General features: G+C 41.1%; 1 protein-coding gene across 3 annotated transcripts; it reads left to right on the top strand.

The window, feature by feature from the left end:
- The first annotated feature begins 5,072 nt into the window (after positions 1-5,072).
- On the top strand, positions 5,073-55,983 carry CHD1L (chromodomain helicase DNA binding protein 1 like). 3 transcript variants are annotated; one of them, XM_082832696.1, is made up of 23 exons: positions 5,073-5,352; positions 12,323-12,435; positions 15,247-15,353; positions 15,919-16,033; positions 16,672-16,703; positions 20,319-20,400; positions 24,115-24,277; positions 25,828-25,983; positions 26,756-26,848; positions 29,037-29,133; positions 31,265-31,338; positions 31,610-31,720; positions 34,520-34,634; positions 35,487-35,640; positions 39,101-39,266; positions 43,314-43,462; positions 44,287-44,450; positions 45,000-45,205; positions 46,257-46,355; positions 53,234-53,304; positions 53,409-53,523; positions 54,605-54,713; positions 55,649-55,983. In XM_082832696.1, exons 1-23 carry the CDS (start codon positions 5,226-5,228, stop codon positions 55,725-55,727), a joined length of 2,697 nt encoding a protein of 898 aa, XP_082688822.1. In that variant the 5' UTR covers positions 5,073-5,225; the 3' UTR covers positions 55,728-55,983. The 3 variants fall into 3 exon arrangements, with proteins under 3 accessions (XP_082688822.1, XP_082688823.1, XP_082688824.1); XM_082832697.1 differs by lacking the exons at positions 25,828-25,983; positions 26,756-26,848; XM_082832698.1 differs by lacking the exons at positions 5,073-5,352; positions 12,323-12,435; positions 15,247-15,353; ... (1 more) ...; positions 16,672-16,703; positions 20,319-20,400 and having other exon boundaries at positions 24,261-24,277; positions 25,854-25,983.
- The last annotated feature ends 8,859 nt before the right edge of the window (positions 55,984-64,842 follow it).

The raw sequence follows: 64,842 nt of genomic DNA, 5'->3' as shown, positions 1-64,842 counted from the left end.
TACTTAGGTGATCACCAGGCTCATTCCCAAATTAACTGTTTTGTTCCTTCACAATACCCTGGACATTCAAATTTGTGCTTAGTTCGTTGTAAAAAATTATTGCATTTAATTTTAACAACACCATTATAGGGTAGCTATTTTATCCTCCTTATAAATTATTGTGTATCATAGGCATTCCAGAAGCACTCTCTTATTGTTAAAACTCTTTGATTATGAGTATTAATTGTGCATGACAATTTTGAGCAGTTTGGGGGGATGGAGTTGGGAGAACTCCCTTGCATTAGTGTTATACCAGTGTCTCAGGAATACATGTCTGCAACAGGTGTGCTCATTTTTCAAACCTAAGACCCAGCTTTGTGGGGTTAGGGCATGAGGTGGCTTTGGGCTCTTGTCAACCACAGCAGAAGGGGGTTCTTAAGATTGTAGCCTCTTTCATCCTAGTGCAGTCACTAGGCCACTGATATAGGGCACTGACGTAATCCTAACCTGAGCCCAAAGGTCTAAGTCCATGTACGCAAGAAGAAGTCTGTACAAATGTTCACCCATGGTCACAACTTTTACTTAAGCTCCAAATCTGACTCACTAGATGCTGCCAGCTAGTGTCCTGCTGTGACCCAACAGAACAGGGACATAACAGACAGCAAACACAACTTGTCCACTAACCTGTCATCATGCATGTTTTGGTAGGGTTGGCGTATGCCAAAGCCCATCACTGACATGGTTTGGATACTATTAATCTTATCAGGTTGCCGTTGGCAGAGGGTGTACCTTCTCTGTGGTGTAATCAAAGAATTAATATAAACACCATGCTTATATAACCTGAGCAATGAATGAAACAGGACTTGGGGTTATACTTCATTCTGGAAGTTAACACTGATTCACTGGAAAACATTGGACAAGTTGCCTAAACTCACTGCACCTTCGTTTACCCATTTGTGAAATATCCTCTCTGTACCTCAAGGTTATCACAATCATAGGTCCTGGATTTTAGAATTGTTCTACAGATACCTCATTCAAACATTCAGCAATACTTATTATGTGCTAGGTAATCTTCTAGGTACAGTTGAATTTTCAACATATCTAAAAGTGAAATTATCTTCTCTTCCTCAACCCAGCTTTTATCTCCCATATTCTCTGTCTCAGTGGTGGCGTCAACATCCATCCAGTTGCCTGAGGCAGAAACCCCTGGGCGTCAGTCTCAGTGCTTCTCTTTCCCTCAGCCCTACATCGGTCCTCTCAAGTGTAGCCTCACCAATTAAAAGAATCTATTACTCCCTTGCTAACCCTGCCTCAGTGTTTCAACCTTGTGGTCTCTCTGCCTCGAACACGCTCCTTCCTGATTTCACATAGCTGGCTTCTCATCATTCAGATCTTAGCTCAAATGTCATTTTGTTAGTGACATGTTCTTCAACCCATCCAATACAGAGCTGCTCCCCAGTCCTACTCTTAATCTAGTACCCTTTTTTTTAACCATCTTATTAGCACTAATACTACCTGATAACTCACTTGTACACCACCTCCCCCCCACCACCACCATTTTCTCTGTCTCCAACACAGGATCTAAGCTCTGTAAGTGCAAGGACATTTTCTGACTTGTTCACCTCCATTCCAGACACTGGGAATGTGGCTAGCATAACCACTATTTATTGTATTCATCCGGAAGGATCCAACCTGGTAAAATCCAGTTCTCTAACTATTCCTCACTTGCACCCAGCACACACTATGCGGACTGGTCTCGCAACCATAAACCTCAAGTGTCCCTTGCTGCTGTTTGGCACTTTTCTCCAGTCAATTCACTCTCCCACTTCCCCAGACAATTAGTTCACACCTTTCCCTCCTGAAACCTCTAACCCCACTCCCCCTCCTCAAGCTCATCTGATGACTTTGTTTCTTACTTCACATAAACAACAAAAACAGAAGAGATCTTCCATGTGCTCTCCCCACCGCTTCTGTACATACACTGTGCCTCTGTGTGTTCCAATGCGTGGACTGTCCATGCTCCTATCTGGACCAACCCCTCCACTCGTGCATTGGGTCCCACCTCCTCTCACTCAAGGACATCACTCCTGCAGCATCAGTTTTTCTCTTGATTGTTTTTCCCTGAGCTTTCAATATGCTCTAATGTCACCCATCTGCAAAACAACTCTCCCCTTGACCCTATTTCCCCTTTCAGTTATTGCTCCCAGTTTTCTGCTCCCTTTTACAGCAAAACTCTTTGAAAGAGGCGTGAGACATTTTGTCTCCACTTTCTTTCCACCTATTCCATTTTTAAAACCCACTTCTATATACAGAAATCATTCTTGTCACGGTCAACAATGACTACCATATTGCCCAATCCAGTGGTTATTTCTCTATCCGACCTTTACTCCACCTCTTAGCTGCATTTGACACAATCACTCACTTCTTAAAGCGCCTCATGTGGCTCAGGGACACCATGTTCTTAGTTCTCATACTATGTCACAGGCTGTTTGTTCTTCTTAGTCTCTTCTGCTGGTTCCGCCTCATCTTCTTGACTTCTAAATATTAGTTGTCCAAGGCTTAGTCTCTTTTATAGTTTCAGTCATCTCTTAGGGGGATCCATCTAGTATCAAGGCTTAAGGTCTATCTTAAAATGAGGACTTCCATATTTATACATTCAGTTCCAATCTCTCCCCTGAATTCCAGACTAATCTGATTATCTATTCAAAATCTATATTTGAATATCTAGTAACCATTTCATGCTACTCCATCCAAAAATGAATTCTTCATGTTTCTCAAACCTCCTCATTCTCAGTCTTCTCCTCTCCATAAATGGAAACTCCATTCTACCATTTTCTTAGGCCAAATCCCTGAAATCACCCTTTATTCCTCTACTTCTCTCAGATACTTTGTCAGTGTCTTTTTTTTAAACTTAAAAAAATTTATTTATTTATCTTTGGCTGCATTGGGTCTTTGTTGCTGCGCGCAGGCTTTCTCTAGTTGCGGCGAGTGGGGTCTACTCTTTCTTGCGGTGCGCGGGCTTCTCATTGTGGTGGCTTCTCTTGTTGCAGAGCACGGGCTCTAGGCGCCCAGGCTTCAGTAGTTGTGGCTCGCAGGCTCGGTAGTTGTGGCTCACGGGCTCTAGAGCACAGGCTCAGCAGCTGTGGCACGCAGGCTTAGCAGCTCCTTGGCATGTGGGATCTTCCTGGACCAGGGCGTGAACCTGTGTCCCCTGCACTGGAAGGTGGATTCTTAACCACTGCGCCACCAGGGAAGTCCCTGAATCAGTGTATTTTATAGGCTCTACCACTGTTATGGCCTTTCCCGTTGCGGAGCACAGGCTCCGGACGCACAGGCTCAACGGCCATGGCTCACGGGCCCAGCCGCTCCATGGCATGTGGGATCTTCCCGGACCGGGGCACGAACCCGTGTCCCCTGGGCAGGCGGACTCTCAACCACTGTGCCACCAGGGAAGCCCGGCTCTACCTTTTAAAAATATCTAGTATGTTACCACCTCTCACCACTCCACTACCACCACACTGACCCAACAACTATCATCTCTTGCCCAGACACCTGCAACAGTCTCCTAACTGGTCTCCCTGCTTCCACTCTGCTCTCTTCTATAGACTTTTCATACAGCATTCAGAGTAGACTTATAGGCATCATCTCAACTAGCTGACTTGGAGTCTCTCAGTTACCTTTATACAGTTACCTAGCTGTGCTTTAGATGCCAGACTAAATATACCAACAGAACACTTAGCTTATAGCTAGTATCCTATCTCTGGTAATATACAAAAACAAATGTACTTTAAATTAAAAATAATGAACACCCTTTTGTTTGAGCTGCAGGTGGTTGATATTGCTGCTTTAGTGGATAAGTCTACCCACAGAGCCTAGAGGGGAAGAAATAAGTCAAACACAGAGACCAGGATGCAAACGCCACTCAGGAGCAGCCACATAGAACAGAAGCCCCTCCAGAGAAGCCAGCAAAGGGCACAAGTCTATGTTAAGGTTTTGAGAAAATACCCAGGGAGGAAATCAGTGTAGCCCCATTAAGTGACTTTCTCTTTCACCTTAACGTTGATCACTACCTGATTTTATTTGCTTATTACTTGTCTCCTCCTTTTGAAATATAAGCTTAAACTATAAACTTAATATAAGTATAATTTACTTAAGTGTTCTACAGATGAGATCAGTGGCCTCTATCTCCAGTGCCAAAAGAGTGCTTGGCACACAGTAGATGTTCAATCAGTATTTACAGAATGACTCAAGACACAAAGCTAGCTTCACAAACAGTGCTTTGTTTGAGTTTTTATGAATAAACCAACCTGAAGACATCTCCTTTGTAGCTAAGTTCCCCCCTTTATTTAAAGGGGGTGAAGATGTGGGGAGTGCAACTTTAATCTGTGTTTACTGAAGGTGGAAGCACCAAGATTAACCTAAATGGGAATTCAGTATCCTTATGACATTACCCAGAGAATAACATGTTTCCTGTTCCAGCTTTGTCAATTACCATTCCAAGTCACAGTTTCTTCAACTGTGATGTAGGAACAATTACGGTACCTATTTATAGGATTATCGGGAGGATTAAATGAGACAGCAATTCTAACGCATCAATAAATGCAGGTATTTGGTTGTTATCATAATATTTGTATTAGTGGTACACAACTAATCATAAATCACTACATGTTAAATCCACTTAAAGTTTATGTTGAGTCATGGTGACTCACAATCTAACACATCGTTTCAATTTGCTCCCCATAATTCACTTAAGAAACCCATTGTGGCAAGGACATCTTTCATGATTTTAATTTTCTACCATTCAGAAGTTCCAGCCTACAGACAACAGGGAGTAAGTAAGAGGATTTCCGGGCCCCAGCCAATTTATTACTCGTGTAAACTGAACTTTACAATCTTGCTGTGAATTGCTGAGGGGCAGAGACGATGTCTTATTGAATGCTATAACCCCAGAGCCCAGCAGAGCACCTGGCACATGACAGTCAGTGTTGATTAAATAATAAGTGAGTGACGAGCGTTTCAGGTCATCAGTTGCCTAGAGAGGGCATAAACTGTGAGAATCGAGCCGCCCCACGCACACCCGGCTGCAAGCGCTCCTCAACAGCGGGTAGGATACCTTCCGGCTCTCTCCGCGCCCAGACCTCAGCGCCGGACGCGCCCTCTGGCGGCGGCGGCGCCCGGAGGTTAGGACGCGAACGTCGGGAAGAAAGCGCGCGGGGCGGCGTAGGGCGGAGCTTCGCAGTGGCTGGATGGAGCGTGAGGGTGCTGCGACCCGCGAGGGCGGCATGCCCGGCTTTCTACAGACTCTTCAGAGCAAGAGCCGAGTCGAGGCGGCGCGGGTGCAGGAGCAGGACTTGCGGCAGTGGGGCCTGACAGGTCAGTGGCCACGGGGGAACTTCCGGCTACGCCGCCCGACTCTTCGGGACTCTCCTTTGCCGGCCCGGGACCCGGCGCCAGGAACGGTCCGGCGGCGCCGCGGGTGGACCGTCTTGTGGGTTTTTAACCCGCGGACAACAGGGCCTTCCCTTCTCGCCCCTGCGGTGGGGCTGGGCGGAGAGGAACCCCGCCTGGGGCCAGGTAGCCGTTACCCCGCCTGCGCAGCGCGCGGGGCCCGCGGACGCGGGAGGAATGTGTTTCCCGGCAGGGAAGCGAGGCCCGCCCGCGGCCCCCGCCACCCGGCACGCTGGCCCTGGGGAGGGGGAACTTCGTGAGGCCCCTGTCCGGAAGGTAGGACTGTCCTCTCCGAAGAAGCGGAGGGCGTCCTGGCGCCCCAGGGGTGTGGGTTTAAAATTTCTGTTCCGGTGGATTTGGAGGCCTGGCTTGGGAGGTTTAACTAGTTGCTTGTGTAAAACTATCAGAACTCTCATCCAAGCTTCACTTTTCTTCTTCGTTTACCGTGCGCGCGCATTTCTTTGATAATACTCCACTGGTTAATTCTCCCTCAAAGCTCTAATTTGAAGTATGCAGCTAAGCAAAGTTCATAAACTCATTACTGCATGTAGCTATTTTATTTATAGTAGCTTTTCCCTAGAAACTTTGAAGCGCGAAAACTTGAATCCCCCTGAGGTCTGCAGGCAGGGGGGCAGACCGCATCTCTGGATGGAGATCATAGGATGGAGAGACCCAGGTCCTATTTCCCGGCCTGCTCTTGACTCACCACCTAACCTTTCCCATTTCGTTTTATTTATAAAATGGGGAACGCAGTGCTGTGCCTTAACTGTTTTACTCTTGGAATAATAATAATGATATAGTCGTTAACTCATCGTTTATTGAGTGCTACTGAGAGCCACATGCTACAAGATGTTAGGTGCAGAGATGAGGATACAAATGTGGGCCCTGCTCTCCTAGAGTTTCTAGACTGGAGTCTGTGAGTGATTTCAAAAATATAAACAAGTATTTATTGAACTCATACTGTGTGCCAAATACGAAGGAAGTGTGAGGTTTTGTTATGAATGAAACAAAAGGGTCAGTTCTATGTCCAGCTTAGAAGAGGGATGGGAAGAGATAAATGGATAGGATACAGACGTGGAAGAGAAAGAACTCTCCCTTCTTGAGGCTCTGAGTCTATGAAAATGGTATCTCTGTGTCTGTGAGGAGTATGTATCCAACTTAAATATGAATTTACAGACTGATGCTTTTAAGTTTGGTGTAAAGTTTATATGTTTATAGAGCCAAAGTTTATACGTGATTATTTGTGTGTTTGCCTATTTCCTTGCATGTTTTTTGGGTATGATACTATGTGTGAGAGAAGGCTAGTTCTAATGTGCACATTGGTACAGGTCTGTCGGTAATACACTTGGAGAAATATACACATGGACCAGTGCTGTTACTGTAGTGAAATTGAGAAGATAGATAAGAGGTTGCAAGTTTGCCTGGATGAATTAGAGTGAGTGAATGAAGAAGTAAATAGACAAATGTGGAAGCTTGGTGGTGGGCATGGATAAGTGGATAGTGGGGGGAAAGAAAAATTAGAAGATAGGTATACTCAGAGGAATAACCATTTAATGTTTTTTTTTTTTTTGCGGTACACGGGCCTCTCACTGTTGTGGCCTCTCCCGTTGCGGAGCACAGGCTCCGGACGTGCAGGCTCAGCAGCCATGGCTCACGGGCCCAGCCGCTCCGCGGCATGTGGGATCTTCCCGGACCAGGGCACGGACCCGTGTCCCCTGCATCGGCAGGCAAACTTTCAACCACTGCACCACCAGGGAAGCCCCCATTTAATCTTATAACTTGAAATTCCTATTTCTATTTGCCAGAATAAATTAATATTCTTAGAAACTATTCTTTGTGAGTTGGTTAAACATGGTTACTGATTTTTTTTTTCCTTCTGATTGACAGAAGTCGTACATTTTCTCTGTAAATCATTTAGGATAATATTTTATGCATAAAGAAAAAACAGTAATATACATAATCCTATTACTGTTAACATCTTATTATCTATCCTGCCAGTCCTTGGTCTGTGCATGCATATGTGTGTATGTAATTTTTTTTTCTTTCTTTTCCAGGGTGGAGCAGGGACTGAGGGAGAAGTGCAAAAATGGGGTTTCATGTACATACTTTTTGGAAACCATAATTTTTTTCCTTATTATCATTTAGTCTTCAGTATCATATTTATTAGACACAGACTATTTCAGTGTATGGATGTGCTGTAATTTAGCCAGCCACTCTATTTAGGTATTTAGGTTCTTTTTTTGCTATTTTAAATAATACTAAAAAATATCCTTGGAATCAAATATTTATTATTGCTATGAATTTTTTTTAATTGGGGTATAGTAGTTTTCCAATGTTGTGTTAGTTTCTACTGTACAGCGAAGTGGAATTCCCTGCGCTATACAGCAGGTTCTCATTAGTTATCTATTTTAGACATATTAGTGTATATATGTTAATCCCAACCTCCCAATTCATCCAACCCCCCCTTTCCCTCCTTGGTGTCCATACGTTTGTTCCCTACATCTGTGTCTCTATTTCTGCCTTGCAAACCGGTTCATCTGTACCATTTTTCTAGATTCCACAAATATGCATTAATGTACGATATTTGTTTTTCTCTTTCTTACTTCACTCTGTATGACAGCGTCTAGGTCCATCCACATCTCTACAAATGAACCAGTTTTGTTCCTTTTCATGACTAAATAATATTCCATTGTGTATATGTACCACATCTTCTTTATCCATTCATCTGTCAATGGGCATCTAGGTTGCTTCCATGACTTGTAAATAGTGCTGCAATTAACATTGGGGTGCATGTGTCTTTTTGAATTATCGTTTTCTTAGGGTATATGCCTAGTAGTGGGATTGCTGGGTCATATGATAATTCTCTTGTTAGTTTTTTAAGGAACCTCCATACTGTTCTCCATAGTGGCTGTATCAATTTACATTCCCACCAACAGTGCAAGAGGGTTCTCTTTTCTCCACACCCTCTCCAGCATTTATTGTTTGCAGATTTTCTGATGATGCCCATTCTAACCGGTGTAAGGTGATGCCTCATTGTAGTTTTGATTTGCTTTTCTCTTATAATTAGTGATGTTGAGCATGTTTTCATGTACCTCTTGGCCATCTGTATGTCTTCTTTGCAGAAATGTCTATTCAGGTCTTCGGCTCATTTTTTCATTGGGTTATTTGTTTTTTTGATATTGAGCTGCATGAGCTGCTTGTATATATTGGAGATTAATACTTTGTCTGTTGATTAATTTGCAAATGTTTTCTCTTATTCTGAGGGTTATCATTTTTTGTTTATGGTTTCCTTTGCTATACAAAAGCTTTTAAGTTTCATTAGGTCCCATTTGTTTATTTTTGTTTTTATTTCCATTACTATAGTAGGTGGGTCAAAAAAGATATTGCTGTGATTCATGTCCAGGAGTGTTCTTCCTATGTTTTCCTTTAACAGTTTTGTAGTGTCCGGTCTTACATTTAGGTCTTTAATCCATTTGGAGTTTATTTTATTTTATTCATTCATTCATTCATTCATTCATTTGTGGCTGTGCTGGGTCTCCGTTGCTGCGCGCGGGCTTTCTCTAGTTGCGGCGAGCAGGGGCTACACCTCGTTGCAATGCGCAGGCTTCTCGTTGCAGTGGCTTCTCTTGTTGCAGAGCACAGGCTCTAGGTGCACAGCCTTCAGTAGTTGTGGCATGTGGACTCAGTAGTTGTGGCTTGCAGGCTTTAGAGTGCAGGCTCAGTAGTTGTGGCGCACGTGCCTAGCTGCTCTGTGGCATATGGGATTTTCCCGGACCAGGGCTTGAACCTGTGTCCCCTGCATTGGCAGGCAGATTCTTGACCACTGTGCCACCAGGGAAGTCCCTCACTGAGTCTTTGTTGTGGCTTGTGGGTTCCTTCGTTGTGGCAGCCAGGCTCTTTAGTTGCGGCATGCATGTGGGATCTAGTGCCCTGACCAGGGATTGAACCTGGGCCCCCTGCAGTGTGAGCACAGGGGCATATCCACTGTGCCACCAGGGAAGTCCCTCAAGTTTATTTCTTCCCCAACCCCCAAGCATGCCTTACTGCCTCCTAGAGGTTAGAAAGAAAAAGACTACATTTCTGAGACTTGCCTGGAGTTGTGTTGTGCATGTGACTTGACTCCCACCTAGCAGATGACTGTGGAAGATTTGGAAGAGGAAAGTGAGGGAGAAAGGCTGCAGTTCCTGAGGGATTTTAATTTTCTGCATTTCTCTTGGCCATGACTCTGAACCTCAGTGGGGTTGGGTAGGGTACTGAGCATCCGCTTTGCTGGCATGGATTGCAGCTGAGGCAGTAGGGTCCTGGAGCTGACAGTTGGGGTAATGGCCTCCTGGTTTTTCCCCTCTAGGTAACTTATGTCATTTTTCTCTAGGTGCTTTCAAGATATTTTCTTTGTCTTTAGTTTTTAGGAAGTTAATTATGATGTGTCTTGGTGTATATTTCTTTGGATTTATTCTTTTATTATGTTTGAAGTTCATTCACCTTGAATCTGTAGGTCTTTTGCCAAATGTGGGACGTTTTCACCCATTGTTGTGAGTACTCTTTTTTAGCCCTGTCCTGTTTCTCATCTCTTTCTAGGATGCCAATGAATGAATGTAGTTCTTTTGTTAGAGACTTGCAGTTCCCTGAAGCTCTGTTCATTTGTTTTCAGTCTGTTTTCTCTCCGTTGTTCAGGTTGAGTAATTTCTATGGTTCTGTCTCACAGTTCACTGATTCTTTCTTCTCTCCATTCTTCTATCAAGTACGTTCTCTGAGCTCTTTACTTTGGTTATTGTATTTTTAAATATCTTCTTTTTCTTTGCTGAGACTTCCTATTTCTTTACTGAGGCTTTCTATTTTTTCAGTTGTTTTAAGCCTGTTCATGGTTGCTTGTGAAGCATTTTTATCATTGCTGCTTTAAAATAAGTGTAACATCTGTGTCATCTGGATGTTGGCATCTGTGGATTATCTTTTTTCATTCAGTTTGAAACCTTGCTGGTTCTTGGTATAATGTATGATCTTTTTTACTGAAACCTGGAAAGTTTTGTCTTATGTTTTGAGACTCAGGATCTTATTTAAACCTTCTGTTCAATTGTCTGTTTCATGCTGCTCTGACAGGGGAAGGGGGGTTGCTGCTTTGTTTCTACCAGGTGGAAATAGAAGTCAGGCTCCCCCCCCGAGCTTCTCTTGATACATGGGGATAGGGAGGGGGTTCCTCCTTACTTCTGGGTGAGAATGAGAGTACTGGCTCCCAACTTGGTCCCCACTGACACTGGTAGGAGTGGTCTCATTACCTCTAGGCAGTGATAAAAGTCCTGAGTCTCCACTGGGCCTCCTTTGGCACCATTTCTAGGGGTAGTTGGGGAGGGGCTCATAAGATCTAGTAGGGGTAGAAGTCCAGGCTCACTGTGTGGTCTCCATTGACCTGCATGGGAGGGAGAAATGGAGTGGGGATGGCCTCATTATTGGTGAGTGGGGATGAAAATCCTGGCTCCCTACCTAGCCCTCTCTGGTACCTTCCTGCTGGGGATGTTGGGGAACTTCATTACAGCCTCTTGAGGGTGGAGGTCTAGGCTCCCACCTGGCCTTTGCTGATGTGGGTGGGCCACGTTTTTTTCCCTATGGTGTTTGGCTTAACTGGTGTGGTTATTGTCTAAAAGTTTACATTTTCTGTCTCTCTAGGCTGTCCCTTTCCTTTGGCTAGTGGGAGTAGGCTTTTGTGGGCTTTTTTTGTTTTTCTTTCTATGTCCATTGGCATATCTGGGTGGCCAATTTCTTCACCTCTAAGTCTGGATATATGAGGCCAAAAGAAACCCAGGGAACTCATCACTGTGTTGTTTGCTGGGTTTCGAGGTTACGAACCAGTCTGCCTTCTTCACCCCACCTTTTCAGAGTCATCTTATTATGTTCATTTTCTTTGTAATATTCAGGATTTTTAGTTATATTAGCAAGAGGAATGGGGAAAAGAACATCTCCATCTTCCCCAAAGCAGAAGTCTCCAGATTTAACATTTTAATCTTCTTTGATTTTCTGAATTTTCTAACGTACAATATGTGGATAATACCTAGTGCATGGGATCATTATCAGCATTAAGTGGGGTAACTTATGTACAGTGTTTACTACTCACCGTGGTATTTAGTAAGTGCTTAATAAAAATAATTCGTCAATCTTTTTAATGTTCTACAATTATATATTGTTTAGTTTCTTTTTAAATGTCATGAGTTCAAACCAGAGTTGTACTTTTGTTAATAGTTTTTCTATAAAGTATGTTTGGGGTCTTCCATCTCCCAAAGATATGGCTGTTCTCTGAAATTGGATTTTTTTTATCAAGAGAGAGAGAGAAAAGAGAGGCCCCAGAAGCTCTGTGTGGATTTTAGACATTTTCTGTTGTCCCTGTGCACTGTTAAAACACCCTCTATGTAACATTGTTTCCATTCTTAACAGCACTGCTTCTTGATTGAAGCATGATTTAATCTAGTCCTGTCTTGATTTTTTTGCTTTAGCACCTGAGGGCAAATTTACATGTTGCAATTAAGCAGGCAGACACATGTACAGTCCATGTGTTGCTTGCTGTTATATCACATCAGTAAAACCTCATTTCCTAGAATGGACACAGGCATGAGACTCAGGCAGTCTAGAGGCCCAATCCCAGGCTGACTTTCTCAACTGTCAAGTTGATCCTGTAACACTGACAGGCTGTTTTAGGGCTTTGATTATAGTGGTGATTAAGTCTGCTCAAAAAGTAGTTAGGAAGTCAGCAAATATTTGCATATCTGTAACTTCTCAGCAAAGGATATGGCCAGTAAGGTTTGGGCTATGGGAATTTAGGCTGTGTTCTTTAGTCGAAGTCTTAAGCATAGCCTGTGTGTATGCTTAAATGTCTGCTCTTTGGACTTGCTGCTTTTTTTATTTCTAGGGATCCATCTACGCCCTTATCAGCTGGAGGGAGTCAACTGGCTAGCCCAACGCTTCCATTGTCAGAATGGCTGCATACTGGGAGATGAGATGGGCTTGGGTAAGACCTGCCAGGTATGTTACTGTGGAGTGAGTACTGTTCACCTCTACTGAAGTACCTCCTCACGACTCATTACTTTTAGCTGCCAGCTGTTGGTATGTATTTTTATACATCTCTGAACCTTTGTTAAGAGATCATGACCTTGAACTTGACTTTTCTCATCATGGGGATGGTTTTGAACTGTGTCACTACCTTTATTTTATCTATCCCTTGACATATAGAATTACAATTAATGGGCAGGGTTTTTCTCTATATAAAGCAAATATACCCGTCCCAGGAATTAAATTGACGCTGCCCTCCTTAGTAATATTTTATGTAGTTAAGATAACTGGATCATTTCTCATATTAGTCTCCCTTCCTCAGTGGGTGATGGGGCTAATTCCCATTTCTCTGCCATGCTACAGAAGTACAGAGGAAATACTCTATGTTTTCCAAAATGCCTTGGCCATCTAATCGTAGGATATAGTCTAGACACCTGGAGAATTAGATGTGACTTCCTTGGGCATTGATTAGCAGCTTCCATGTGGAGATTGATGCTTCCAGTAGGATGATCACCAATACAGCTCATGTTGACAGATGTCAGTGGTAGGCTTGGATTGATGAAAAGTCCAGACACAGATACTCCTTGGGTTCATCACACAAGGTTTATTCATCTATAAGGTACCAAAGAAAGTCAGTGCAGTCAGGATACACAGCAGAGGCAACTTGAGCAGAAACCATGGAACTGTAGGTTTCTTGATTCCAAAAAGGTTTCATCAGTGAACCCACAGAGTGAGTAAAGTTCTCGTTAATCCTTTTAGAAGCTTAACCTGCCCCCTCTAACCTCACATCCGTAAACATCCAGCTGGAGCAGTTCTGCTCAGAGTCTGGGCTGACCATGTGTTGGAGATGCCTTAATCTAACCCAGGTGTACCTCATCAATCTTGGGGTTATTCAGGATACAGTATGACCTCCCAGCATGGTAGCCCCAGGTACCTCATTTATTACCTTCAGGTGTCTCAGGCAATAATTCTGGTTCTAGTATATTCCTGAACTGAGAGCTATGGAACAAAGGTAAGTTTCCCAGTGTTTCTGGGAGGGAGGCTAACGGACTCCTGTACTCAGGTACAGAGCCCTCTTTGCAGTCTCCTGTGCCATGGACATTGGAATCGCCCAGACTTCATTCAGAGCCAGCAAATTCCACTTGTCCTTTGCCTTTCCCAGGGTGATCATATAGCTCATGTGCCCTAAAAATCACACCTCCAAATTCATCTTATTAAAATTTTGTTTAGAATTTTTGCATCTGTGTAATTTTGCATTGAGTAATGTCTTTGTATGGTTTTGGTATTGGGGTAAATCTGGCTTCATAAAGTGAGTTGAGAAGTATCCCTTCCTTTTCAGATTTATGTAAGAGTTTGTGTAGAGTTGTTACTGTTTCTTCCTTAAATGTTTGGAAGAATCCAGTAGTGAATCCAAATTTGTTTTGTAGATAGCTGGTTTAAGATAATAAAAGATAAATTTTCTCTAAATAGTGTCTTCAGCAAAAACTAAACAGAATGGTTTTAATTCAGTAAATACTTACTGGGTGGTTGTCCGGGCACAATCCGGGCTGGGAAGCCATGGGTAGTTAAAAAAGAAAAATATTTCCATTATGAAATTAATGTATTATCAGTTAAAACCTGTAACCATAGCACTCTAGCCATAATCATGAATAGCAATATGTGTTTTACATGGTTGAAATTATAGTGCACATATAGTTTGCATTTTATTAATCTAATAGTCATTGTTATTTTCCATTTTATATTCTTTATATTTTATATTCTTCACAGTGATTATTTTCTATTGGCTGCATAATGGTCCATCAAGAGAATTGATCGTAATTTACTTGAATGTTCTACAGATGAGGAATGGAGAGTTCCCCTCTTTTGTGATATTTAAATTAACCTCTATGTGAACATTTTTGGGCTTGTATAGCTTTCTTAGGATTTTGGATTATATCCTTAGGATAGATTTTTCTAAGAAACAGTTCAGCCATTGGGGATGGTGGGCCCTCAAACTTTATGTTTTATAAAAGAGTGCTGTTTTCTCTATATATCACAGCAACCTTTTAAAGAAAATTTAAAAGTCAAACGTGTGTATAGCCATATCCTAAAATAGGCTATTGGGCTTTACAAAGATTTTCAGTTTAGACCCTGACGTGAGTTTTTGAGGCTATATTATTGTTTGTTTTCCTCACTGGAATGTGTGCCCCAGGAGAACTAGGAGTTTTGTTTGTTTTGTTCACTCTTATATACCAGAGCTCAGAATAGTGCCTAGTAAATAGAAGGTGCACCATCAATGCCCATGGAGGGAGGAAGGAAAACATTGTCTCTTGGGAGATCCTGGCCAACAGCAAGAGGCCACCACATGGTTGGGCCTCTTTGCAGTCAAGTCTTGATACTTCTCACCTTATGTTTTTAGAGCATTCCTGACCTTGTGCATCATTTGCATTGTTTTCATTGATGTCTATTGTCTTTACTGATGTTTTCCTTTGTATAAAAGGTTCAGTTACATAAATTTTGAGTACCATTGCTTGTTGACTGTTGATGTAATTGAGTACCATAAATTTCTTTGGCAGTCATATTGAGGCTTACCTGATTTCACTCTAGGAATGGGTGACTCTCCTAATGGGTGGAGGATTGTACATTATTTTTGTTTTTTGCAAAGCAAGTCTTCTACAACAGTTTGTGTTTGTGTTTGATTATTTTTGATGCGATTGTAAGTGTTCTCTACAAGGTTGTGGGAACTTTATCGTTGTTTCTCATGTGGAAATGTGGTCAAAACCGTCTTCCTTTTCTGTGTTCCAGACTATTGCTTTCTTCATTTACTTGGCAGGAAGATTAAATGATGAAGGACCATTTCTGATTCTTTGTCCCTTGTCTGTTTTGAGCAACTGGAAAGAAGAGATTGAGAGGTACAAGAGAAGATGTGGCTGAAATTTTATTTTTCACATTAAGGTTTTGTTTTCTAGGTGCTATGTGAAATATGATAAAACAACATATTGTCCTAAGCAGTGAGTTTGTTTCTTCCAGAAAACTCTGACATGAGGCAGTGTAGATAGAGACTGAGGATCTGATGGGGGAGGGTCCAATGGACGTTATTGTTACCTTTTGTCAATTTGAAGGTCAGTACTCATTTTTAGTAAATTTTGCTGAACTAAGGAAGAAACCATCTTTTTCATAGTGATATAGTGACACTTCATATAAAGTAACGAATGTGGAAAAATAGTTTTCTTTTTACAGTTAACACAAGGCCCTTTTAGATATTTATCTGACACGTCTCCCTCTTCACACGGGGACTTACCCTTAGGTTTACCCATTACTGGAGGTAAGATTTCAGGGTCCCAGGACTCATTCTGACTGCAGGGCATCCTGGGGTCTACACATCTGCAGTCCTTCCATGAAAAGTAATTTTCCAGACGTGCACCCCTTTTCCACGGCTCTATGTTTGTGTTCATCTACCTCTTTTCTTGGATTCAGATTTGCTCCAGGTCTTTCCTGTGTAACATATTCAGGTGACAAGGAGGAGAGAGCCCACCTACAGCAAGACCTAAGGAAGGAGTCACATTTTCATGTGCTGCTAACTACCTATGAGGTATCTGTTTGTTTTTCTACAGCCAGAACTCTTAACCTGGGACCTTAGAAGTTGTAGAATCTACTGGAATTATATTTAATTATTTTTTTGAGGGTTCATATTGTTCTGAGAAGAAGGTCTACTTTTATTAGATTCTCACAGAGAAGCTGTGAGCAAAGGAAGCGAAAGACCATTGTGCTCCAAGTTAGTTAGCTATTTCTCCCTCTCTGCCCTGGTGGATCAAAGGGGAAGGCTTCCCAGTTAGGTACCACTTGAGCTGCCTCTTGGCCACTGAGTAGAAGGAGGCAGGCAGGCAGGGGAAAGGGTTTTTTGGGCTGAGGCATCATCTCTTGTTACTGGAGGGTGGGAAAGGAGGACACTTAGTTCCAGACACTTAGTTCCAGTCCCTGTTTAAGTCCTTGTTCTTCAAGCTAAGACTGTCCAGGTCACTGTAAGCAAGACCTTCCACTCATTCATGCCTCCCTTTGTTTGTCTGTAAGATGGTGCTACTTAGAAGTTATGCCCAGAATTTCTTACGTAGTGAATGGATAAGGCTTAGCTAAATCCTGTAGTTTAGGAGAGTTAATAAAAAGCTAGCTTATTAATATCAGAGTTATATCAATATCAGTCTTTGTAATGTGTCTTCCTTAATTTTACAGATTTGCTTGAAAGATGCATTGTTTCTAAAGTCGTGAGTATGTTGCACTACTTCAGAAATTGTCTTAAATGTATCGTGAAAGTCATTTCTTTACTTCACATTTTAGCACTTTGTGTTTTTCCTGATGATGAGTCTTATCTGGTGTGCGGCGTGGCAGGAGTCTTACAGTCTAACCCCCTACTCTTTAGGTGTAAATCTGTGGGTTCATTACTTAACCTCTGTGAACCTCAGCTTCTTCATCTGTAAAATGGGGATAATGAAATTTTTACCTTGGATGTTTGTTGTGAGGATTAAATAAGATAAGGTATACGTGGTGGGTGGTTAATAGATACTAGATTCTTTACATCACAACTTGCACAGACACCTTTCAGGACTGCAGTGTGGAGATTTTACTGCAACACAGCAGGTGAATTATTTGAGCCTTTTCCTGGGAGTATCCTAAAAGAGCAGTGAGTGCTATAAAATTAGCTTTTTAGAAAGGGATTTTTAAGTATACTTCTTTCCAGTGAATTGACTTTCAGGCCTCTCCTCAGCTCGTAAAGTACAGGAAACGTAGATGTAACTCTTAGTACTACCTGGCAATAGGGATGAGGTGTTGCAGTATGTGGTTAAGACAACAGTCACCATGTAAATCAAACAAGAGCTAGTTTTGGGTGAATAAGAAGTTATGTTGACAGAGTTTCATTCTCCATAGCATGTGTAGTTATGACATGGTTAGGTGGGGTTTGCGTCTTTAATATTTGGAAACTTTTCAAAGTGCTTTATCAATATTTTGAATGTTATTTCCTATCCAGGTTCTTCTGAGTTGGATTTTTATTTTCATCTTATTTTGAAACACTAAAGGCTCAGTCATAGATTTCATGACTTCCATCTAGTGTTTTGTTTCACTTAAGTTTCATTTAAGTAAGCATATTACCTTACTTAGGAAAAGGATATGCATTCCCTCTCACTTCTTTTTTATTATTAATATCCAACTTAATATTTATTGAAGATCTGTCCCCTGGAAAGACACTGTTCTGGGAGTTATCAGCAATACCAGGAAAGTAAACCATAGAGTGACGCTAAGAGGACATAAACTCCAGTAGAGGGGTAAGAAGGGTAGAGATATCCATAATACAAGGCAATATATTGGAAGTCTCAAGAGACAAGAAGATTGGGAGATAGATGTTATTGGGTACTTTACATAAATTATCCTATTTAATCTTCATGAAAACCCTAAGATGGGTATTATCATCTGTTTTATAGATGAGAAAGGTAAGAGATTAGATGACCCATCCCAGGGCACATTGCTAGTAAATGGCAAAGCAGACATCTAAACCCACCACTCAGTGCTGGGGAGCTTCTTTATAAGAGAGCTTTACAAAGTATCTAGGTGCACTGGAGTTTCGCATTTTCAGCAGAAATACAGTCTTTCAAATTAGATCATCTGCCTTCAATCCATTCCAGGTGAATTTAAGAACATAAATAATAAAGAGACATCTATAATGTTTACTTAGTATGAACTCTAAGAACACAGATTTGTTCTTTTTTTTTAATAGATCTTTATGGGAGTGTAGTTGTTTCACAGTACTGTGTTAGTTTCTGTTGTACACCAAAGTGAATCAGCCATATGCATACACATGTCCCCATATTCCCTCCCTCTTGAGCCTCCTTCCCACCCTCTCTATCCCACCCCTCTAGGTCATCGCAAAGCACCAGGCTGATCTCCCTGTGCTATGCTGCTGCTTCCCACTAGCTAACTATTTTACATTCGGTAGTGTATAGTATGTCAATGCTACTCTCACTTCGCCCCAGCTTCCCCCTCCCACCCCGTGTCCTCAAGTCCATTCTCTATGTCTGCCTCTTTATTCCTGCCCTGCAACTAGGTTCATGTATTTGGCAAAGTTATACTTTGTATCACTGTACTGCACACTCTGAGAACAGCCAGGGAGTGTAATGTAATCTTTGCCCTAAAGAGGCTTATCATAGAGAGCTGAGGCTGTGCATGTAACAATATGAAAAATCAGAAAATTTTTTGACAGCAGACTTACAAAATCTTTGGATCAAGGGGACTAGAAGTTACTTTGTCCCACTTTCTGTTCAGTGCTGGAATTCCCTCTGCCTCATCCTCTCCAGGGAACATCCCTTGGCATGTCCTTTGATGAGTGACTTGACCTCCTTCTTTCACTGAGCACAGATCCACCTCCCTGAAGTCTGTTTCATTGAATACACTCTTTATTGGATGCTTGCGGTGTGTAAAAACCTGAATATCTAGTTCTTAGTACCTTAATAATGGCATAGTAATCTTAATAGGTTAATACCTAATTTATTTTGAATGGTAATTCAGACAGGAGCCAGGCACTGTACTGCAGCTGCTTTCACACCTTATCTCGTGACCAGTGTCCAACATCAGTTGCACTCTTATCCTTTGTTATCCTTCAGTGCAGCCCCTGGTCTTGCTACCCAGCAGGAATGATCCCAATTCCTGCTGGATTTTTACCCGTTTTTTGGATTTTCTTTGTGGCCTCAGGGGAAGAAGGCTTCCTCCTCGTATGGCCAACCTCTGCTCAGTATCTTCCTCTAATATTTGAGGGATTTTTATTTCCATACTTACTGTCTTCCCAATATTTTGCTTTACTTGTATATACATTTAGTTTTTTAAGTATAAAAATAATGTAATGGCAGTATAGAATGTTTACAAATGAAATAAAAAGTTAAAAACCTTATAACTTCCACTTTATTATCTTTTGCATGTTTTTCACATTTGTGAAAAAGATATATAATACCTTTTTTAGTTATAGAGGCCTGTATATTATAACATAATCATATTTATCATTTAAAATGCTGTATTTCGTCACCCATTATTGGACCTATTATTATTATTTTCAATTTTTTTGCTGTTTTAAATAATGGAGCTTGGAACATATTCATACATACATATTTTTCCATATTTTGAATTTTTTTGGTGGGAAAAACAGCTTCCCAGGAGTATATGCAGAGGATGTGCTTTTATGACGACAACCTCTTGAGAGTTTGTGGTCGTAACTATTCTGCTGCAGAAGTGCTCTGGCACAGCTACCAACGACTGCCACGTTAACAGAGCCAATGATGTATCGTGCTGTCTGTAACCTTTGATCCTGTTCGCCACGTCCCCATCTTAAAATCATGCTCTTTTAGCTACTGTGACACCAGTGTCTCTTGGTTTTTCTTCTGGGTCTGAAGCTCAGTTCTGCCTCATACTAGCTTTATGACCTTGACCAAGTCTTCTGTCTTTCTGAGCTTTAGTCTCTGTGTTGGTAAAATGGGCGCAATAATGTCTGCTCACTTTATATTTTTGGTTTAAATAACATACCTCAAGCCCCAAGCTGAGTGTCTGGCACATAGTAGGTGGTCATAAGTGTTTTCTTTTGCTTTATGTCTCCAACTCCTTTCTTTCTGCCTTCAATGCATAGATCTTTCCCATAAATTTCCTTAATTTTACTACCTTATCCAGATTGTCTTATGTACATGGTTAGCTCTCAGATAAGAAGGCAATTTGGGTGTGTTTCTAATAGAATGGACTTGCTATTAGTCTTCCTAGCAAGAGTCATGGTTTTGTAGTAAGACTTTTGGTTGTGAGATATATGTTTGAGTTACATAAAACTGAAAGCTTGGATTTTTCCCTCACAGCTTCTCTTGGAGTGTTCTTGTTGTGGATGAAGCTCACAGGTTGAAAAACCAAAGCTCCTTGCTGCATAAGACACTTTCAGAGGTAAACTCCCAGGATACTCTTAGCTTTTATATAACTCCCTTTTAAAAAATATTAGTTTAGTCCTGTATAAAGCCAATTCAGTTGAAATATTTTTTTTCAGTGAGATTTCTGCAGGGCTCAGTGAACATTTATGGTGACAGAAGTAGTACTTAATATGGCTTAACTTCTTCCTCTTGTCTTTTACACAGGAGGTAATGTTTACTAAAATCTGGTTATCAAATGAGTAAGACTCTACCCCAGGAAAATACATTGTATTTTTGGAAATGTTTCAACTTGTCTTTTTTTTTTTTTTTTTTTTTTTTGCGGTACGCGGGCCTCTCCCTGTTGTGGCCTCTCCCGTTGCGGAGCACAGGCTCTGGATGCGCAGGCTCAGCGGCCATGGCTCACGGGCCCAGCCGCTCTGCAGCATGTGGGATCTTCCCAGCCTGGGGCATGTCCCCTGCATCGGGAGGCGGACTCTCAACCACTGCGCCACCAGGGAAGCCCTCAACTGTCTTTTTGATCTTCTTCAAAGAGGCAATTTCTTTAAAAATAATCTTACTGTAGTTTTTCTGTCTGCAGTAACAAACATATCTGACATATTGTACCCCTCCCCCATTTACCTGTTTAAAAAATTTGACAGTTCACGGAGTCGTGAAGAGACTGATTTCACACCGTTGAATAGTCCCTCCGATCTCTCCTGTCTTTGTCATACTTTTGAGTATGACATCCTTGATCTTATTTCATTCTCTTAATCTCTGGCACCATTCCGGCAAAATAGATGAGAAATGTCGTTGTAGCCCTAGATATGCCCTCTTTTCTGAGGAGCCAGTGGAACAGCTTGTGAGTACAAAGTGCCCTTCTCCTTGTTGACCTAGTAAAGGCTTGTTCGTTCATGAGACCCCCACGTGTGAATGTCTGGGACCGTCACTGAATTTTGGTCCCTATCCTAAAATAGATCAATTAATAAATTTAGAGGTCTTCTGGAGAAAGTCTTAGATTTTAATTCTATATTTATTGGCTAAAAGTTGCAGTTTTTAGTGTTAATGCAGATATGGCCACTGTCTGTTATTAGCACAGTCTCAAAGATTGCTGTCCATTAGTGGGGGCCCCTCTGTAGTGTCCTTTACGTTCTTTTTAGGGACTCATAACAGTATCTCTTTCCCAAGAGGTTGTCATATCCTGGCACCTAACCTTATAAGAGACTGCTTCATAAACTACCATGCCAGTTTACTGATTTACAATGGGAGAAGAGAAGCAGGTGTAGTAAAAGGACCCTGAGCTTGGAGTGGGGGAAGCTAAAGTCTGTTGCCGGCTCCAGAGCCTTTTCTTCTTACTCATAAGGGAACTAAGGCTCAGAGGGGCTAAGTGAGGAAATTGTTCTGCATCATCTAAGTATTCCTTTTTAGGTGAGGTTTGAATCGCAGACCACTAGTTGCTCAGAAAAAAACACTCATTTTAATAATTTTAATTTTTTTTCTCTTCCGTTATGGTTTATTACAGGATATTGAATAGAGTTCCCTGTTTTATGCAGTAGGAACTTGTTGTTTATCGATTCTATGTGTAATAGTTTGTATCTGCTAATCCCAAACTCCCAATCTATCCCTCCCCCACCCCCCTTGGGAACCACAAGTCTGCTCTCTATATCTGATTACTCATATTTATTGATTGGTGGGGAGAAGGGTACTGCCTTTTCCTCCTTCCTAATGGTGTTTTGAGCTTGTTTGTAAAAGTTGGAAGCAACCTAAATGTGAATATAAGGAATTGGTTATACAATTTATGCTATACGCATACAGTACACTTACAAAGTAAGGCTGCCATGAAAAATTATGCAGAAGAATATTTAATAATGTAGAAAATATTTGCAAAATATTTTATACAAAAATGTTTACAAAATATTGTACACAAACAAATTGTCTCCGGACTTTTTTTTTTTTATATAAATTTGTTTATTTGTATTTGGTTGCGTTGGGTCTTCACTGCTGTGCGCGGGCTTTCTCTAGTTGCTGCGAAGGGGGGGTTACTCTTTGTTGCATTGCACGGGCTTCTCATTGCAGTGGCTTCTCTTGTTGCGGAGCACGGGCTCTAGGTGTGTGGGCTTCAGTAGTTGTGGCACGCGGGCTTAGTTGCTCCGAGGCATGTGGGATCTTCCTGGACCAGGGCTTGAACCCATGTCCCCTGCATTGGCAGGCAGATTCTTAACCACTGTGCCACCAGGGAAGCCCCATCTCTGGACTTCTTTTTTTTTTTTTTTTCCCGAGTATAAGTTTTGATGCCAAAATGGACACTGCTTTGAATAAAAATGTTAACTCATGTGATAGTGTAAGTTGATTTTAGTGACTGACAACCTTGATTATCTTTGTTGACCTCATTATTTTAGTCACTTTAGTTCTTTGCTTGGTGAGCACATATTTTAAAAATGTGATTTGGTTATTGGAAACCTTTATTGTTGAACTACTATGAAAACACTGTCCTACAAGCAGAGCAGGCATGAATGGACATTGATTAGACAATTTAAAACGAAAAGAAAAAAGGGAGAGTGCCCCCCCCAAAAGATTTTGAAATCAATTTTAATTGATTGTGTCTTTTCATTTATCACCTTTTCTTATTTGAAAAGCATTGTCTCCTTTTTTAAATTTAATTTAATTTTTAAAATTTTTGGCCGCACTGTGTGGCTTGTGGGATCTTAGTTCCCTGACCAGGGATTGAACCTGCACCCTTGGCAGTGAAAGCACGGAGTCCTAACCACTGGACCGCTGGGGAATTCCCAAAAGCAGTATCTTCTGATGACCCCCTCCCAAATCAAAATATAGAAACACAAGAAGAAAAGTGAAAGCTACCAAAAATCCTACTCCACTGCATATGTTACATTTGGTGTATATGCTGCCACATCCTTTGCAGTGCTGTGTATACCCAAACATAAATATGCATTATATTGTTCAAAAAATAAAAATATATTACTTTAAATATCAAAGTGCAGTGTATATGTGTATCTATATAGATACATACACTCATACATAATGTATTTTGATGTTTAACATATATACATAGGATATGGCTTTCTCTTTGTGTTGTAGTATTTAACTCAAGTGGTCTAAGTTCTTGTTAATGTTAGTTCAGAGGTTATCCTTTGCTTTACCTAATATCTGTTGTTATTGTTTTTCCTAACCTTTTACTTCATTAGTCTGTTATTCTTGGTGTTCCCGTCTTTTGCTCAAAATTTAAAGAGTTTGTTTCCATTTTGGACTCTGTATGGTCCAGAAATGTCCAGAAGTCTTGATGCCTTGCATTGGCTGCACCTGTAAAGTTTTACAAAAGGACGTTCTTTTAAAAGAGATCTTCTTGCTTCTTGCTTATAGTGGTGGGTCCTGCTGCTATTGCTTTGGGCTTCTCAAACTGCTTGGGTATATGCTGTGTGCTTGAATTCCCACATAGATTGAATAACAGTACCCATATTCAATACTCATGCAGTACTTCAGCATTCAAAATGTGATTTTACTTACCTTATAATGGTATCTCCTTCACAGGATTATTACCCTTTCTTATAGTCGAAACTGAAGAGGTATTATTTCCTACATCAAACAGTTATATACATTTTGAACCTGAGCCTTCTGATTTCATGTCCCTTTAGTCATTTCATTAAATCATGCCTCTCTTTGTAAAGGCTGTGATGGGTAACTCAGTCTTGCTTTCCAGGGTTATGGATTTTTCACTTTCTTTATTTATATATTTGAGTTTTCAGTCGTCTTCAGTCTCCTGTTGACCGGAACTCCCATCCAGAACAGCCTTCGAGAGCTCTACTCTCTCCTCAGTTTTGTGGAGCCTGATCTCTTTTCCAAGGAGCAGGTGGAAGATTTCATTCAGCGTTACCAGGATATTGAGAAAGAGTCTGAGTCAGGTAAGTTCCCTTCTTACAAATCATGCCCAAGAGGTGTGGCCCAGAGACTTCCCTAGTGCATAAGGGTTATAGACAGAAAAGAAAGAGAATCGATAACCAAAGGACACCTTCCGGGGAGATACAGAGCCGCACAAAGGTAAGGTGATGTCAGAGCCCTCCTGCTGTCCCCAACTCCTGCTATTCATGACTCTCTTACTCGTTTGTTACATGATTCTATAGTCGTGCTTATTTGGGTCATTTTCAGAAGAAATAATATCTGCTGATTTGCAGACCTTTTTTTTCCAACATGTAATTTCTATAAGGACATAGTTAACTTCTCACGCTACTCCCTGAGGCAGAAAAGTACGCGGGTGCTATAGTCTGAAACTGTCATTCAGCTTTCCATAGCACTGGTGTTTCTTTTAACACTGCACCAAAACCAAAAGTCTGGGATGGATGGTGGTGGAAGTACAGGGGGAAGCCTTCCTTGTTTGTACAGTCACCATTTGTAGTCTTCCTCTTGCACCTTTGCCTCCTGCCTCATAGGATTGTCTGTCTATCTCTGTGATATTATCCCAGGATGATGATTCAAAGCAAGTGGTAGGCATGCCAACTAGTGGGTATGTATGTACTAGGTGAGCGTGAGCTGGAAAGGCTCCTCACAGCAGAGAGCGCCACACCACAGGCTGAAATTTACCTGGGGAGCCTGCTCTGATTGTTCCCATATTTAGGGTTGCTAGATAAAATATATGACACCCAGTCAAATATTACACAGGACATATTGATATTAAAAAAAATTATTTGTTTATCAAATTCAAATTTAACTGGGCTCTTGTATTTTTATTTGCCATATCTGGCAATCCTACATGCAGTGGAATTCCAATTTAGGCTAGTTTTCGAAGTTCACGACAGCTGGGGAAGGAACAAGGGCGTTGAAGTCAAAGAACTAAGTTTGAGTGCTAGCAACATTAGAGCCAGCTATGTGACTTTGGATAAGGGGTTTAATTCCTCTGAGCTTCACTTAACTTAGTTATACAAATAGAGACAATATTACCTATTGCCCTACATTTCTGAGCTGTTATACTGATCAAATGCAAAAGTATCCTGGAAACAGACTAACTCTATGCAAATGAGGTTATTAGTAAGAATCAGAAGGAGCTGGAAAGAAGAACCCAATGAAGGAAGAAATACTATGAAAAATTACCGTGCTGGCCTGGAACCCAGAATTGGCATGAAAATGAGAAACAAAAATAAATTGTTGTGGGCTTCCCTGGTGGCGCAGTGGTTGAGAGTCCGCCTGCCGATGCAGGGGATGTGGGTTCGTGCCCCGGTCCGGGAAGATCCCACATGCCACGGAGTGGCTGGGCCCGTGAGCCATGGCTGCTGAGCCTGTGCGTCCAGAGCCTGTGCTCCGCAATGGGAGAGGCCACAACAGTGAGAGGCCCGCATACCGAAAAAAAAACCCCAAAAAACCCCCCCAAAAAAACTGTTGTATGTTCTCTAGTAATTCATTGCCTTGGTCTTGCTTTTGTCCCACACTTCTTGTTTGTGTGTGTGTTTCCCTCATACAGCAAGTGAACTATACAAACTCTTGCAGCCATTTCTGCTGAGGCGAGTGAAAGCTGAGGTAGCCACAGAGCTTCCCAAGAAGACGGAAGTAGTGATATACCATGGCATGTCAGCACTGCAGAAAAAATACTACAAGGCCATTTTGATGAAAGACCTAGGTAATCAGAGGGCACTTGTCCATTTAGAAACTAAATGAGGATGTGATTTGCATGCAAGGAAATATTTTATAATCACACTTACTTTGTATAGCAAGACTATGGGATGGAATTTTGTATTCTGAATAATATTCGGGTCAGCTGCAGAGTATCTTTAATATAACTCAGACTTTATTGGTTGGTGCATTTGTGAAATTTCCTCCCCATCCCCCTGCTCCTGGTTTTCCTTATTGCCTTTAGTTAAGCAAACTCTTCTAGGTGTCCCAGTCATGCCTTTCATTTTCCTATCCTGACACATATTTAACACATTGCAAAACGTTTCGGTTAAATCATATTGGGTTGGCCAAAAAGTTCATTTGGGTTTTTCTGAAAGACGTTACCCGAATGAACTTTTTGGCCAGCCCAATACTATCTGGAAGGAATCGGGACTGGGAAGGGAGAGATAGGGATAGACAGATCTCTCAATTTGCACTGTTTTGTCCCTTGGCTCCAGAATAGCAGTTGAAGAAGGAAATTTAGAATTCTGCAAAAGAGCAACAAAGTACCCCCTGAGTTTGTTTTATAGTTAGGCTTCTTTCTTGAAACAAGGTGATGGTTAAGAAAACGTTATATCGATGTGCTATTAATTCTTAATGTGATTCAGTGAAATTTGGGAAGTTAATAATAGGTTTGAAAGATATATTATTGAAATGAGTAAGGTTATGTATGGAAACTTACAGGGTTTTTTCTGTTGTTGTCCAGTAGTCCATCTCTCTCTCTCTTTTTTAAATTTCAGACGCGTTTGAAAATGAGATGGCAAAGAAAGTTAAACTTCAGAATGTCTTGTCCCAGCTTCGAAAGTGTGTGGATCACCCATATTTATTTGATGGTGAGGCAGTGCCCTTTTTTCCCACATTAATTTTCGTTGTCATTTCTGTGGCCAACTTCACAGCAAAATTCTTCAAAAGATTTGCCTATACTTACTGTCTATTTTCCCCCATTTTCTCCTGTTAATTTTTTATGTTGATGTTATCTAATGTATTGTTCATATTCAAATTTCTTCAATTGTCTCCTAAACATCCCTTATGACTTTGTTTTCTTTTTTCTTTTCTTTTTTTAAAGTAATTTTATTTTAGATACAATGGGAAAACACAGGAGAATTTTAATCAGAGGAGTGACATTATCTGATTTACATTTTTTTATTGTTTTGAGCTACAGACACTTAAAAAAGAAACAACAGCAAAAACGAAACAAACAATCCAACCCCCAAAACAGCAGGTGCAGAAAGGATAACATATCCATCCCCCATCCCCTCCCACCATGAAGACCTCCTCCCTTTGCTGGGAGGAGAGTGACATGGTTATACTCAAGGGCAGAAATTGGAGAATGAGAGAATTCTGTACAAATAGGCCTTGTTAAACACAATTCTCATTCTCCTTAGCCTTTCCCACATAGTGTGGTTCCTTTTTCACAATTGCCTCTCTTTGTTCAGCACAATAGAAAAGTGTTTAAATTTTGCCACTTTTCTGGGTCTTTCTTCATTTCCTTAGGAGAGCTCCCTGTGTCATGTAAAAACTTATGGGAAATAATGTGTATACTTCTCTCCTGTGAATCTGTCTCGTGTCTGTCTTTTTTTTAAATTCAAGATCTAGTCATAGATCATGCATTGCATTTGTCTTTTTTTTTTTTTTTTTTTTTCGGTACGCGGGCCTCTCACTGTTGTGGCCTCTCCCATTGCGGAGCACAGGCTTCGGACGTGCGGGCTCAGCGGCCATGGCTCACGGGCCCAGCCGCTCCGCGGCATGTGGGATCTTCCCGGACCGGGGCACGAACCCATGTCCCCTGCATCGGCAGGCGGACTCTCAACCACTGTGCCACCAGGAAAGCCCTTTTTGTCATTTTTTAAAAATTTAATTCGCTTATACTTTTGAAGAATGAGGGCAGGTTGTTTTGTGGGATGTCTCATAATCTAAATTTATCTGATCATTTCTTTCTTTTTTTAACATCTTTATCGGAGTATAATTGCTTTACAGTGTTGTGTTAGTTTCTGCTCTATAACAAAGTGAATCATTATCTGATCATTTCTTTATGATTGGAGGCGCCTTGGTCTTGAACCCACTTGTTGAGCCTTTTATCACTACCATTCCTAGTTCACCAGTGGTCTCCGAGTGGCTCAACCAATAGTTGTCAGTTCACATTTTAATTAACCTCTCAAAACCTTGGCGTAATTGATTGCGTCTTGAGACACCTTTATCCTTTGGCTTCTGGGACAATACTTTCTCTCGCTTTTCCACCGCCTTGCATCTGCTCCTTCCCAGCCTCCTTTGCTGCTTCCCTTTCATCTTATGGATGTCTGTCAATTTCCCTCTTAAGTGCTACTTTAGTTGCATTCTATACATTTTGATATGTAGTGTTTTCATGTTCATTCAAAAAAAATTTTTTTTAAAAATTCACTCTGATTGGGGTAGCCTTTGGGACCATTCCAGACTTTTTGTGGCTCTGAGGGCTCTGTTATTGATAGGATCAGTGTGGAGGGTTTGCCAAGTCATCTTAAGGAAGTCTTTGCCAAGTAGCAGTATGAATTGTTTTAAAATGTCACAGAATCTTAATTAGGTGCATATCAGAGCTTTTTTTTTTTTTTTTTTTTTAAGAGATGGTGCATTGGGAACATATAGATTTTGAAGGAAGCCCTCCAGGTTATTCTACTATCCCCACCTTGAGAATGACTCATTTATACATCTAAGCCTATTTCTTGATTTGTTTTCTAGAGTGAAAGCCTGAAGATGTCGATTTTGGGTCTCTTTGGTCTTTAGCATCAGCTTCCTAAAGAGTGGGTTTCTTCCTCGGGTAAACATTTCTTAGGCATATTGGGTGTGCTAGGCTCTGTGATTGGTGTTAGGCAGTGCTGAGATCATCATGTAAAAAATAATTATGAAATGCCTCAAAGAGATATGAGACTTGGGCCCTTTATCAGTTAGAAGGAGCTTGGCCTCTCTGTAGCCTCGGCTATCGGCTTTTCTGTTCAGTCTGCCCTGACTGGGGACACATTTACGGGGAGTGGGTTCTTTCTTTTCCAGGTGTGGAACCAGAGCCTTTTGAAATTGGAGGTCACCTGATCGAGGCCAGTGGGAAACTTCACCTTCTGGATAAGCTGCTGGCATTCCTATATTCCAAGTAGGTGGTAGTTTCATATTTTCTGCTCTGAGCTGGTGACTGTTAAAACCAGAATAAGGAACAACTCACTGGTTTCTTGAGACTAATCCCAATTCTCCTTTTTTCAAGACCCTGATTCAGGTTCCATCTTCTCTGCAACTACAACCCCCCCCCCCCGCATTCCATTCCATCCCATCCCACACCATCCCCTCCATAATCATCCTTTCCTTTCCTGATTTCATACAGCACTTAGGATCCTAATCCAGTGCTTGGCAATGTGCTGCCTTAATCTGCTGTCTGGTTAATTGCTGTATATTAACCATCTCACTCCAGCTGTATTGTTTAGTTCCACAGGGACAGAGATAACATCAAGCATTTCTTGTTTCATTTCCTGCTGGTACCTTGCATTGAATTGGCACATAATAAGTGCTTAGTAAATATTTACTTCTGTTAACTGTGGGGCTTGGTTTGAACCCAGGGAGAACTTGGGGACTTTCCCTGAGACATGAGTCGGGCATCGGATGACCGAGTCACTTCTGGAGCCTCTACAGGTTCTGCTAAGTGTTCAGTGGCCTGGTGTCCAGCCTGTATCTGATCTTTCTGATCCCCAGAGGGACAGAGGAGTCTAGAAAAATCCTAGTTTCCCAAGGATTTCCAAGTTATCCCTTAGGGACAACTGACCCAAGTAGGCCTGAACCAACCTAAAACCTCAGATTTGGCAAAACTGTCCAGCATTAGGAATGTGCAAGTCAAATAACTGCACATCTTACTATATTTTATTGGCTATGATGTATCTACTCTAAGTGTCTTAGTGTTGGAGAAGGACCTGTAAATATCTTCTCTCCAACCTTTTCCTTTCACAGGTGATGAAACAGGCCCAGAGAAGTTGTGTGGCTTGTCTGAGGCCACCACAGCTAGCAAATGACAGAGATGGGATTAGAACTGAGGTCCTCAATTTTAAGTTCAGTGCGATTTCTACCAATCTGGGGCTAGAGTCTTGAAGGGGTTGTTCATAATTGTTCATCTACACCCATTGCAAAATCAGATTAAGTTAGTTTTCCTAATGAGAATGTTGTTTTGACAGTGCTGTGCTTCTTTGTTTACACAAACTTTTTTTCTTTTTCATTAGTTATCTACTTTATACATAGTATCAATAGTGTATATATGTCAATCCCAATCTTCCAATTCATCCCACCCCTCCCTTTCCCCCCTTGGTGTCCATATGTTTGTTCTCTACGTCTGTGTCTCTATTTCTGCTTTGCCAATAAGATCATCTATACCATTTTTCTAGATTCCACATATATTTGTTAATGTACGATACTTGTTTTTCTCGTTTTGACTTACTTCACTCTCTATGATGGTCAAATAATGGCTGATAGCATGGGGCTCTAAGCTTGACTTTGTTTTTTGTTTGTTTGTTTTGGTCGCGCTGTGCAGCTTATGGGATCTTAGTTCCTCAACCAGCAGTGAAAGCACAGAGTCCTAACCACTGGACCGCCAGGGAGTTCCCTTGAATTTGTTCTTGACTTAATCCATTTTACCTCCTCCTTTCCTCTCTCCTCTTCCTACATAAATTTTCTCATGTATCACACGGGATATGAGATGCCACCTGCCCCTTCTCTAAAGTGATGTTTCTCAGAATTTTTAACCAATAACGCTCTACATTGAAAAGAGAGTAACTTTCACCCCCAAGTAGAGAAGAGCTATAGATTGCCAACCACAAGCTCTTTAGGGTTATCAATTTTTGTTTTGTTTTTTGTACATTTGAATTTTGCATTTTTCTCTTCACAAATCTTTTTTATTTTGCTGTTAAGAGTGTATATTTCTTTCCATTTAGTATTTGACATCCTAGAAAGAGGTGTCTTGGTTATCCAGTCTTCCTACACCCTCTGGTGCATTGACACATGCTCCTGGGAATATCCCCACTCTAGTTTGAGAACTGCTCTAAGGATACAGCTACATGTGCAGTTATATCCTTACATAAAGCATTTTGCATTACTGAAGAAGTCTCTGTAAATGATTATGACATTTATATTTCTGCTTCAGTATTTCATTTCTTTATAAACTTGCATTCTTTGGTAAGTGTCACCTGAGCGAAACCCACCTTAAATACTATCAGAGTTGGCAGTTTTCCTTTTCTTTTTCTTGCCAGGGGCCATCGAGTTTTACTTTTCTCCCAAATGACCCAGATGTTGGATATTCTCCAAGACTACATGGATTATAGAGGTGACATCCCTTGACCACTACATTGCTCAAGACTTTTAGACTTTTAACAGTCCAGATAGGCCCCTGAAGAGTTACCTGGGGTGTGGGGCTGTTACAGAGGAAAGCAGTGTAAGAACAGTATTCAGAACCAAAGGAAGATTGCTTACAGTAGGGGCATGCCTGTATATGAGAAGGGACAAATTAGCATTTGGTTTTGAGCTGACAGTGTTTAATTCCACAGAGAATACTTGGAAATGGTTAATGTTTCTCTGTTTTCCCCCTCTGTGTGAAGGCTACAGCTATGAGCGTGTGGATGGCTCCGTGAGAGGAGAAGAGAGACACCTGGCCATCAAGAACTTTGGACAGCAGCCCATCTTTATTTTTCTCCTGAGTACCAGGGCAGGTAGGCCGCATAGACACTGACCAAAGCAGACAAATAAGGGGTGACATGGTACCTTTACATCCTAACCATTAGTATGTTTTTCCTTAATTCTCTGAAAGGTGAGGTTATTACTGAGGAGTGTAAAAAAGGGGAAACTGAGGCAGATGACATCAGTTTATCTAGGTGCTGGACTTCTAGCATGGTGTTCTTTTCTGTCCAACTGATCTAAGCTTTCATCTCATCAAGGAAGTAAGGCTAAAACCTGGGGTCATTGGAAAGTAATTCTAATCTGCTTTGACTATTGACCTGGGATCATCCTGAAAGATTTCTATGATTTTCTGCAAAATTTTAGTCACATTTGATAGAGACAGCTTACCTTCGCAGCCATGAAATGAGATAGCAACCTGTCTACTAGTTGTCCTTCCTACAAGTAGCTCTTGAATAGTGTTGTAAAAGCGTAATAAAAATCTAGTATTAAAAAATGTGATAACGGAATTGCCAGCTTGTTAGAATTATTTATAACATTGCCTGTATAAACTTGTTAAAAATATTATACATGACATTTATAGTGTTTTACCAGTTACAGAATGTTTTCATTTCTTTAAATAATACGACATCAGCTCTTGGAGATGAAATTATTCTCATGTCATGGAACAAGCAGACCTTAAGTTAGTTTTAAACTCATAGAATCTTAAGTTTCATTATTTTATTTTTTGTAGACCTAAATCTTGATGGAATAGATGCAGGAGCTCTGAAGGGATATGTGTCCTCTATAAATAGAGGGAGATCAATATCTTTATGAGAAGAGAGTTCAGGCTTACTTAGTAAGCATTTATTAAGCGCCTAGTACTATAGGGTATAAAAAAGAAGTGTTAGATATACTCCTTGACCACAAGGAGATTATTCTGCCTGTGTACGTCTCACCTCTGTATTGTGAAGATCTGGTCAGATTCATTTGACCCCACTCACTTCCAAGATCATCGACTGCACCCTGGATCTCAGCCATTTGTTCCTGTCATTAGTTGTCTCAGGGGTAGACTTAGGAGAGACCGAAAGGATCAGGGCAAACATCATCACTGTTGGGAAAACAACCCTATTTATGCTTTACTGATTTCATCATCTTCATATTCAGAGAGCAGCATTGTTTGAAACGTCTAAAATTGGGAAGAAAGAGATCTCTGCTTTTCAGCTAATCTCCTTGGAGTACTCAGAATTAGTTGAAACACAGTGATCTTTTAGAAGCCAAAGCAGTTCTGGACATGAGTCTTTTCCAAACACTGTCCTGTTTGCTCTTTCTTTTTAGCTGTAGATTTGCATCATTATCATTTATTCAGCAGTTTCCCTCCAACTTTCAAATATTTCTGATTGAGTCATATCGCCACCAGGTGGCAGTGATAGCTCATGAATATGTCCCAAAGAAGTCTGGCTACAACTTACTTATAAAATATCACCCCTCCATGAAGAAGAGTTGAACTTAGGCAACATTAACGCAAGAAGAAGAAGAAAATTTTTAGGGAGCACACTTTAATGAAAGAAGTGCCTGGGAGGTATTATGGAACAGTGGGTAAAAAGCATAGGCTCTGGAGCCAGACCATGTGGCACTGAATCTGGTACTTTCTCTTTCCAGCTGTGCAGCTTCCAGTAAATCCCTTAACCTCTCTGTGCTTCCATTTCAACATCTATAAAATGAGGATAGTAACAGTAACTGCTCATAGGATTGTTGCGAGGATTAAAGGAGTTAATATATGTAAAGTGCTTATTAAAACAGTGCCTGGCAAGGAGTAAAGCACAGCACCCGGGTAGCCATCATTATTACTAAGTATAATTTAGCATCTCGCAGTAATCAGTCTTTATTATCTCTTTATTCCAACTTTAATTTTATATGAAGGGTTTAATTAGAATATTCCTGCCTGGCTTGTCTTGAGATCCAGCATAGAGACAGTAGCCTGTCTCAAAAGTTAGTCCTTAATTTTGGCTCTTGGAACAAGCCGTTTCAGGCTTGCTTGTTTCAGCAACGAGCTGTAACGACCCTGCAAAGAGGGAGTCAGTTTTGTACTTGTTTCCACATTAATCAAAGAGAAGGCTGTAATTTGCCTTCATGGTTCTCTTAATTAATTCCTGTAGTCCAAGGAGCCTCCCCAGCCCTTTTCTTACAGCGCTGAAGAAAGACCGGAAAGTTGTCCCAGGGAGTGTTCTTGTCCTTTGGTTGGTTTTGTTACCTTGTCTTTGATTAATGTGGAAACACATACAGAAGAGACTTAACTGAAGTTTTCTCCAGTCAGAGGGAGGTAGCTTCACCGCTCCTCTTGGGAGTGTAATAAATGGCATCCCCTCTTCTCATCAACTTGTATCAGGGGTCTTACTGCTTAGTTGTACCTTGCAATGGATGTTACGAGCTCTTCTCTTAATGTTGCCCACAGCAGACCTCACTCATACTTAAAACTGGTTCTGAAAGAGCATGTGGCCTTTTCCATAGACGATTCTAAACAAATTGCAATGAAGATTTTTAAACAGAAGAGATTTAAGATGGCTTCAGGGCATGAACTTAAGTACCCACTTTTGCTCCTTGCCCCTGCTGCCCTCATTCTGTTACTTTCAGTCGTTAAACTTTCCCAAGTCAGGTGATAGGAGCCCAGGTAGGACTTTTAACCACTACAAGGCTCTGTCTGGAGTTGGGGATGGGGGTGTCAGTTTGAAGGATGAAGCCAATTGTTTTGGCTGCTCTCAATTTATCAATCTGGCCACTGTAGCCTTGCGTCTTTATTGTCTGGTCCCTAGCCCATGTGCTGCTGATAACATTCTTTTTTGCATTGTTTTCAGGTGGAGTTGGCATGAACTTAACGGCAGCAGATACCGTTATTTTTGTTGACAGTGATTTCAATCCGCAGAATGACTTGCAAGCAGCTGCCAGGGCTCACCGAATTGGCCAGAACAAGTGAGAGATTTAAGCATAGCACGGTTCCACTTCCTTGGCTCCTGAGCAGTTCTGGGTTGGGGAGGAAGGTGAAGAGTGTGGGCTGGTGACAGTCCTAGACTGGAGGGCGAGAGACCGCTAGGTTTTAGCCCAGCTCTGTTGCCCACTCACGAGTAGTACTGGGATGGGCATGTTATTATTCCATACTTGCTTTGTTAAAAAGAGCAAAGTCGGGCTTCCCTGGTGGCGCAGTGGTTGAGAGTCCGCCTGCCAATGCAGGGGACACGGGTTCATGCCCCGGTCCGGGAGGATCCCACGTGCCGCGGAGCGGCTGGGCCCGTGAGCCATGGCCGCTGAGCCTGCGCGTCTGGAGCCTGTGCTCCGCAACGGGAGAGGCCACAACAGTGAGAGGCCCGCGTACTGCAAAAAAAAAAAAAAGAGCAAAGTCAAATTGTGAAAGGACTAGAAGGAAGCTTTAGAAGTTATTTATCTCATCCTTCCTGAGTTAAGGTCTAATTCAGTTAAAAAATGAAGTTATGGCTTTATGGAGCTAAGCTAAAAAGATAAGTCTTACCCTTTGGCCTGAGGATGATTTAGATCTCCCAAAAGTTTTCCTCCACCACAGATAAGGAACCCCAGTTATGGCCATCTCATCATCCCTCCCTTGACTTTTTTGGAAAGGTTCAGTGAGAATTAGAGGCCGGATCTGTCTAACAAATGCTCAGGTTCACATACAACCACTTCCCTTTAGTTGTACCCTGAACGTGGCATTTTGGGTTTGTTTTCTTTTAGGTGTATTGACCTTGCATGCTTGTGCCCTTCTTTGCAGACCCTTCTATGTTAGCGCATTGCTTTCCTTTGACTTCTGTACAGGTCCGTTAAAGTCATTCGGCTGATTGGCCGAGACACTGTGGAAGAAATAGTCTGTAGGAAAGCAGCCTCCAAGCTGCAGCTCACCAACACCATCATAGAAGGGGGCCATTTTACTCTGGGAGCCCAGAAACCTGCTGTGCATGCTGACCTCCAGGTAAAACATATTCTTCACTTTAGAATATGTCCTGGTTTTAGTCGGTGCTCCTGTGGATGAGAAAGTAAATGAATTAACCACCCACTCTCCCCAACCACACATTTGTTCTCTGGCCAAATTCCTACCGGCCATCGTATCTACTGCGTGCAAGCTGCCGTGGGAGCTAAAATGAATCTGATATATAAAGGCGGAAAAATACAGAATGAGGATGGGCTTTGGATCCCTCTGCTTGGATTCAAATGCAAGCCTTGCCACTTATTGGCTGAGTGGCTTTGAGCAGATCTCTTAACCTTTGTTTTTCTAAAAGTGAGGATACCACAAGTTACCTCAGGGGGCCTTGAGAATTAGATAAACAACTCAGCATAATAAATAATGATTAATCTCATACCTCCATCTTAACCCCAGACCCTTTGATCAGCGCTCTACATCACCTTCTTCATATTCAGAGGAAGGTGGACAAGATCAGGAATTCAAAATCATGCCATAAGAAAAATAGATGAAAGAACTAGAGTTAATTGCTTGAAGAAGGGGCGCAGGATAGGAAGCAAGTGCTGGCTTGGAAGACTTTAGAAAAAGCTGTCTTCTGGAAGAGGGCTTAGCGATATTCTGTAGCAGCCCTTGGGTTAAAATTGGAACCCATATTACGATATATCCCAGGTTCTCCCATTTTGACCCAGGGATGAGGGGCTGGAAGCGGAGAGACCAACTCCTAGGGTACTGGAAAGATCCAGGTGTGAAGTGAGTAAGAGACCTCTGACGGGCCGCAGCAGTGGGAGGGTCTGGAGTGAGCAACATTACAAAAGAAGAAATGACAGGAGTCTGCTGCTTAGAGGTGGGAAGCTAGGGAGATGGAGAATTCAAAGATGTCTGTAAGGTCTTAAGCCTGGATGATGAGGATAGAAATTAGGAAGATAGAAGGTAGGCAGAGTTTTAGGAAGGGAAGATAATCTACGCTTTAATCAACAGAGTTTGTAGTAAAAAATAAAATATAAACAAAACTATTATTAGAGGAAAACTCAGAGACAAAAATTTCATTTGCAAAAGTTTGTAAGAGAGTCGGCTTTGAAGGAACTAGTTTATCAAACAGAAAATATCAAGACAACAAGTATTTAGAGGAAAAAAAAAGTTAAACACTATTATAAGCAGAATTACCCAGTTTACAGTTAGTCTGGTTAAAGAAAACATTTTCTCACATGGCTATCATATCCACAAAGACCAGTGCATATCTTTACACATCAGCTTTGCAAAAGACAGGGCTCACATTGGTTTTGTTAGTGAGTAGGTAACTTACAGGAAAGGCTCAAGGTTTCTTTTATTTTAGGTCTAGAACTAGAAAGTATCCCTGGGTTTTATGCATTTACTTGTTTGATTTTTGTTTATCTTAAGGTGCAAAGTGTGTTTTTTTTCTTTCTCTGTTCTTCCTTTGGTTCCCAATTGATGTGTGCACGCTTATCCATGCTGGTGGCAGGGCCGGCTGTACGTATTGTTTTCACATTATCCAAAAGGCAATTACAAATGTAAGATGAAAGCTTGAGAGAGAGGTAGGGACAGAGTGCAGAGACTCTTAAATATAGTTCTTCATGCATGAGTTCTCCCATAGAACCTTGAGAGTGACAAGTCCAGCGTTGGGTCTGGTGGTGGGAATAGATGGCGGAGCCTTGGAGTGCCCAAATTCTGGGTGTGGGAGGAGGAGGGCTTGTCAGTGAGAAGTTGGAACTCTCTCCCAGTGCAGGAGGGGCTCGGGACTCAGTCGGGGTGTCCTTGTGATGCGGGCTGCTGGGCATGTCCATGTGATTGAGTAGACATGCCTCTGTGCTGTGGGCCAAATACTAGTGGGAACATAGACCCCTGGCTATTTGAGAGGGGCTCTGTCGGAATCTTGCCCAGCTTGGAAGGTGGTTATCAGAAGGTTACGTTCTGGCTCTAATGTCTGATTTCTCTCTTCCCTGCCAAGACTCTGCAGGTTATCTCTTTGGTTGCCAAAAGCAAAGGTAACAACCCAATGCCCTTGTCTCAGAAGAAAGCAGCGTTTGTTTGTAAAATAAAAAGAATCCAATAGTAAAAGATGTAACTGTTGTTTAGTAAATTTAAGAAGTATAGGATCCTGAAGTCCTCAAGGAAGGAAGGTTTGTTATCCTGCAGGAGGAACGTAATAGAAACAGAGAGAGGCAGAAGCAGATGTAGTGAACATTTATTGAACGCTTACTGTGTGCTAAGTATCATATGAAGTGCTTCTCTCCGATGGTTTCCGTGAATATGAATAACAAGAGAATGCGGTAGGCACTCTCTTTATTCCTATTTTAAATAATTTGCCCTAGGACACTCATTTATTAGGACGCCAATCCGAGTACTCTCTAACTTCCAAGCACATGCCGTTAATTACTGTAATATATTGCTTCTCTAAAAACACAGGTAGTCCCTTGGTGACTGAGACACCTCACAAGTGAAAGCATAAATGTAAGGTAGACTGAAGGGAGTGTCCCAGGACGGACCAGTCGTTTTCATAAATAGTTGGCTTTCTTCTGTTTTTGGTGCCAGTCGCCTTGTTATATATATCCAGGTTAAAGATCAGTGTATCCAGGTTTGTTTGATGCTTAGGTGAGCTGTCTAAATTTTTTTCAAGCTGATACAGAATACATTAAGATTTCCAAGTTACTCACAAAATACACCATCTGGAGATAACTGACCCAGTCTAAAGAGACAAGATGCAAATGAGCCAAGATGTGAATGCGGCTTGGTTCGGGGTCTCAGAGTGATCACTTAGGGAAGTACAGAGTTGGAAGTAGGAAGCTAAAGCCAGGAAAGATGATCTGAACGTTTTAGGTGGTTCCTGCAGCCCTAGGGATAGGCTGAGGGTACATTAGAGAGAAGGAAAGAGAAGCAGGGTAGTGCAATGCTAGAGGAATGTCCAGCAGCATTAGAATTGAGAAAGGGCTTTCAGGTCTAGTGGTTGGGAGTTGTTACTGGTCTTTGTGAAGGCGGTTTCCATAGAGCACTGCGGCAGGAACAAAATTGCCAAAGGAAAGAAGTCACTTAAGAAGTACCCCGTGTAGCCCTCTCGTTCCAAGAAGTTTGGCAGTGGAAGGGATGGGAGAGTAGCTAACGGGGTCTGTGACTTCTCATGTGGCTGCTGGGATTGCCTGTGAAAAAGACTCCATGAGAAGTGCTAAGATAATGCAGGAAATGGCTGTTATTCAAAAAAAGAAAAATTGGAGGCTCAGATTTTTTGTTTATTGAGAATTGTTAAAGTCAGCATCTCTGACTATCATTTATCACTCTCTGCTTACCCATCATCCAACTACAAAACAGCCCCATTGGTGTCATCTGTCATGGGGAGAGAAAGAAGGCTGACCGTCAGAGGAGGAGTGTGCCTGGTGTCGTTAAGCCACTTTGCAAATCACTGATATCCAATGTTTGTTTTCATGAGGGCCAACTGGACTTTTTGTTTTCTTCATTCAAGTTGAGTGAGATACTCAAATTCGGTTTGGATAAACTGCTGTCCTCTGAGGGGAGCACCATGGATGAAATAGACCTGGAGTCTATCCTGGGAGAAACAAAAGATGGCCAGTGGATCTCTGGTGCCCTGCCGACAGCAGAAGAAAGAAGCAGAGAACAAGAGGAAGGAAGTAAGTGGGGGGTGAGAGCAGAGCCAGTGGTGCGGCCACCCTAGGCTAGAACATGAGTGAGATGGGTCCCCAGGGAAAGTCCTGGATACTGCTCCTAGGACGTCCTTTTCCTGTCCAGCCCTAGTCTCATCCTGGGCACACTGTTTAAGACTTAACATGGTTCAAGAACTCTTTCTAGGCTGATTGGAAATTGTCTGGCTGTTCCCTTGTATCTGAACTTTGAACCAAATTGATGATGCTAATGCTTCTGGTAGTATTAATCTCAAGGATTTTAATTTGTGTTTTTTCCTCCCTTGATTGCAAGCATCTTCTCCTTTGTTTATTAGTAAATCCTTCTGTCCTTAGTATGATGCTGCACATAGTGATCCCTTTTCTGAATAGTAGAATGAGTTATTTTTTAAATTGTAGTTAACACCAGTTGAGCATTAAGTGTGAACTTATGTGCCTTATACCTGTGTTTTCATTTCACCGCTCTGTGAAGTGAGGTACTGTTAATTTTAATTTTTTTAGTGAAGCAATATATATGATCATTAGATGATCTTGTCTTTTTCTTTCTGATTTGGGTCAACATTTGTCTTTTGTCCATTTCTATTTCTATAGTATTTTAATTTCTTATTTGAAATTTTTTTTTTCACATAGTAGCTTTGTAAGGATGTTCCCTGTTGTCTTAGGGTTATTTTGAAATGACTTTATTTTCCCATACCAGTGGCAACAGAGATTCAGTGCAGACTGGGGTGAGAGGTCTGATAGTCTTACTAGGCTTCTTAATTCAAGAGTACCTTATTCCATTCATACAGAGAAGGGCAGTTTCTTTACCCGACGCTGCTTCCTTTTATTGGGTGGAGAGTGGGCTGGCATGACTTCCAGTTTTGTGATTCTCTTTTGTTTCTGTACGACCCTGAATTTCCATCACTTGCTTCCTTCTTTCCCTTTGCCACCAAACTGTCAAAGCACATCTTCCCCTTCTAAGTTGTCTCTTTCCCCCAGAAGCAGTGCCTTCCCAAATTGTAAGCTGCAACTACTTTCTAGTTCCTTCCTTTCAATTCCTTAGTAGCCGCTGCTCTGATCTGCCAGTCTCAGACCTTTCTTCATTATTTTCCCATTTGGGGTGTGTCCTTCTCGTGTGGGATAAATTTGATCTGTGTCTGACATTGCTAGAACACCGCTGCCTCTTTTCTGTGCGGTGTCTGCCTGACTCTACTCCAGCGTGGGCTTGGGAGCCAACTCAGCTGGTTTGAGATGTTCATTTCTCTACCTACTTGCAAATTGAAGTTTGTAGTACTCTCTGCCTCCTAGTTTTGTAGTAGGCGTGGGTTCAGGGTGGTTTTGGTATCATTGTTGTTCTGTATGGTTTTTATAGGATGTTTGGGGAGATTGGAACGTCAGTAGCTGGCATGATTCTACAAGACAGTGCTCTTTGACTTTCCTCGTAGTTTAGCTTTTAAATTTTTCAATATTAGCATCCCATTTTTATTCTTCAAGAACCCTTTCTTATTCTCTGCTTGTTGTTTTAAATGTATCTTGTTCTCATTCCAGGGATATAACATCCTCTCTGAAGACATTTATTATAGCTTTTAAAAAGTATTCCAGGGAGAATATTTATTGTATCTTTTAACAAAGTATTCTTCTACTCGCTGTGTTGTCTCTCTTTTCTCCAGTTGCTTCTCCTTCTTTTTAAAAAATTTGTCTTGTCCTTGTTGGTAGTTTTCCTGAAATACCTGGTGTGCTCTGGCTGTCTGTTCACGTGTGCTGGTGAAATGCCAAAGCTGATGGGCAGCTCCGGCCTGAGCAGGTATCTGGGCTCCCGGGGCTTATTCCAGCATCACTGGTTGGTGAGCTGTCTTTCACACTGAAGGGGACCTTCCCAGATGTCTGTATTCGAAGTCTTTTCTCTGGGCAACTCCGTTTCTCCAGAGACGAATCCTTTAATATCCTTCTTGGAAGAGGTGGGTAAGGGTCGGAATAACCTGTTTGCTCAGATTGAGGAGACAACGTGAGTAAAGGGGTTCAGGGCACTCCTGTATTTGGTGTGCAGATTTTCTCTCAGTTCCCCCACCCCTCAGTTCCTCGTCCATGGTAAGTTCTAAGCTTTTGGGGGATTGAAAGGGTCTGTGTTCTTATAATCATCTCCTGACTAGGCACCTTTGTTTTGCTTCCATTGTCCCTTTCAGTCTGTTATCGTCCCTCCAGCCACTTCTATTTTCTAAAGAGTTATTGACCTTTTCATCCACTGTCGTCTCATATATCTTTTTAAAATCCCTTTACTGCCATGTAGTTATTTTAGGTGGGAGAAGAAATAGATGTACGTGGTCCTGTTTTTAAGTTGCATTTTGATTACATTAAGTACTGAAGCTTGCACCCATTTCTGCACTCATCTAGATTAATTTCAGCCTATTTTCCTAACGTTTAATAGAACAAAATAAAATTTCACTGTTTTCCAGAAAGATAATTACAATTTTTTTGGCAGTTGGACTGAGAATTTTTTTTTTTTCAGGCAGTCCAGCTGCCAGAAAAGATTTCCCAGTTGTATTAAAATTTTGAATTTTGTCTTTGATCAATGAGTATAGAGTTCACTCTGTGGTAGGTGATTGCATTGGCAGGCTATAGATAAGTGTCTAAGCCTGTGGTCTCTAAACTTCTCTGGGCTGCAGACTGAAGACAGATAGCATGGTTAAAAGAATACAAATAAATATGAAAGACTAGTAATTATAGCATCCCCTATCAAAATTAAATAGAAAACAGGGTGGCTTTATCTTGAATGCCGGGCTGTTTTTTTTTTAATCACGTTCGTAAGTTGAGAATTGCATGAAGATACATTTGTTGATATTTTACACTTCTCGACTCTTTATTTTTTTTTCCACTTGTTGCTAGAGCACCTCATTGAAAGCCCCCCTGCTGATTTAATTAGCAAATGCCAATTAGAATTACAGCTGGTTGGATTTGGGTACAAGTGTGAAGCAGTTGATCTCTTGAGAATGAAAATGTTTTGCTTTCGAACTCTCTGGGAAAAGCATACCTACAGCTGATTTTATAATGCTGTGAAGATGCATTTTTGGTAACATGTGCTATTAAATATGTTTCACTTTAGAATCATTGTCTCACCTCTCTCTGGTTGCTAGTCTTGGCTTGTTATGACTTCTCTTTATCATGTGATTCATGATCTTGGCACATCACCCAACCTCTTTGAGCCTTTGTGTCCTCATCTGTAAAACGGTGCTATTAGTCCCTGCTTTACTCTTTTACACAGTTGCAAAACACATAGCATAAAATGCTGTTCAAGTTTACACTGTCACCATTATTGTTGTTACTGTAATTGTTATTTGCTGGCCTGTTACCTTTCCATCCTTCTATAGAGAACAGTAATGTACTGAAAAGAGCACATTGGCCTTAGAGTCAGGAAATCCTGCCTTCTTCACTTATTAGCAGTGAGAACTGGGGAGTCTCCTGATCACTGTCTGAGCCTCAGTTTTCCCTTTCTTAAGTGGGGTTAGTTATATCAGAACTGTGGTGAGGCTCATGAAGATGCTTCATGAGATCTGCAAAGAATATTGTAAATCTAAGGGATTGTTTTTGTGCTTCTTTATTCCCTCCTAGATTTTCTACTTGTTCCTTTTAATATTACAGCAAAGGGGGCAAAAAGTTGAGTGTTAAAGGCGTGTTTGGAATTTAAAAATATGCTCTTGGTTACCTTTATTAGATAATCTTAATGTCAGTGAGATTTATGCTGGGGAGTTGTGTGGAATGAACGAGTGATGAGTGTTCCGGAACTCAGCAGGGTGGAGGCATCCAGCAGAGACTCACAGACCATCTAGAGATGGACCAAAAGCCATGCTGTCTCCTTTGAAAAGTAAATACACGAGATCCCCATGTGGATCCCAAACCCATCAGCATTAGTGAGACCAGAAATCCAGTACCTTCATCACAAGCTAGTCTTAGCCCATTTAGAATACAGACTGCTCTTTTGTTCGCCCTGGTTATGCTTTGACTGGAATCAATGTATTTTTCTTTAGTATCTAACATTTTTCTCTTTGTGTTTTATGTTTTTAGAAAACCACATGTACTTATTTGAAGGTAAAGATTATTCTAAGGAGCCTAGTAAAGAAGACAGAAAATCATTTGAGCACCTGGTGAATCTTCAGAAAACGCTTTTGGAGAAGACTAGTCAAGAGGGCCGGTTACTCCGAAATAAAGGCAGTGTAAGAACTATTAATTTGTGTAAGGATAAATTCTTTCAAACGTTCATCCTAAGAGAACAAAAAATGATGCTGGGAGTGATTGGTTAAGAAATAAGTGTGTAAGTGTTTGTTGAAATACAAGTATCATTGACTGTACCCTAGTATAAAAACTATGTAAGAAGTTGGCGTAAAAATAATAACAAGGAGCGTATATTTTACCGTTTAATGCAGGTGATAGCAGCCTTGTCTGTCTAAGCCACCCCTGAAGGGATCACTGTATTACACCAAAATACCATACCCTGCTGCTGACAATCATGACCCTGTGTCATTAAGAGAGGATGGCAATCCTAAGTGTTGTATGTAATGCCCACAGTATCTGGCACTTAATCTGGGCCCATTAAATGCTAGTTGTCATTAAGATAATCATGATGTTAAAATATTCTGTTTAAGGCAGAATGATATAATACATTGAGGAAGATTTCCATTAAACATGGTTAAACCTAAAATAGCATCCTGCAGGGTATGCCTTCCATTTTTTTAAAAAGTTATTTTCCGAAGTACCTTATTACTAATGAAGTTAATCAAAATGATGTATTGCTGTACTAACCATGGCAGTGCTTTGGTTGAGTTTAGAGCACAGTATCCTGGTTACCATGCCTACAAGATGTCTTAATTGAAGTGTCTTGCTACCACTTCCCACCACCCAAGGTGACGTGGAGATGCACTGTCTTGTGAAATATTAAGCACGTTGCTTCTGTTCAGAGTGTGTTTTAGGGATGAATGAAACTCGTGAAGGAACAGGTAGCCCCCAACTTTCCTGGTTATGGAGCTTGTTCTTCCTACAGGTTCTCATCCCAGGCCTTGTGGAGGGGTCTACCAAAAGGAAGCGGATTCTGAGCCCAGAAGAGCTGGAGGACAGGAGGAAGAAAAGACAAGAAGCAGCAGCCAAGAGAAAGAAACTATTAGAGGAGGAGAAGAGGAGAAAGGAAGAAGCAGAACATAAGAAAAAGTATGTATGTGTTACTCGATTGTATTATTAATAAAGCTGAGGGCCCCAGTTGGTAAAGGAGTCACTATTGCCCAGTGAGTCCACAGTTGAACATCACTTTACAATTGCAGAAAATGTCTGTAAAGCTGGTAGTTCCTGCTGGTACTAGAATACATTTTTAAAGATTAAACTTTAACCTTAACAGTTAGTCTACTTAAGAGAACAGTCCTGAGTGCCTAAGGCAGAGAAGATGCATTCAGTTGAAGCTAGAACATTTTAGGATTTTATTTCAGCTGCCTAAGGAGAGTAGTTTACTTGAACGTTCCCTTTTAGTCACATGTTCTTAAAAACAGTGACATCCGGTGGCTGCTCATTTTTGAAGTGTAGTCAGGAGGCAGTTAGGCTAATCAGTAAGGCTTCTTGTTTATTTACAAATAGGCAGAAAACAGGGTGAGTTTCTAATTGCATCTCCACTTGGCACTTACTGTTTGTGAATAGCAGTACAAGATGTGCTCCAAGGGAAACTGTGATAAGCCCAGTTAATTTCCTTTCCTCTCTGGCCCGTTGAAGGATGGCCTGGTGGGAGTCCAACGATTACCAGTCCTTCTGCCTGCCTTCCGACGAGAGCGAACCAGAGGACCTGGAGGACTGGGAAGATGAACGCTCTGCCCAACTGGATTATGAGGACCCGGACTCGACCTCCATCAAGTATGTAAGCGGTGATGTCACCCACCCACAGGCTGGGGCGGAGGATGCTGTCATCGTGCACTGCGTAGGTAGGAGAAATGGTGGGGCCTGAGTCTTTATGGTACCAAGGTCTGGGGAAGATGAGGCAGAACCCTGATTCAGGGGTGATTAATGGGCCCAGTGTAGTCTTGTGTGGTCAAAAAGAGTGAATTTTAGAACCAGGAGACTGGGATTTGACTCTTGTCCCTCTTGTTTATCCGGTTGAGCAGCCCAGCCTCTCTGGGCCCCAACTTCCTTGTCTGTATAATGGTATAAGATCTGCCCTGTTCTCTGCACAAGGTTTTTAAGAGAGTACAAGGAGGTAACATCTGTAAGACAAACGAATCCTTTCCAAACTCCAAGCATGTTCTTCCCTCATGACCTTTGTACTTTTTACTTCCTTTGTCTGGAGCCCTCTTTCCCCACTTCGCCACATCAAGCATTGTTCAAATGTCTGCATCTCAGAGAGGTCTCTCTTGATTGCCCAGACCCCGTCCTCACCCCTCTATTCTTCTCTAGCCACTTTCTTACCTTATTTTACTTGATGATGCATCACCACCTGACGTATTGCCTATGTATTTGCTTATTTGTTTCATTGAACTAGAAAATAGCTTCATGGGAGTAGGGATTCTTTTTTTGTCCACTGCTATAACCCTAGTGCCTAAAACAGTTCTTGATATGTAATACTAACAAATATTTATAGTATGATTGAATGAATGAATGGCTGTAAATACCAGGTACTAACTAGCTGTGTTAGTACCAGTTTGAATAAGTCATTTAACCTTTCCATTTTCTTACCTGTAAAATGGGAGTTGTGTGCTGTTGTATTACATCTGCTCTGCATCTTTCCTCAGCCATCTCCCAGGAATTACAGAAGTACCACAGAGATTCTGCTCTTTCAGAACACTAATTTTTTTGATGCTTTTCTGTTATGATGGCCAAGTATATTCCAGAAAACCTAAACATATTTGAGAAGTCCAGTGTATAATATGTGCAGGAGATTAGTTTCTTATACAGGTCTCTTCGGTGTACCTTTGTTTTTTTAAATTGTGGACTGGATTTTGCCTCCTATAGAAGAAAATTTTCTCTTTCTTCTATCAGATGACTCTGGCCGCTGGGGCAGAGGTGGTTTATTCACAGCTCTGGAAAAAAGATCTGCTGAGCCAAGAAAAATATATGAGCTGGCTGGGAAAATGAAAGGTAAGAAGCAAAGCAGAGAGAAGGGGTAGGGATGGGAGAAGAGGGGAGAGGACGCTTAGGACAAGTATTAGGTGTGTTAAAAAGCACTAGATGAGGAGCGGGACGAGCCAGTTGGAGCCGCATTCTGTCATCAGTCAGCTGGTTGATATGCGACTTTGAGGCAATCCCTTCCCCTCCCTGTGTCTGTTTTCTCATTTGTAATTTGTGAATAATACTTATTCCCCCCACCGCATGGGACTATAATGAGGATAATGAATGAATGTGCAAGTACTTTGATAAATGTCAATCCCTGCAAGCACGTTAAAGTGTTGGCTTGAAGATCATTTCATTGTTTACCCAATTGACTCCATCTTCTTGAGGGAATATCTCCTGAAAGTGTCAGAGTCCTGTGGGAGAGAACTGAAACATACCACTGAAGTGCTAACAAGACCTGGGTGCTGAAGGGAAGGAGGTTGTATTATGAAGTAACACTCCCTGGAGGCAGAAGTAGAGCTGTGGGGGCAGGGGAACTTGGAAGCTGAACACTATTCCCCCTTGGCATAGGGAGGGGCCAGGGCACCTCCTGTTATGTGTGGAGATCACAAAGTGGCAAGAGGAGTAAAGTGATTATTGTGATTAGCCTCTCAAGTTCCATAGGAAATAAAGGATCTTGTCCAGTGGAGGAGGGCTCTTCACATTTCTTAAGAGATTGTTTTTTTCCTAATTCTTCTGCTCACTTCTCCAGGGTAGAAGGGGATGTAAGGACTTAGAGTGAATCCTCTTTCTACTAAGACAGATTACATATTACAGGGCTTAATATGTGTGAAATAATTAACCCAGATCTAGATATTGATTGGGCAGCTGGAAAAGGAGAGAATTCAGGAGGAGGTCGGAGTTAGAGATGCCAGCTGAGAAGTTCCCATTTGAGTGAGGAATGGGAGGGCAGAGAGTAGAGCATGGAAAACACCTCCATTTAGGAGCAGAGGCAAGAAGGGGAGAAAGAAGGAATTGTCAGAAAAATAAGAGAACCTTGAGAATGGAGTGTTTTGAGGTACAAGGGAAGAGAGATGTCAAGAAGTGGTCTGTAGTGTCAGACACTGAAGTGAGGATGAGCATTGGGAAAAGGCCATTGGATTTGCCCCAAGGGCAGTCACATGACCTTGGAGCACTTGGAGAGAGTGTGAAAAGTGAAACCTGGTTGCACAGAGTTAAGGCGTAAGTGGTCAGTAAGGAAACAGAGATGGGGGTGTGCACTGTTTTCTGAAGAAGGACTGAAATAAGGTAGAGCAGGGTAGATGAAAAGTGGGCTTGAGTTATTGGGAGGGCTTCATGGAAAGTGGTGAACGTTCTCTTAGGCCTGGAAGGGTAGGTTGGGTTGAATTTAAATAGGTGGAGAGAAAGGGCAGGAGAGTCCATAACCATGTCTCATTCTTTTTGGTATCCCTGTAACTCCACCGTTCCCAGTATGGGATATTGAATGATCCCTGCAGCTACACAGTGAATGTTTTGGGGGAATGTTGTGTAGGTCAGACAGGCTGGAATAGAGGGTTTAGGCTGAGGAATAGAGGAGAGTTAGATTTTAAAGACGAGAGATTTGGGCCACATTATAGAAGACCGTACATGACTTGTCCAGGGAGATGCCATTCTAGGCAGTACCTTATCCAATGGCTAGTGGCTAGATATGGGAGATTTGAGTAGAAGAATGGCATAGCAGAGCAAATATTTTAGAATGACCTGAACAATTGGGGTATGCAGGATGGATTGAGAGGACAAAAGGTTCAAACTGGAGTAGGCCAAAAAAAAAAAAAATTGGAGTATGCAAAGCCATAGAATTAAATTAGCTCGTTTCTCTAGAGAATTTGATTTGATTTGGGTGAGGTAGGAAAATATTCAAATACAAATATGTAAGTATGGTAGAATACAATATTTGAATAGTTTAAGACAAACGTAAGACTCTTCTGAAGGAATTTTACGTTCACGATGCCCCACCCGCTCCCAGCCTGGATGCCTCTGGGTTTTGCATTCACTCTTCAATGCCTACAAGAGTACTTTGTAGGCAGCGTTTGAGAGGCACTGAATTAGATCATAAAAATTCAGGCGTGAAGGGGGTGACATGGTTGCATAAGACATTCCTTCTTTAATCTCCCTTTTTAACCGATGGTTTAGACATCTAAACATGAACAAAGGTGCTTTGGTGGGTCTTTTGGGAGACCCAAGAGAAGACTTACCCACCACTGCAACTGGTAAGAGACAGACACACCTCCGTATAGGCAAGGAACCAATGGAGCCAGCAAAACTGCCTAGACCCCTCTCACTGCTGTAGGGCAAAAATCAGGTGAGTGCTGCCCTGGGCAGGTACTCACACACAGAACTTGCAGAAGTCCAGCCTTCCTGAAGGGAGACTCTGGCACACCGTTGGAGAAAAAGAAAAATATGAGTTTGCTTGCAGCCGAGGTGGTAAGAGACTTTCCCAGCATCAACCCTCCCCCCAAGGAAACACTTCGAGGGGCTGATTTTTCTGGCAGAGGCACCCAGCTACCCTCGCCAGGTGGAACACAGCTGGAAAAACCTGTTTCTCTCTGCCAGCATCCGGAGTACTAAGGTGGGAGCTCCACGACTGTGGGAAGGAAGGATATTGGGAAAGAGGCAGATAAGAATTTCAAATGGTGTCAAAGACATGTGCTCAGTAGGAAGTTCACTCAAGGACCCCTGGGGGTACCACCCTGGGGATCTCCCTACCAGGTGTGTGGGCACTCCCAATGCACCAAGTGTTAAGCCCACACCTCCCCGCAACTCTGCTGCTGGCTCCCTGTGCTTGCTCTGCAGTGTGTCCATGAGAGCGAGCTCTGCTAGACCAGGAGCCCACTCAAAACAGGTCCTGTTGATGGGCAGGGAAGAAACCACAAACTTGGTTTCCACCTTCTGGGGAAAAAAGGTGTGCAGCCAACCTGCTGAATTGTAAGAATCAGAGAAGACACAAACGCTTAAAAATTTGGCCACAAGGCAGAGCAAGAAGAGTGGAGCACAAACACATAGGAAAAACTGAGATCATAGCAAAACCATAGAACATAATACCCCATCTGCTGATGGTAATGAGCACAGAGTTTAGGACGTATCCGCTGCTTCAGATTCAAAAGCACCAGCATGTACCAGGAATATGAAAAATCAAGGAAATATGGCATCACAAGAAGAAAATGACAGTTCTCTAGCAACCGTGCTCAAAGGCACAGAATATTATGATCTGACTGACAAAGAATTCAGAATAGCAGTTATAAAGAAACTCAATGAATTTTACAAGAAGACTCAGGCAACTCAGTAAAATCAGGAATAAAATATGTTAACATAATGACTTCTTTTCAAAGAGACTGAAATTTTAAAAAACAAAACAAATCGTAGAGCTGAGGAAGTCAGTGGATGAGATGAAGAATGCAATAGAGAGCAGCTATAGCAGGGGAGACCATATGGAAGAAAGAATAAGTGACTTCGGGAGATAGGAATTTTGAAATAACACAGAAGAGATGAAAGAACAGAAATTTTAAAAGAGCGAAGGAAGCTTATGTGAGTTATGAGATTGAAACAAGAAAACACAAATATCAGAATAATTGGGCTTCTAGAAGGAGAAGGGGACAAAGAGTTTAAGAAATAATAGCTGAGAACTTTCCAAACCTGGGGAAAGTCTTGGACACACATGTCCATGAAGCTAATAGATCACCCTATAATCTCAATGCAAAAAGACCTTCTCCAAGACATATTATAATGAAACTGTCAAAAATCAATGATAAAGAATCTTAAAAGCAGCCAGGGAAAACAAGAATGTAACCTACAAAGGAACCCCTATTAGGCTATCAGCAGATTTCCTAGCAGAAACTCTACAGGTCGTGAGAGTGGAATAACATATTCAAAGTGTTGAAATATCAAAATTTCCAGCCAAGAATACTTTACCAGCAAAGTTATCTATTGGGTATGAAGGAGAAATAAAGGCTTTCCTAGGCAAACAAAAGCTGAGGGAATTCACCACCACTAGACCTGCCTTGCAAGAAATGCTGAAAGGAGTTCTTCAAGCCAAAATGAAAAGACACTAATCAGTGACATGAACACATATGAAAGTACACAACACACTGATAAAGGTAAAATATATAGAGTCAGATTTAGAAAACTAACTCAGTGTTAGGATGGTGTGTTAACCACTCAACTATAATTTAAAGGTTAAAGGAAAAGAGTAGTAAAAATAACTATAGCTACTATAAATTGCTAATGAATTATATAAAAACATAAAAAGAGGTAAATTGTTACATGTATAATATACAAGGGAGGAGTAAAAGGGTGGAGCTTTTATAGGCAATTGAACACTGTTCTGTCTATGTTTCATGTAAGCGCCATAGTAACCACAAAGCAAAAACCTAGAGCAGATCCACAAAAGACAGAGAAAGGGGAACCAGAGTATACCACCACAAAAAATAACCAATTTACGAAGGTAGGCAGAACACAGAGGGAAAGAGAAACAATGGAAATACAAAACCACTGGAAAGCACAAGATGACATTAGTAAGTCCTTACATATAATTACTCTAAATGTAAATGGATTGGGGACTTCCCTGGTGGTGCAGTGGTTAAGAATCTGCCTGCTAGTTGAGAGGACACGGGTTCGAGCCCTGGTCCGGGAAGATCCCACATGCTGTGGAGCAACTAAGCCCCTGTGCCACAACTCCTGAGCCCGCGTGCCTAGAGCCTTGCTTCACAACAGGAGAAGCCACCACAATGAGAAGCCCATGCACCACAGTGAAGAGTAGCCCCCACTAGCCACAACTAGAGAAAGCCCACATGCAGCAATGAAGACGCAGCACAGCCAAAAATAAATAAATAAATTTAAAAAATGTAAATGGATTGAATTCATCAATCAAAAGGCACAGAGTGGCTAGATGGATAAAAATAACAAGACCCAACTATATATTGCCTATAAGAGACCCACTTGGGCCTTAAAGACACATGTAGACTCAAAGTGAAGAGATGGAAAAATATATTCCATGCAAGTGGAAACTAAAAGAAAGTGGAAATAGGTATATTTATATCACACGAAATAGACTCTAAGCCAAAAATGGTAATAAGAAACAAAGGGGTCATTATATAGTGATACAGGGATCAATTCAACAAGAAGATATAACAGTTGTAAACATATATGCACATAACATCTGTGTACCTAAATACATTAAGCAAATATTAATAGCTATGAAGGGAGAAATAGACAACAATACAATAATAATAGGGGACTTCAATACTCCAGTGTCAGTAGTACGTAAATCATCCAGACAAAATCAACAAGGAAATGATGGGCTTGAACCAAACATTTGGCCCAGTGGACCTAACAGGCATCTATAGAACATTCCATCCAACAGCAGCAGAATACACATTCTTCTTAAGTGCACATGGAACATTTTCAAGGAGACATCATATGATAGAGCAAAAAACAAGTCTTAGCAAAATAAGACAATTGAAATCATACCAGGTATCTTTTCTGTTCACAATGGTATGAAACTAGAAATAAAACGAGGAAAGCTGGAAAATCTGCAGGTGTGTGCAAACTAAACAACACACTCCTGAACAACCAATGGGTCAAAGTAAAAACCAACAGGAAAATCAAAGACTATTTCAAAAAAATGAAAATAGAAACACAACATACCAAAACCTATGGGGTGCTGCAAAAACAGTTCTGAGAGGGACGCTTATAGTAATAAATGCAAATATTAAGAAATTAGAAAGATCACAAATAGTCAACCTAACTTTACCCCTCAAGGAATTAGAAAAGAGGAGTAAATTAAGCCCAAAGTTAGCAGAATAAAGGATGTAAAATTCAGAGCAGAAATAAATGAAATAGAGACCAGAAAAACAAAAGGTCAATGAAACTAAGAGCTAATTTTTAAAAAAGATAAACAAAATTGATAAACCTTTAGCAAGACTAAGAAAAAGAGGAAAGACTCAAATAAAACCAGAAAAGAAATTATAACTGATCCTACAGAAATACATAGAATCATAAGAGACTACTATGAATAATTGTACACCAACAAATTAGATAACCTAGAAGAAATGGATAAGTTCATAGAATCGACAACCTACCAAGACTGAGCCAGTAAGAACTAGAAAGTCTGAACAAATCAATGATGAGTAAAGAGATTGACTCAGTAATTAAAAACCTCCCAACACAGGAAACTCCAGGACCAGATGGCTTCACTGGCAAATTCTACCAAACATTCAAAGGAGAATTAACATCAGTCCTTCTCAAACTCTTCCAGAAAATTGAAGAGGAGGGAACACTTCCAAACTCATTCTGTGAGGCCAGTATTACCAATATCAAAGCCAGATAAGGACACTACAAGAAAACAACACTATAGACCAATATCTCTGGTAAACATTGATGCAAAAATCCTCAATGAAATATTAGCAAACCTAATTCAGGAACTCATTAAAAGGATTACATACCATGACCTAGCAGGAATTTTCCCTGGGATGTAGGGATGGTTCACATACACAAATCAATAAATGTTATACACCACATTAATAGAATGAAAGATAAAAGTGATCATCTCAATATATGCAGAGAAATCATTTGACAAAATACAACATCCTTTCGATAACATACCCTCTGCAGATTGGGTATAGAAGGAACATACTTCAGTATAATATAAAAGGCCGTATACAGCAAACCCACAGCTAACATTATATTCCACAAGAATTGAAAGCTTTTCCTCTAATATCAGGAACAAGACGGGGTGCCACTCTTACCCATACCTGAGTGGATTTGGAAAAGGCAAGACATAAGGAGGATTCAGAGTAGTCCTTCCTCAGGGATCTCATTCTGTAGTGAACTTTGTGTTCTTTCTGTTACTCCCTTTTGTTTTACCTCAGATTTGAGTTTGGGAGGTGTCCTTTTATTTCCTATTGATGATAAAGAGTCAAGAAACAAAGGGCAAGATTTGGTAAGTAAACAACCACATCAGTTTATCAGAGCTGAACTTTGACTCCCATCACCTCCCCTTGAAACTACTCCTGCTCCCACCCAGCTAACGATCATTCCTCCTAGTTGGCCTTGATTGTGGCCCAGCACCGTGATCGTGCCAATGTCCTGTCTGGCATTAAGATGGCAGCCCTAGACGAGGGCCTGAAGAAGATATTTTTAGCAGCAAAGAAAAAGAAAGGTAAGCTCTTCCACTTGTGCTCAGGGATAGATGAATTTCTGCTCCCAAGCATATGATGTGATTTTTAAAGGGAGGTAAGAAATGTCAAGACCCCATTCAGCATACATGGTAAAGGTAAGCCCCAGTATGAGAGATCACAGAAGTAACAACCTCCCCATCTTGTATTTGCAAAGCCCTTTTCCTTTCTACATCACTTTTGTATCCATTATCTCTGTGGACCGCCTGTATCCACTTGGGTATTTGTATCATTTTACAGATGAGGAAGTAAAGGACCAGAGATGAAGTAAACTGGTCATAATGCAGTTGTGAAACGCCTCTTGGAGAGTCCCAGTCTGCATTAGCAGACAGTTCTCTGCCAAAAACCCGAGTTCAATTTTGTTTCTAAGCCCAGTGTGTCTCACAGTTTCTTGAACTGATTGACTTTTTTAAAATAAATTTATTTTATTATTTTTGGCTGCATTGGGTCTTCATTGCTGTGCACGGGCTTTCTCTAGTTGCAGCGAGTGGGGGCTACGCCTTCGTTGCGGTGCACGGGCTTCTCATTGCAGCGGCTTCTCTTATTGCAGAGCACAGGCTCTAGGCGCGGGGGCTCAGTAGTTGTGGCTTGAGGGCTCTAGAACGCAGCCTCAGTAGTTGTGGCACACAGGCTTAGTTGCTCCGCACCATGTGGGATCTTCCCAAACCAGGTATCAAACCCACGTCCCCTGCACTGGCAGGCGGATTCTTAACCACTGCGCCACCAGGGAAGTCCCCTTGACTTGTTAAAGAATCTTTGCTTATTTTAATTACATCTTGATCATTGATCGTATTTTATTTCCATAGTACCTACTTATTTCCAGAGCCTGTAGGTCCTTGTGTTCAATAGAATTAATGTAATTTTCCCCTATTACAACCCCTCCCCAGAATATTTTTGACATTATAATCATATGCTTTGAGTGGGACACACCAAGATTATATACATTTTGTTCATTGGAAACCACAAAGTGACTCAGAATATGTTATTATCTCCTATGTATATTTTATACACATTAATCAATTTGATGAATGAAGACATCATGATTCTTTTTTTTTTTTTTAACAGCAAGTGTCCATCTTCCACGCATTGGACACGCCACAGAAGGTTTTAACTGGTACGGTACTGAGCGACTTATTCGGAAACACTTGGCCTCAAGAGGCATCCCAACTTACATGTATCCTTTTGTTATCCTGATGGTGTACACTTCCAGCTCAGAAGGGGAAAATGTCTTGCATTTTTCTGGTGTCATTATTTAATCCAAGGCCAAGTCTTCTTCTGCCATGTTTTTCAGTCTACCCCTCTTCAATGAGAAAAAACTAAGGAGCATTTTCTAACTTGTATATATCCAAGGAGGTAGAATATACCCACGCATTTCTGCGTGCCAACAGCTAAATTAAAAGATATACGAAGAGGGGAATTAATTGAAGAATTGCCATTTGCTAACATACTGAATCTTTTTCACATCAATTCTCTGGAGATCCTTCAGGCCCATAGACCAAGGCCTGATTCTAAGAACTTCACTCTGTTCACTAAAATAAACACACAAGCAAACAAACAAGTGAACTGTTTTATTTCTGAACCCATTCAATGTATTCTTAAGGAGCAGTGTGAAATTCATTTTGACCATGAGGATATAATGTAGATTTGCTGGACTAGTATTTTCTTCTAATGACCTGCTTGCTGTATAAGTTAGCATTGTTTGAACTGTACTGAGCCCAGAATTACTAGAAGAAGCTGAATTGGCCCCCAAGTGCTATAATTATACAGAAACTTCATCTTTTTACTTAGATACTTACTGAAATGAATTCACTCAGTGGTGGTTTATTTAAACCAATGTAAAAACCTAGCAGAGAAGTTATGTTTTATACACTTGCACAATTCAAGCAGTATCAAAAGAGTTTTAGTATATCAGGTAATAACTCTACAATAATAAGTACTAACAATATTGGAAAGATTTATGATACGGTAAAAAGAAACTAAGGCATGCTACTTCTGGAGTGGTTATTTCAATAATTACTAAAGAACTAGTGGTTTTAGTAAAGTTGATTTTAAAAAGTTTTAAAGTTTTTTAAAGTGATGAAATATATATTCCTTGACCATCCTTATCAGCTACTACTTTCCTAGAAGCAAGGCTGCCGTCCTTCATCCACAGGCCTCATCTTCCTCCTCAGGACAGCCGGTGCCTTAACAATCGGCTCAGCATCAGATCCAGCCTTCAGCAACCAGCTAAGATGTTTGCTCAAAGCTACTGTAATAGAATATTTCAAAAAGGAATCAGGATCTGCTGGGCCTCTGAGGTACTCTGTTTTCTGAATTCGAATTTTGTTCTCTTGGATGTGGTACTGATGTGGTGCTTGTAATACAGGGATGCACAAGATATTTGGGAAAATCCTTTGGCAGCTTGCCAGGGCCCCAGTTTGCACAGCTATTTGCATAATAATAAATACATGTTCTATCTCTAATGGTTTCTTTGCTTTCTTTCCCCTCAGTCTAGTTTTCGTCCCCTCCATCAGACTGATTTCTTTATAGTGAGAAAGGTGAGTGGATTAAGGAGAAAGGAAAGGTAATAGGAGAACAGGGTGGCTCTAGGGGAAGGAAGCACCTTCAGCCAGTTTGTGCTTTGGAAAGATAGGTCTCCGAGGGGAAAGGCTGAGAAATGAGATTCCCGATCCAGACGTGTGGAGCCCCTCCTGCCCTTCTCTCCATCCTGCTCAGCATTCAGAGCTAGAAGAACACACGTTGGCCCAGAGGCCTGTCAAATGTGACTTCAGAGAAACCAGAAGATCACTCCCCCTCCCACCGAATCAGTTCAGCTGCAAGAAATAAGGGAATTGTGGAAATGGCACAAAGCTGACAGGGAATGTCAGACTGGGGAGGGCAGGGGGCAGAGAACCACAGGAGAAGGAGTCTTAGGAGGAGACACCCGTGTAAGCTATGGCTTTTCACACTTGGTACATGAAGTCTTAGTCTTGGCTGACTGTCCTCAGCCAGCCTGATTTCTGCTGCTTTGAGGCCGTAAGTCTCAGAGCTGGGACCATGACCTTCTAAGGAGAGTAGTGCTGTTGGCACCTGGGTTGTACTGTTCTGTTTGACTCCCTCTGGGCTCCTTCACCCTTCAACAATTTAGCATCTGTTTTGAAGACCTATTATACCCTAAATTCATGATTCCTTAATTTGTTTTTCCTAAAATTTCTTTTTTACTTTCATTTTTATTGCCTCCTGTCTATTACTCTTAACCACCAGCGCTTGACACATGGGTGATTATAATAACTTTAACCTCTTGTCTGGCATCTTAAGTCTTAGAAGCAGAATTGGAACTCCAAAAAGGGAGAATGTAGAGAAATCTAAGCCAGTGCATAAGTAAGCTGCCGGCCCTTCAGAAGCAGCCAGAGTCCAAACAGGTGAGGTATAAGCAGATGCAAGGAAAACTTGATTGTCCACAAGCTGTCTACCCTCCTGAAAAGCTGTACTTCCTTTGGATATCAGAGTGCATAGGGCTAGCTGTAGATGTTTCTGAACATCTGAGAGGGGCATCAGAGCGGGGAACTCACCCCCAAAGGGAGCCTAACTGACATTTTTAGGGGCACAGGTATTTTTTTTGAAAAAAAAGGGCCTTCTTTTCACCCTATTCTGTCCCACTTGCTCCAACCGTATGGGCCTTTTCTCTGGATGAAGGCCCTGGGCCATGGCTGTCTGCCCCCTGGTAAACTGGGCAAAACAACACGGAAAGAGATCAGAAAACTCATGTAGCACTTTCTCCCTTAAACATGAGGTCACCTGTTAGTGGCAGCCCCCTGCTTTCCTTTCTGACCTCTCCTAGCTCATCAGTCAAAAATGCTGCTCTGCTTCATCTCCGTATGTCTTTCCTGTCTCATAACCCCTTCACTCTTCCCATCAAAGGGTGGCACTGTCTGAGAAGGAAGAATGAGAGAAGCTACCTACTTTGTTTATCCCAAGGGTTCTGTCCCCTTTCTTCCACAGCATCTTTGATGCCATCTGGCCCTCCCCTCTGAGGAGGCCAAGGTAGGGCCAAGAGGACAATATAAGATTTTGTTCACGGATGAGCTTTTGTGGAGAAGTTTGTACCATAAACATCAATTTTAAAAAGCCCTGCTTATTGAGACAGTGAGGAACTTAACTTAAACTTGAAATTTTCATTATGATGTACAATCTTACATATTTTCTTGACTTTTAATAAACTTTCCTTCACTTTGTAACATGCCTGTTGTTTAAATTTTTGTCCCATCAATCTAAACTACATTCTAAGTTAATTAATCCTCTTCAAGTATAGCTTGAATCACCCATTTTAGAGCCCCGAACCATCTCTAGGCCAGTGTGTTTTCTTTTGCTGTCTACTAAGTGAAGAATAAACTCACTCGAACATTACTTGTCTTCCACCATAATTTAACCTAATTTCCCAAAGACATCCTACAGTTTCTTGCTTGAGGCTTTGCTCATTCTGGTCCCTCCCTGGACACCCTGCACCCTCTAAATCCCCTCCCGTATCTCCAACCCGCTATTGTCCCCTATCAAATCTGCTTCTTTAGGAATCCAGAAAAATCTAACCTCTCTGTGGTTGAACTACAAATGATAATCGGGTTTATGGCACTTAATTTGTTGACATATTATACTCATTGGTATATTTATTTAATTACTGCATAAATACTAAGGCCTTTGAGAAAGGTGATTTCTCATTTATTTTCCCTATCACACAAATCAATTTATAGGTACTCAAATATTGAATTTAAAATGGTATGTGGATAACCGGCTAGCAAGTTGGGAAAAGTATTAGACTTCCTGCATATATCATAAATGCCAGATGGCATAAGTACTTAAATGTAAAACTTGAGAATATACAAACTTGTCATTTTTATGGTGTCTTGACTAGCAACTGGCCTTTGAAGCTTCTCCCAACTTCTCACTCAAATACCAGTGGCATTAAGGTGAAGACTCACAACCACACTGAAAATAAGACAACCAACTAAATGCCAGAACATGAGAGGAAATGACACTAGTTATAAGGCAAAGTTGAACTGAGATTTCATTTTAGGAAGCAAAGATTGCTTAAAAACCTAGGACCTTCACCAGCCAGAAAATGAACAACAATCCTTCTATCCTTTTCTTCCCTTATGTTAACAAAAAGGTCAACTGTCCCCTTCCCCCCTGTCTGCTGTGAACTCTGTCCCCTCCAGCCTTCTCAAGAATGTTATTCTGCCAATTACTTTCTCTTATATATTCAGTTTGTTCTTTAAATTAGAATCTTCCCATTGACTTATAAACAAGGTCAAGTCACGCTCATTAAAAAGAACTCCCTAGGGACTTCCCTAGTGGTCCAGTGGTTAAGAATCCGTTTTGCAATGCAGGGAACGGTGGTTCAATTCCTGGTCGGGGAACTAAGACCCCACATGCCACAGGGCAACTAAGCTCACAGGCCACAACGACTGATCCCACGCACTCTGGAGCCCACGCACCACAGCTAGAGAGAAGTCTGCACGCCACAGCTAGAGAGAAGCCCGCACACCGCAACAAAAGATCCCATGTGCCACAACTTAGACCTGATGCAGCCAAAAATTTTTTTACATAATAAAAAAAAAAATTTTTTAAAGAACTCCCTAAATCCTCATTTCTTCCCCCGTCACAGCCCAACCTCCAAAGAGTTGTCCCATCTACACTGCTTTTGTTTCTTCACCTCCCACTGACTCTAACCCACACCATTCTGACTTTCTGCACTTTCACTCCACCAAGGGAGTCTGTGTTAAGAATACCAATGACCTCCAAGTCGCTAAATCCAAAGAACATTTTTCAGTTCTCATCTTGACCTCTGAGTAGAGTTCAACACTGTCCACTGCTTCCCTCTTTTTGAAACACTATTGCCTTGGCTTCTGCGACAAGATACTCTTCTGTGACACAATAATCCAGGAACTTATCTTTTATCATCTTAGCACAGTTTTCTCCCATGGTCTTCTTTTTACCTAGTGTATTAGTTTGTTAAGGCTGCCATTACAAAATACCACAGACTGGGTGACAACAATAAATGTATTTTCTCACAGTTCAGGAAGCTTGAAGTCCAAAATCAAGATGTCAGAAGGGTTGGCTTTTTCTGAGACCCCTGCCCTTGGCTTGCAGATGGCCACCCTCTTGTTGTATCCTCACAAGTTGTTTCCTCTGTGCATGCATACCCTGGTATCTGTATTTCCAAATTTCCTCTTACAAGGACACCAGTCAGATTGAAATAGGCCCCATCCTAACGGCCTGACTTTAACTTAATGCCTCTCTCAATGAAGTTAGAACACTCCCTCTCACCATACGCAAAAATAAACTCAAAATGACTTAAAGACATAAATATAAGACATGACATCATAAAACTCCTAGAAGAACATAGGCAAAACATTCTCTGACGTAAATTGTATCAATATTTTCTTAGCTCAGTCTCCCAAGGTAATAGAAATAAAAACAAAAATAAAGAAATGGGGGCTTCCCTGGTGGTGCAGTGGTTGGGAGTCCGCCTGCCAATGCAAGGGGCACGGGTTTGTGCCCTGTTCTGGGAAGATCCCACATGCTGCGGAGCAGCTAGGCCCGTGAGCCATGACCGCTGAGCCTGCGCATCCGGAGCCTGTGCTCCGCAACAGAAGAGGCCACAACAGTGAGAGGCCCGTGTACCGCAAAATAAATAAATAAATAAAAATAAGCAAATGGGACCTAATCAAACTTACAAGCCTTTGCACAGCAAAGGAAACCACAATCAAAACAAAAGGCAAACTACAGAATGGGAGAAAATATTCGCAAATGATGCAACCAACAAGGGCTTAATCTCCAAAATATACAGTTTATACAACTCAACAACAATAAAAACAAAAAACCCAATCGAAAAATGGGCAGAAGACCTAAAAAGACATTTCTCCAAAGAAGAAATACAGATGGCCAATAGGCACATGAAAAGATGCTCAACATCACTAATAAGCAGAGAAATACAAATCAAAACTAAAATGAGGTACCACCTCACACTGGTCAGAATGACCATTATTAAAAAGTCTACAAATAACAAATGCTGGAGAGGGTGTGGAGAAAAGGGAACCCTCCTACACTTTTGGTGGGAATGAAAATTGGTGCAGCCACTATGGAAAACAGTATGGAGGTTCCTCAGAAAACTAAAAATAGAAATTACCATATGATCCAGCAATCCAACTCCTGGGCATATACCCAGACAAAACTATAATTTAAAAAGACACATGCACCACTATGTTCATAGGAGCACTATTCACAATAACCAAGACATGGAAACAACCTAAATGTCCATCAACAGATGAATGGATAAAGAAGATGTGGCACATATATACAATGGAATATTACTCAGCCATAAAAAGAAACGAAATTGAGCTATTTGTAATGAGGTGGATAGACCTAGAGTCTGTCATACAGAGTGAAGTAAGTCAGAAAGAGAAAGACAAATACCGTATGCTAACACATATATTTGGAATTTAAAAAAACAAAAATGTCATGAAGAACCTAGGGGTAAGATAGGAATAAAGACACAGACCTGGAGAATGGACTTGAGGATATGGGGAGGGGGAAGGGTGAGCTGTGACAAAGCGAGAGAGAGGCATGGACATATATACACTACCAAACGTAAGGTAGATAGCTAGTGGGAAGCAGCCGCATAGCACAGGGAGATCAGCTTGGTGCTTTGTGACCGCCTGGAGGGGTGGGATAGGGAGGGTGGGAGGGAGGGAGACACAAGAGGGAAGAGATATGGGAACATATGTATATGTATAACTGATTCACTTTGTTATAAAGCAGAAACTAACACACCATTGTAAAGCAATTATACCCCAATAAAGATGTTAAAAAAATAGTAGATTAATATCTTCAAATTGCTGAAAGGAAATAACCTAGAATTATTTACTTGGTTAAAATATCATTTAAGAATTAAAGCAAAATAGATATTTTCAGGCAAATGAATATTGCAACACCAGGCCCAAAATACTTTACAGAAAAGTTCTACTAAATAACCCAGAAGGTCATTCCCTTTTTGTATATACCCCCTTTTGTATAGAAGATAGATAAAGAGGTGGTATCCCTGATTCATTTCATGTGGCCTGTATAATCTTAATAAAAGCCAATATAAGCAAGGAAAATGATAGGCTATTCTTACTTATGAACATAAGTGCAAAAATTCTAAATAACATAAAAACAAATCAAATCTAGCAACGTGTATGAACTAATTTGGTTAAACTGACTTTGTATTTAACAGATTAGTATTAAAAATCTATTCTCATAACTTAGCAAGTAAAAGAACTTAAGACTTATCTGCCAACTGAGTGCATTGTCCTACATATTTTAAAATGATTTTTTCCTCAACCTTTTACAATTATCTTGTCCAAATGTAATTTGACATCAATTTTTTGGTGACTCATCTTTAGTAAATCTTTCCAAAGACACCAAATTTTTCTACACATTTTATCAGTTTATCTGACATTTCTGGCATATAACAGTGAGAGCAAAGGTGCTGATTCTCAGCTAATATTCAATGTATAAGAGCACTACTGGTTAACACTGAAAAACTTCCACACCAGTTAGTAAAGAGAAACTCTCTACTTATTTAGATTATAAGTTGGAAAGGGACATCAGCATGTGGCAGCATAAGATATTCCTCCTTTTTAATCCCCCTCGTTAATCAACAAATTGTACATCCATAATGAACAAGGTCGCCTCTATGAGGGTTTCCAGATCTTGTACCTTTCCCCAAGGGATCCAAGGGGAATCCTGCCCACCAGTTCAGCCAGTAGCAGACAGACATACCTCCATACAAACTGTGGAACCAGCAGAGCCAGTGAGACTTCCTGGACGCCTCTTGCTACTGTTGGGCAAGAATTAGGTGAGTGCTGAAGTGGCCAGGTACTCACCCACGAGAGAGAACTTGCAGAGTCCAGCCCTCCTGAAAGGAAAATACAATAAACCACTGGGGAAAAAGGAATAAAATACAATTGGCCTTTGAACAACGTGGGGGTTAGGGGCACCCACCCTCTGTGCAGTCAAAAACCCGTGTAGAACTTATAGTTAGCCCTCCATACACTTGTGGTTCCTCTGTATCTGCAGTTCCACATCCATGGATTCAACAGATCTCGGATCATGTAGTACTGTTGTATTTACTATTTAAAAAATCCACATAGAAGTAAGTGGACCCACATAGTTGAAACTCATGTTTGAGTCAACTGTGTATGAATGTGGTTACACAGGAAGCAGAAAGAGAAACTTTCCCAGGGCTACCCACGCCCCCAGAAGGCCCTGACTGGGGCTGATTTATCAGGCAAAGGGGACACTTCTCGATTACCCGGGTCTTGTGGCAGTGGGTCTTAAATTCAGGGGTCCCATAGAGCTGTAACAAATGGAGAAATAGTTCTTAACCAGCTGCCAGTAAGATGAACCCACAGCCTTCCTGTGAAAGGAGCCAATTAGCTTATCTTCACAGCTGTGGCCTTAGGGGTAATCTTCTAATTAAACACATTAGTGGAAAGAAGGAACTAAAGACTAGAGTGGAAATAGATAAAATAGAGACTAAAAAGAAAATTAAAGATGAATGAAACTAAGAGCTTTAAAAAAAAAAAAACCACAAAAACCCAAAACCAAAGAAACAAATCTTTAGTTAGATACACCCAGAAAGAGAACTCAAGTGAAATTACAAAGAAAGAGGATATATTACAACTGATAATCACATAAATACAAAGGATAAGAGAATACTATGAAAAATATATGTCAAAAAATTGGACAACTTAGAAAAAATGGTAAATTCCTAGAAGTGTATAACCTACCAAGACTGAATCATGAGGAAACAGAAAATCTGAACAGACCAATTGTTAGTATGAAGATTAAACAGTAATTAAAAACCTCCTAACAAAGAAAAGTCCAGGACCTGATAGCTTCACTGGCAAATTCTACCAAACATATAAAGAAGAATTAACATCAATCATTCTCAAACTCTTCCATAAATAGAAGACGAGGGAACACTTTCAAACTCATTTTATGAGGCCAGTACTATCTTGATACAAAAACCAGACAAGGACACCACAAGGAAAGAAAATTACAGGTCAATATCCCTGATTAACATAGATGCAAAAATCCTCAATAAAATATTAGCAAAACAAATTCAAAAATACATTAAAAGAATCTTACACAATGATGAAGTGAGATTTATTCCAGGGAGTGCAAGAACAATTGAATGGTAGATGTTGAATCAATGCGATACACCATATTAACAAAATGAAGGGTAAAAACTGTATGATCATCTCAACAAATGCAGAAAAAAACATTTGCCGACATTCAAATCTATTCATGATAAAAACTCTCAGGGACTTCCCTGATGGTCCAGTGGTTAAGACTTCATCTTCCAATGCAGAGGGTGCAGGTTCGATCCCTGGTTGGGGAGCTAAGATCCCACATGCCTCAGGGCCAAAAAACCAAAACATAAAACAGAAGCAATACTGTAACAAATTCAATAAAGACTTAAAAAAAAAAAAACTCAACAAAGTGGGTATGGGGGAACATACCTCAGCATAAAAAGTCACATATCTCGTAGTTTTGATTTGCATTTCTCCAATAATTATTTAATAATTATTTCTCTAACTATTAGAGAAATGCAAATCAAAACTACAGTGAGATATCACCTCACACCAGTCAAAATGGCTATCATCAAAAAATCCACAAACAGTAAATGCTGAGAACCCTCCTACACTGGTAAGAATGTAAATTGGTACAGCCACTATAGAGAACAGTATGGAGGTTCCTTAAAAAACTAAAAATAGAACTATGATATGATCCTGCAATCCTGCTCCTGGGCATATATCTGGAGAAAAACATGGTCTGAAAGGATACATGCACACCAATGTTCATTGCAGCACTGTTTATAATAGCCAAGAGATGGAAGCAACCTAAATGTCCATCGACAGAGGAATGGATAAAGAAGATGTGATACATATATACAATGGAATATTACTCAGCCATTGAATAGAATGAAATAATGCCATTTGCAGCAACATGGATGGACCAAGAGACTGTCATACTGAGTGAAGTAAGCCAGACAGAGAAAGAAATATCGTATGATATCGCTTATATGTGGAATCTAAAAAGAAATGATACAAATGAACTTATTTACAAAACATAAACAGACTCACAGACTTAGAGAAGGAACTTATGGTTACCGGGGGAAGGGTGGGGGAAAGGGATAGTTAGAGAGTTTGGGATTGACATGTACACACTGCTATATTTTAAATGGACCTACTGTATAGCATAAGGAACTCTGCTCAATA

The sequence above is a fragment of the Leucopleurus acutus genome, assembly GCF_964270905.1.
Source record: "Leucopleurus acutus genome assembly, chromosome: 2".
In the NCBI taxonomy this organism is placed as follows: Eukaryota; Metazoa; Chordata; class Mammalia; order Artiodactyla; family Delphinidae; genus Leucopleurus; species Leucopleurus acutus.
This window is presented reverse-complemented; position numbering and strand designations above follow the sequence as displayed.

What these genes read in the sequence shown, in the direction of transcription:
- CHD1L (XM_082832696.1), top strand. Translation starts at nt 5,226, where the DNA reads ATGGAGCGTGAGGGTGCTGCGACCCGCGAGGGCGGCATGCCCGGCTTT. An exon ending in TACTCCGAAATAAAGGCAGT is followed by an intron (nt 43,463 to 44,286) that starts GTAAGAACTATT and finishes TTCTTCCTACAG; the next exon opens with GTTCTCATCCCAGGCCTTGT. An exon ending in GAAACAAAGGGCAAGATTTG is followed by an intron (nt 53,305 to 53,408) that starts GTAAGTAAACAA and finishes CATTCCTCCTAG; the next exon opens with TTGGCCTTGATTGTGGCCCA.